Source organism: Passer montanus, unplaced genomic scaffold, assembly GCF_014805655.1.
Source record: "Passer montanus isolate IOZ18808 unplaced genomic scaffold, ASM1480565v1 scaffold41, whole genome shotgun sequence".
NCBI lineage: Eukaryota > Metazoa > Chordata > Aves > Passeriformes > Passeridae > Passer > Passer montanus.
This window is the reverse complement of record NW_024368930.1, coordinates 1,915,606-1,985,873: the sequence shown is the minus strand read 5'-3', so window position 1 is coordinate 1,985,873 and position 70,268 is coordinate 1,915,606. Positions and strand designations below refer to the sequence as shown.

The 70,268-nt window shown below is 46.8% G+C and overlaps 2 protein-coding genes across 2 annotated transcripts in view; both read left to right on the top strand.

The window, feature by feature from the left end:
* Nucleotides 1-8,270, top strand: part of LOC120507065 (1,25-dihydroxyvitamin D(3) 24-hydroxylase, mitochondrial) — a 12,443-nt gene extending 4,173 nt beyond the window's left edge. The window contains exons 7-12 of the mRNA XM_039719289.1: nt 1,240-1,385; nt 3,008-3,174; nt 3,352-3,430; nt 4,464-4,658; nt 5,868-5,979; nt 7,179-8,270. Coding sequence (XP_039575223.1) covers nt 1,240-1,385; nt 3,008-3,174; nt 3,352-3,430; nt 4,464-4,658; nt 5,868-5,979; nt 7,179-7,192 — 713 coding nt within the window. The 3' untranslated portion in view covers nt 7,193-8,270. The remainder of the gene's footprint in view (nt 1-1,239; nt 1,386-3,007; nt 3,175-3,351; nt 3,431-4,463; nt 4,659-5,867; nt 5,980-7,178) is intronic.
* An 18,174-nt stretch (nt 8,271-26,444) lies between these two features.
* Nucleotides 26,445-63,947, top strand: BCAS1 (brain enriched myelin associated protein 1). The gene is made up of 13 exons (XM_039719116.1): nt 26,445-26,583; nt 30,481-30,554; nt 30,646-30,727; nt 37,549-38,066; nt 43,199-43,351; nt 43,853-43,897; nt 46,984-47,288; nt 52,122-52,143; nt 52,481-52,648; nt 55,141-55,203; nt 58,715-58,963; nt 62,644-62,982; nt 63,041-63,947. Exons 2-12 carry the CDS (start codon nt 30,486-30,488, stop codon nt 62,716-62,718), a joined length of 1,749 nt encoding a protein of 582 aa, XP_039575050.1. The 5' UTR covers nt 26,445-26,583; nt 30,481-30,485; the 3' UTR covers nt 62,719-62,982; nt 63,041-63,947.
* The last annotated feature ends 6,321 nt before the right edge of the window (nt 63,948-70,268 follow it).

Here is a 70,268-nt window from a genome sequence, read left to right as displayed (position 1 = left end):
TGCTGTTAATCCCCACCCTCAGCATGGATTAAAACACATTTGCTGTACCTAAAGAGGGATTGATTCCCATGTGGGAGCAGTTTTTAGTGACTAACACCCAGGCTGTGGGGCAATATCCAATTCCCAGGGGAATCCCAGGATTCTGGGAGCCAGCAGTGTCGTGGCACCACTTTAATCTGTCCTAAAAGGAAATTAAAAATGGATAATCCCTTTCAAGGCAAGGGTATAAATGTAAAGGGACTTCCCTCAAGGACTCGTTTTCTTGAGAAACAATAATTGTGCGTGCAGCAAAAACTTGTTTGCTAAAAAAAAGAAATTATAGCTTTTCTGAACAACCTGTAACACAGCTGTAAATCTTATACCCAGAAGTAATTTAAATAATAAGGAGCAGTTTGGCTTTTTGACAACATGTTTGACTATTTAAAATGAGTTTGCCTTCCAAGTTTAAAAATTACTCAAACTCCAGATGTGAAGTTAAGTTTGTATTTTAATACTTTAAATTTTCATTGATTTAAACAGTGAGAGGCATAACTAAAGGCTGAGGAGCTTTTGGAAAGTTGTAACACTGAGATATTTCCCTTGGGTATTTGAGTCCCAAGGCTTTTTATCCTGCCAGCCACACACTCACTCATTTTATTGCTTCTTGGTTTATGGGCTTTAGGAAAGACACTTTAAACCAGTTTTGCTCAGAAAAACCTGTTTGACACCTTCACTTAAAATGAATAATTCCTTACAGAACTGTTTTTAACAGCTGGGATACTCATGAGCAAAACCTGATTCTTTTTATTTAAAAAAAACCCAGCATGTCAAAGTCTGGCATCTCTTTGTGCCTTCCCCTGGTAAATCCAAGGTTTACATTTCCCCTCGGGGGTGCTGGGTGCTAAATCCCTTTGATTTTTTAACACCTTGATCCCCTTTGAAAGCCCCAGGTAATAAATTTTACACACTCGTGTTTCTGTTTGCTGAATATTTCCCTCAACGTGTCACTGATTTCCTCTCTTAACTTAAGAGAATAGAATTCCTAAGAGCTCCTCCTCTTGAAAAGTGATTTTTGGGACTGAGTTTGTTTGAAAAGTGACAGCACCATCCTTTATTCACTATAAATACACTCATCATTTACTCACTGCTTAAAAGCAGAGCACAGCTCGGCACTTCTTTAAAACCCTGTGTGAGAAACGTGGGTTTGCTGGTGTTCCTGTGGGGCTCTGAGTGATTTTCCATCATTCCCGCCCTCCTCAGCCAAGCACTCCATCGACAGCCGGCTGCAGAAGCACTCTGCCAACCCCCAGGGGGATTTTCTGTGTGACATCTACTCGGGGGGACAGCTGTCCAGGAAGGAGCTCTACGCGGCCATCGCGGAGCTGCAGCTCGCGGGCGTGGAGACGGTAACCCATGTGCCCAGGGTTTAAACCACCCAGGGGCTTAAATTCCCCCAATTCTCTCCTTAGCTGCACATCATGGGTTGGAGATGGTAACAATGATTTTCCAAGGGTTCAGATCCCCCCCAGTTCCCTCCTTAGGTTTTAAATTCCCTCCAATTCCCTCCTTAGCTGCAGATCCCCAGTGTGGAGATGGTAACTGATGTGCCAAGGGTTTAAATTTCCTCCAGTTTCCTCCTTGGGGTTCAGATGACCCCCAGTTCCCTCCTTAGGTTTTAAATTCCCTCCAATTCCCTCCTTAGCTGCAGATCCCCAGCGTGGAGACAGTAACCCACATGCCAAGGGTTCAGATCACCTCAGTTCCCTCCTTGGAGTTTAAATTCCCCCAATTCCCTCCTTACCTGCAGATCACCAGCATGGGAATGGTAAAGCTGATTTTCCAAGGGTTTAAATTCCCCCAATTCCCTCCTTAGCTGCACATCATGGGTTGGAGATGGTAACAATGATTTTCCAAGGGTTCAGATTCCCCCAATTCCCTCCTTAAGGTTTAAATTCCCCCAATTCCCTCCTTAGCTGCAGATCCCCAGTGTGGAGATAGCAAAGCTGATTTTCCAAGGGTTCAAATTCCCCCAATTCCCTCCTTAGCTGCAGATCACCAGCGTGGAGTAAGTAACCCACGTGCCAAGGGTTCAGATCACCCCAGTTCCCTCCTTGGAGTTCAAATCCCCACCTAGTTCCCTCCTTGGGGTTTAAATTCCCCCAATTCCCTCCTTACCTGCAGATCGCCAGCATGGAGATGGTGAAGCTTATTTTCCAAGGCTTCAAATTCCCTCCTTAGCTGCAGATCATCAAGGTGGAGATGGTAACAATGATTTTCCAAGGGTTCAGATTCCCCCAATTCCCTCCTTAAGGTTTAAATTCCCCCAGTTCCCTCCTTACCTGCAGATCCCCAGCATGGAGATGGTAAAGCTTATTTTCCAAGGGTTCAAATTCCCTCCTTAGCTGCAGATCATCAAGGTGGAGATGGTAACAATGATTTTCCAAGGGTTCAGATCCCCCCCAGTTCCCTCCTTAGGGTTTAAATTCCCCCCAGTTCCCTCCTTAGCTGCAGATCACTGAGGTACAGATGATAAAGCTGATTTTCCAAGGGTTTAAATTTCCTCCATTCCCTCCTTAGCTGCAGATCAGATCACCAGCATGGAGTGAGTAAAGCTGATTTTCCAAGGGTTTGAATTCCCCCCAATTCCTTCCTTAGCTGCAGATCACCAGCATGGAGATGGTAAAGCTGATATTCCAAGGGTTTCAAATCATCCCAGTTCCCCACTTCCTTCCACAACCCAACCACCAGCACACCTGGAAGTGAGTTAAACCTCAAGTGGCTTCAGTGGCCCAAGTGCAAATGGATTTTTGTCTGAAATCCCTGGATTTTTGTCTGAAATCCCTGGATTTTTACCTGAAATCCCCAGATTTTTAATTCTGCAGGACAACTGGGACTGCTCATAACCCCTCAGGCTGTCAAAATTCCATAAAGCTGTGCCCAGCCAGAAATGTTGCTTTGAATTTTGGGCAAATTCTTCCTTCTGTGCCTACAGAAGGAGGGCTTCATCTTTCTTTTTGCTTTGTTCCAGACAGCCAACAGTTTGCTGTGGGCTCTGTACAACCTCTCCCGCAATCCACACGTGCAGCAGAAGCTTTTCCAGGAAATCCAGAGAGTTTTGGCTGCTCAGAAGAGCCCGAGTGCTGAGAGCCTGAGGAACATGCCCTACCTGAAAGCCTGTCTGAAAGAATCCATGAGGTAAAACCCCCAAATCCTTCAAAACAATCACCAAGTGTTTCACCAGCTCCTTTGCACAAGGGAGAGGGAATTTTCCAGCACACGGAATTTTGTTCATCTTGCTGTTTGAGGGAAAATATGAGAGATAAAAGAAGGGAAATTGCTGGGAATTTAACCCACTGTCCTCTTTCCCTGCAGATTAACCCCATCAGTGCCTTTCACCACCCGCACCATCGACACAGAAATGGTGCTGGGAAATTACATGCTGCCCAAAGGGGTAAGGAAATTAATTCCATTTATTGGGATGGTTTTGAATTTATTAATTGCCTTTTAAACCACAGAAGTTGCTCATATTTCAGTTTCAAACTGGCTTTGCCAAAGCACCAGCCCCAGGACAAGGAATGAGGGATTCACCCCAAGGATTCCCATAAACACAAACCCACACTGCCTGCACTGCACTTGGACTTAGACAGAAATATTTGCCTGAAATAATTTTTATGCGCTATTCCAACTTTTTTTTCAAGTTTTCCCATGATTCTCTGAGGAAACCACAACCTTTTCTACATTCCAATTGATTTTCTGGGGATTCCATGACCTCTCCCGAGGAAGCTGCTGTGCTGTGAAAAGCACATTCACTTTCTTGTGAAAATTTAAAAAGTTTGATAAAGGACCATAGGAGACAAGGACTACAGAGTAAAGGTTATTATGGTTGGGTGTATCTTGGTACTTAGCTAAGAGTACGCTTGTTTTTTGGAAACACTTTTTATATACTGTTTCTATTACATTAGTTTGTTGCATATTCATAAACTGTCATGCATAGTAAACTTTTTCTTTAAACTAGTTTACATATTTTAAGAACCGTTTGGTATGGCTCTTGTTTGGTTTTACTTTTTCAGAGCATGAGTATTCTTTGGCTGTGGTTTTTAGCCTATTTTTATTACTTTTATTTTATTACTTTTAGTTTTTGGGCTTTGGCCCACACTGTTTCAGCTGTGAGAGCTGATAGTTGATATATCTGTGGCAGGTGTCTTCATATGCTCATTGGATGTTATTTTATTTAAGTAGGTATTTAACAGAAGGATATTTATATCAGCTATTTCACTACTATGTCCAAGCTTAATTAACAACAGAAATAAAACCTGTATAACGAAGTCATTTTAAGCTCACACTTATAGAATCCATGTTCATATTTGCCAAGAGCCAGTGTTATTATTTGTATCTGACACGTGCCACGATTCCCCATCCCGGAGCTGCTCCCTGGGGAGCTGGGGCGGCTCTGTGACCCGGCTCTCTGTCCTGCCTCGCTGCAGACCGTGCTGATGATCAACAGCCACGCCCTGGGCTGCAGCGAGGACTATTTCAGGGGCTGGCCTGAGTTCCGGCCCGAGCGCTGGCTGCACAAGGGCTCCATCCACCCCTTCTCCCACGTCCCCTTCGGCGTCGGCAGGAGGATGTGCGTGGGGCGCCGCGTGGCCGAGCTGCAGCTGCACCTGGCCCTCTGCTGGGTGAGCACCCAAAAGGGAAATGGGGGGTGTCAGGGTCCCCAGGACGAGGTCAGAGATGAGAATCTGATTTTAACTTCTCTGTATTTATCAGATTATATTTATTGGATTATATTTATTATATTTATTAATTTTATTTTGATATTATATTTGATTTTTATATTATAATATATTATATATTTTTATATTTTATTTTTATATTTTATTTTATTTTTTTATTTTTATATTATATTTTATTTTTATATTTTTATTATATTCTATTATGTTATGTTTTACATGATATTATTTATATATTATATTATATTATATTATATTTCTTTATATTATATTACATTAAAAGAATGCTAGACTAGAACTATACTAAACTATACAGAAAGGATACGTCAGAAGGCTTAACAAGAATGATGAAGAAAACCCAGTGGTTCAGAGTCCGACACAGCTGGCTGTGATTGCTCATTAAGAAAAGCAATTCACATTGAACCAATCAAAAATGCACTTCTTGGTAAAAAACTTGTAGGCTACATTCCAAAGCAATCAGATAATTGTTGTTTTCACTCTTTTCTGAGGCCTCTCAGCTTCCCAGGAGAAGAAATCCTGGCGAAGGGACTTTTCAGAAAATACCACAGTGACGGGGGTTTGTCCTGCAGCTGAGCAGGGGCAGAGCCCAGCGCGCTGATGGTGGGCACAGCTCTCTCCACAGGGAGCAGCAGGCACAACCTCCCCGAGGATTCTTCCTGGGGAAGGCAGCGAGACAGCTCGGAGAGAGCAGAGAAAACAATTCCGATCTCTGTTCCCTGCGCCTGTTTGGCACGTGTGGAACGTGTTATGGAGATTGTTTAACAAGAGGGATTTGTTAATTGGACTCTGGTTGTTTTGATTGATTGGACAATTCAAATTAGTCAGGTTTGATTGACCAGGTCAAAGCTGTGCTGTGACTGTCTGAAAGGCTCACGGGTTTTTCTTTGGTATACTAAAACTAGACTTTGATATAGTCTAGTTTTAGTATAAAGCTGTGCTGTGACTGTCTGAAAGGCTCACGGGTTTTTCTTTGGCATGATATCGCATAGTTTTAGTATAGTATAGTGCAATATAGCATAGCTTAATGAAGCAATGTTCAGCCTCCTGAATCCTGGAGGGAGAGCAGGTTATTCCCAGGCTGGGGGACGCCCTGCATCCATAGGGGTGGTTCACTGACAGGATGTGTCCTTGCAGCTGATCCGCAGGTACCGCGTGGTGGCCACGGACCGCGCGCCGCTGGAGACGCTGCACTCGGGGATCCTGATCCCCAGCAGGGCCCTGCCCATCGCCTTCCAGCCACGAGCAGGTCGGGCACACAGCACATGCTGTGATCAACTTGTGCACAAAAACACTGTGCTCTGCTTGTGCACAAAATCACATTGTGCTCTGCTTGTGTACAACACAACACGCTGTGCTCTGCTTGTGCACCAAAACACAAACCTGTGTTCTGCTTGTGCACAAAAACACAAACCTCTGCTCTGGCCCTGCCCATCGCCTTCCAGCCACGAGCAGGTCTGGCACACAGCACACGCTGTGCTCTGCTTGGGCACCAAAACACACACGCTGTGCTCTGCTTGGGCACAAAAACACACACCTGTGTTCCTGCACACTGTGGGCTCTGCTGGGAGCTGGGCTGGGGTTTCTTTACCCATCAGTGTAAAGCTGATGTTTGTCTTCTCACAAACCTCTGCTCTGCTTGTGCACAAAAACACTGTGCTCTGCTTGTGTACAACACCACACGCTGTGCTCTGCTTGTGCACAAAACCACACGCCTGTGTTCCTGCATGCTGTGGGCTCTGCTGGGAGCTGGGCTGGGGTTCCTGTGCCAATGGGAGGGTAAAGCTGATGCTTCTCTGCCCTTCATTCTCACAGGGCCAGAGCCCTCCTGATCTCTATTTTAACAAATTAATGCTGTCCCAGTTTAGTATTTTATCAGGAAATGTCCCGTGTTTCGCACAGCTCGTGGCTCTGGAGGCAATTTTATATCCATGTTTTCTATGTGTGATGCAGCTCAAAAAGGGAGAAATCAACATATACCCACTGCTGCAGAAATAACATCCTCCACTGCATTCCCAGAAGATATTTCCTGGAAAAGAACATTTGATCTTGAGCATCAGTTTGCAGATTAAATAGAGGATGCCTTAGTGAAGGAACTTCTCACTGCAGAGCTTAGATCTATTTGTAAATAGTCATGCAGTAGTCCAACTTAAATATTTTGAATGTGGGATTTTTCTCTCACAAATTTACACAAACTAACAAAATAGTTAGTGCAACCACTTGTGCAACAACCTAAATTGAGAAAACAAATCTCTGATCTAGAATTAAATCCTCCAATTAGAAATCCAGGACATTTCAATGCTGGGAAGATATTTTTTTGCCAGCCAACACCACAGGAAAAAAATATCTCCCAGTACAATCTGAATATTCACTCCTTTAACTGAAGTCTGTTCAGTGCTGTTTGCTTTGACATAATCACTATAAATATTCTTTTTTTGCTCAATACAGGTTGCAAAAATTAAAGGACAGCCCTGCTGCTGCTGCCTCCTCTTGAAAGAGAGACATCAGCTGTGGGAGCCAAAGCTCCAGGGAAGAACTGCACCACATCCCTTGAACAACTGCTGAGCCAGGAACAGCACCAGGAAAAGCTCCCAGACTCTTTTATTGGGAAAAATGTGCTTTTTAAGGGAAAATACCAAGTGCTTTCCTAGAGCTGTGGAAATCCAGGGATTTAGTGCAGGACGAGGAACCCAGGGGGGTGTTGAACAGCCCAGTTTGGGGAGAGCTGCCTCCAGTTTGGGACCAGTCAGGGCTGGAGTGGCCCTGGGAGCTCAGAGTGGGAGAGGAAACTGCCTCAGTCCTTCTCGAATTACCAGAGAAGGGAGTTGGGGGTCTGGAAAAAGGCTAAAACAGGGCTGGGAAATTGGGATCAGGAAAGAAATGGATTTCCTTGGCGTTCTTCAGTGCCTGGGTAGGAGGGAAATAGGGACAAAGGCACCTGGCAGGATTTCTGGCTTGCTTTGAGCAGTTGCAAGCCTGTGCCTGACACAGCCTCTGCCCTTCCCCGTGGATTTCCATCCCTCAGCTCCTGCACCACCCATTTTATCCCACTTTTATTGTAAAGGCTTCGTGGTCTTTCATTGCATGAGAAGAAATGGAACCACTGGAATCCTATGGGTTCTGCCTCTGCAGGGTGATGATGATCCTAACAGGATACTTACATGAGATGAACACAAAATTATGCTTCCAAGAACAATTCCACAGGAAATGAGGACCCTCAACATTTCCAGGGGGTTTATTTCTCGTGGATACTGCAATATCTAAAGGTTCACAATATATAAATTGTCACTGCCCTCCATGCAATACTGGATTTTGGCTGTTATGGTTGCTGGTTTTACACTTTTGCAGTTTCAAGCACAGCTTTATTTCTATATATAACCCTGAATTTATTTTTTTACAGGCTGAAATGATGCAAGTTCTTGGTACTTGTTGGTCTGCCTCTTGTTTTTCACTTGTTTGTTCTCCTCTGTTATGCTAAGACATGTAAATGTACCCCCATAACAATGTATAAAAAAATTTGTGCATTATTTGAATATTTCTAGGCAGTTTTGTAAGAAAATAAAGAGTTATATTTTTTCTCTAGAATTAGTCCTTCATTATTTATTTTAAAATCTTTGCAGCTTTGCAAAAGAGGCTTCTGTACCCTTGGCACAACCTGAACACATTTCTGCCTGGCATGGAGGTCCCAGGGCAGGGACTGGGACAAGATAAATCCATAGAAATTTCTGAGAAAAGATGAAAATAGCTGGAATTTTTGCAGAATCAGTAGAAATTATGCATATTTTTTAAATGCCATCCCTCAGCACCATTCCTGGCAGGGTGAGGGTGACACCGGGAGCAGGGAAGAGGATGGGAAATCAATCCCCGGGGAGTTTGTGCTGGGGTGCAGGTCCATGTGGGGGATCTACCCAAAATCCCGGGACAAAAACCCCCACAAAGCCTCTTTTTACATCATCATAAATTAATATTACAGCATTAGAGCCAAGGGAGCTGTGCCAGTATGGAAGAAGTGCTAAGAGACTCAGTTTGTTGGATTCCAGGCATCTCTCACTGCTCACAAAGCTCTGATGATTTAACTCAGAGACAAGTGCTGTTATCTCGTTGAACTGACCTTGGCAGCCTCCTTAGGAGCTGTTTCGAAACCCTGATTGCTCCTGGGCAGGAAATCACAGGTGGATATTTACTGAACTGCTGGGGATTCTCGCTATTTAAATGCAGTGGACCCCAAGATCCAGGCGGGTGTTGCTGTGAGGGAGGTTTGGATGGATTCTGTGCAAGCTCAGGTACAAATCTGTGCAAGCTCAGGTACAAATCCACACAAGCTCAGGTACAAATCCCTGCTCTCTGCTGGGTGACCAGCACCCACTGACCTGGAAAACGCAGTTCCGGAATCTTCGGAGTTTTTCGGGTGCCTGAAGTTTGCAGAGAACTTCATTAATCTCCCACCTCCGAGTAAATGTCCAAAGCAATTTACTTAGGGAATGGGTAATTATCAAACTGCACGGATAATGAATGACCAAGCCAGGCTTCCAGAGAACAGAGCTTTCCTTCCCCTCTGTTTCCGGAGCAGGACCCCAGCAGATTAATCAATATCTGGAACCCTTTAGCCCAGCAGGATAATTCAGAGCAGTCCTTTGCTGCTTTGGAACGAGGCCCTAATTCAGAATTTCCATTTCAACACCACCTCCCTGGAACCATTTCCTGCAGTCTCTCCTGGGAGGAAGGCAGCAGGATCACAATTTAATGGAATTAATTCCCCTCCGCGTTCCCTGTCCCTACAGGGAAGGGAGTGAGGTTTACCTGTCCAAAAGGAAGTGAATTCTGTTCAGGCTTTGGGCGTGTTGGAGTTGAAAAGGCAGAGCTGGAGCCAATAATCCATGTTTTTTTAATGGATAAGAATGCCAGTGTTCAGGCCTGGCAGTCTGGCATGTTTGATCTGTGCTCTGCTCCTGAGAGGGTGATGTACCACAGCTCTGAGTCAGTCCCTGCAGAAGGATTTAGAGACCTTTCCCTGCTGCCATCAGTGACAGAAAACACCCAGGTTTGCCCCCTCCAGCCCAAGAAGGACCTCTGTGCTCAACAACCAGAGGCAGAATTTACATCTCTGTCAATACTTTCATGAATGGTGCAAACTAACCCAAAATCTAAAAATTAATTCTGTGAATTGTTCCCAGCTGAAGTTCATTTCGGGACAAATGTTCAGGAAATTCATCCCATGCCTCATTTTAAAGATAAAATAATTCATTTTTAATTCAGTGGTACTGCCTGTGGGTGGGGTGTGTTTTTAATGCATTATCACCTCTCAAAAAAGGAGAAAGTTGGACAATTTTCAGTCCTTTGTGGCACATCTCTTGAAAATCCATGCAAGAGTTGTAGCTTTAGCAGAAAAATGTGGTTTTGGCTTCAGGTAATTGAAACAAGAGGTTTGTTGAGGTTGAAGTTACCAGCAGCTCAATGATCCCTTGTGTGAATTCCCCTGAGAACCTGAGCATTGATAGCTCAGGGTGGGGTGGCTGCATTCAAATTGTTTTAATGTCTCCTTTTAGGCAAGGCTTGGAGAAAAGTGTGAATGTTATATTATGAAATTGAGCATTTTGCTTATTCACATCTATTTATTCTTGGGTATTTTTGAGTATCAGAGTTGAAGAGAGTGAAGACCAGAGCTTTTCTTTCCTCTGTGTTCACTTAGAACTTCATTGATGCCTCATACAATTCCTGTATGGATTTCATCTCCTATATTCCCTTACTCCTTGCTACCAGAGGACAGACTACATTGAATTTCAACTCCTGTCCACAGTTTCTATCTCAGTTGTGTGATCTTTGAGGCTTTGGAACAACCTAACAAGTCAAACCTCAGCTGTAGGACTCGGATCCAGAAGGAATTTTAAAGAACTTTACATTGTAGGGTTTGGAGGGAGCCATAATTCCTGACAAGAAAAGCAACAAGGAGCCCTGTCCATAAACCAAAATATTTTTCTCTGAGAGACAATGTCAAAACAAGCGTGGAATGGAATGCATTTAATAATCAGGGAAAATGATCCTGTGCTTTCTCGGGCATGTTCCTCTCAACAAGTTCAAACTCTTTGCCTCTAATTTTCCAGGCGTTGGGTGAACTCCAGGCAGTGGGAAGGGAAGGGAGAAGGGAAGGCACTGCAGTCAGCTGCTGGCAGGGACAGCAGCAGGGCAGTAAAGGGGAGCCAGGAGCACAAAAATTCCCCCAAATTGGAATCTGCACGTCCATGGCACTTTACCCTCCACTATCAACTCAGGTGTCCCAAAAGTGGAATGGAAATCAGAGTCTCATCTGCTCCATGCTGAGGTGAACTGTGCTCCACAGAAAAACAGGAGCTAGGAGAGGAGCAGGGAGTGTTCCGGGTCTGTCTGCCTCTCTGCAGTGAGGAATTCTGGAATTCCAGCAGCACGGGGCTGGCTCAAGGTGAAGAAGGGGAAAATGTCCTCCAGATTTAATGAAAATCATGGAGGGAAATGTTTGAGAAGCCTCAGGCAGAAAGGGTTGCACTCATCCAGGCTTCCAAGCTCCCTCAAAAACCCTTCTTGTTATCTGAGTCCCACCAACAGGAGCCACGGGCAGCTCTGCAGGTGAGGGCAGTGCCTGATCCAGGCTCTGTCCCGTTCTTCTCCAGGGCAAAGGTACCCAGATATCTGCCAGGGGTCAGCCAGGAGCCAGCTCAGCCACGGGCAAAGGCCACCCCTGCCAGGGCTGCTGGGGTGGCTTGGCAGGGACACCCAAGCCCAGCCTGCAGACACCAGAGCCACCCTGAGACTGAGGCTGGAGGTCTGTGGCACCACAGAGCACAGGGAAAACCCCAGATTTGGGGGTTGTGGGGCCCAAACTTTGGCCATTGTGAATGGGAGCAGAAGGAAGAGTTTGGGAGCAAGGTTCTGGGCAGAATAACAGGAGAGCTGGGATCATCCCCACCTGCTCTGTTCAGGTTTTGGGGCTCTGGAAGAATCCTGTCTTCCCTCTGGCTGTGGTTGAAAGAACGACGGGAAGGAAAATCTTTAATGCAAATTGTAACATTCAGCTTTTCAACACAAGTGAAAAGCTTCAAAGCACACTCCACCAAAATAAAATAAACAGAGAAAAACCAGGAGATGTCTTATATGCAGTCAGTGATATAAAGTTCTCAAGAAGTTGGACACCCTGGACATTCTCATGGGGAGCTGCCACGGCCACTGGGGGTGGCTCTCAGTGCTCTGCTTTAGGTCTGGACAGGCTGGAGACTGGGCAGAGTTGGGGATCTTTTCCAGTCTAAATTAACCTGTGATTCTGTGATTCAAGACATACAAAGGGGAGCTGGCTCCATAAGAGATCAGGCATTTGGTTTTCCTACAAAAAATTTAAGATCTCAAAGTTCACCTCTAAGTGTTCCTGGAAGGGCTGATAAGAAGTGCAGGCTGAGGGAAACATTTGCAGGGTAGTGAAATATCATTTTATCAGATTTATTAGTCCCAGAATGAGTGGTGCATCCCACCTGCCTGTTATATACCTATTTGTGTGCAGATTGAAAAGGATTTTTGGGGCCAGAAAGAGCCACAGATCTGCAAGAAGCATTCAAACCCATAATTGTAAGGATATTTTATTTATTGATCTATTTATAGATGATTCATTTAGACACCATGGGCAGCAGTCAATGGGGGTCAATGGGACTGAAATTCTCCTGAAATGGAGAGAACTGGTCCCTGCTGGAGCTGCTCACACCAACCCCAAAGGAGAAGGTGGCTGGGGGAATTTTTCAGGTGTGGTTTGCTCGCCTGCAATAAATCCCTGTGGAGATTGCCCCTCCACAGGGAAGGAGCACCTCCACAAAAGGAACTTTGTGGTTCACAGACTGATTAGGAGCCCTTGTCCTTCACCCCCTTTCGTGAGCAGGGATCTGGGACTTTGATCCTGACAAAAACCTTTTTGTGCAGGCTTGGTTTTAGCAGGGTCACAGGGCTGCTCTGACTCACCTCTTGGCTGCAGAATTGCTGGAGTCAACAGCAGGAATGTGGCACCAATTTGTGTCTGGGGATGAGACCTTGGGGCTGGGAAGGGCAAGACCAAGCCCATGTGTAGCCAAAGGAACCAGGAAGATCCCCAAGGTCTCTCTCAGGAGAACTTCAGGTGCTGAATCATTTCTTTTGGGATGCAATCCCTCAGGTTCTTAAATATTAAAGTGAAATTAAGCCACCTAAACCAGCAGGACTTTAGGGTTTTGCTCTAAACACTAAAATTTCACTTTGGACACATGAGAACCTCTCAGGGATTGCCCTTCTGGTGGGAAGGAGAAAAGAGCAAATTGCAAAAGGTATTTTTGTTGCTGAATATCGGGGTTTGCTGTTGTCTCTGCCCCAACACAGGACAAGGTGGTTCTGGGTGGCCACACAGTGAAGGACAAGTCTGGACTCTCAAGTTTTCAGTCTTCAATCTTGTTTATTAATTCTTATCTACAATATTTTCTCTCTGCCCAGCCGAGGTCCGCTCAGCAGGACAGCCCAGTGCACTCTCCCCCACCCACGGGACGGTTGTGTCTTTTACAGTGAAAATTATGTCTATCATTTTTACCTTTAATTCCCAATACTTTTCACCCTTATTGACAAGTGTACCTTCACCATGAACCAATCCAAAAGTGCCAACATCATCACAGAAAATGGAAGACGTGAAGAAGAAAGAAGAACCCAGGGCCACGCCCTGAATCCCCCATCTTGTCTTCATGACCCCCCGGACTTAAATTCTAAAATTTATACTTCACCTTGCGAACACACTATTCACACTCTAAAACTTCCCATTTCCTCATACACAGATGTTTCATCTCTAGATGGATCAAAGTCCAGCCACCAGACACTTTTGGCAACATTCCAGGACCTCCGAGCCCCCCAGGGGTTCTCTCGGGGACTCCGGACATCCAGAGCGATGTGTTGAGCTCCCACAGCTGAAGAGTGGCAAAACAACCTCCCAGCACAGGGCCAGGCTCTGAGGGAAGCCTGGCAAGGCAGGCCAGGGAAGGTGTGCCCCAAGACGTGTTCCAGACAGGACAGAAGCTCCAAGTGCAGTTGATTCACAACCCCTGCTCAGCTCCTCTTGCCCAAGGGCAGCCCTGAAAGGGAAACTCATTGCTCAAAGAACCAAAGTCAGCTGTGAGGCAACAGATAACCACTGCACTGGGGGAAGTTTTATTTGTCTGTGGAGCCGGATGAATGGAAGAGAGGTTTAAAAATAGCACATTGTGCTGCCTGCAGGAGGAGCTGCTCGGGGAGGGACGAGGCTGGTGCCAAATGTTTGAGCTGTGCTCTGATCCAGCAGCAGGGCTCTCTCTGGCAGGTGCCCTCACAAACACGGAGCACTGAGGGATTTTTGCATATTCAACATCCCCTGGGGAAGCTGCTGCTTCCCCTGAGCCTCTCTGGGGTTGTGTTTGGCACCCAGAGTGGGGCCAGGCTGGAAAACATTTATTTTTTGTCCAAAAAGATTTCTGACATGGAAAGAGAGGAGCGTGCTATTTATAGAAGTCAATGGCATCCAGGAAAAAAAGCCTGGAATTTCTGGGGAAATCAGAGCCCCTGGGCAAACAGAGAGGTGGGAATAACATTTTGGGGTCACACAGTGTCAGGGCTGTGCTGTGGAGCCACGTGCCCCACACTGGCCGTGCTGAAGGACAATGGAAACCAGGCTTGCTATTTTTCTAAATGATCCTGAAATTTAAAATTCTTCTGTGCTTGAAAACCTGATTGAAGCAAAGGTGTTTTCTCAGCAAAAGTTTGGGAGAGAGAAAACACATCAACTGGATGCAAATCTTATGGGAAGGAATCTTCTGGAATACTTGGAGCTGTTTTTAAGATTAGTAGGGCTGTTACCAGAGCTTCCACCAGGACAAAGATTTTTCTTCCAGTCAAGCTCCAAACCTGTAGTTTTCAACATTATTATGTCAACAACTCTTCATTTTCATTTGGAAAGGGCATTTCGTGAAAACACCTCAGTCTCGTGGCATGTTTGGATTTTTAGAAAGCAGCTCCTCCCAAACACCTCCAGGCTCAGCACCAGCAGGCCCAAGTCAGCACCACTGATTGGTGTGAAAACCTTGGACAGTCCTGGCCTGAGCTGGAAAACTTTGCTTCTGCCAAAAGCTGAACCTTTTTGGTTCCTTTTTGGTACCTTTTTGGCATGGATAGAACTTAAATTTTCAGAAATATGCAGCCATTTCTACCTTGCTGCTCTTGTTGTACAGACAGAGAAAACTGATTTATTTCCAGTTGTTAATCCAGGGATAGAGCTTTGTTTACCTGGCATGAGAGCCAGACTAATTAGGCAGTGTTGGTCCTGGGGGAAAGCTGCTCCTGAGCCACTTCCAGCAGCCTGTGCAGGACTTCAGCATCTCCCCAGCTTGCACAGAAATCATAAATACAACAGTAATAGTCAGAGTTTTTAAAGCTCAGGTAACAGCACGTAACTCAAAGTTAATTCTGCCATTATCAAAAGCAGGTGGACTCCTCCTCCTCTGCTTCCTCTCCGAGTTCTCTGCCCTCATTTTGTGCTGCACTTCCCAGATTTACCTGGTCAGGAGTTGAGGATCCATCAGTCTCACCCTCGGGGCTCATCTCAGCCTGTCAGAATCCTTCCCCTTCCCTCCTGGAATTCTCATCCAGACAATTCTCTCATTCCTGGCTGTTTGGACAGGAGCAGGCACTGCAGATAACACCTTCAGCTCACGTCCATCACCAGCCCATTACTGATCACAGTTCATAAAATATATGGAGACATCCTGGAGCTCCATTTCACCTCATCAGCTGAAAAGCAGGAAAAGAAAATAGATGTATTAATGTGGAAATACAGCCAAAAGAGGCATTGTAAATATAAAATATTTATATTTTATATATAAATGTTATATATATATACGTTTATATTTATATTTATATTTATATTTATATTTATATTTATATTTATATTTACATTTACATTTACATTTACATTTACATTGATATTGTAAATATAACATATTTTTATTTATTTTTACAATATAAAAATATATTGTAAATATAATGTAAATATTTAAAAACTAATAAATATAAACAGATGATGGGGTTTTAACACATTTATTCCACAGCTTCTGAGGAATTCGGACGTGAGTGTCAGGGGTCAGGTAGTTAGTATAGTATGTGGGGTTTTTTTACTAAGAACAGTTAAAGTTTCATCAGGGTTGGACTTTTGTGTCTATTTTTGGCCTGCTTTGTAGGAGAATGCACTGGCTGAACCTGCACTCCCACCCTGTGCTCTGCTATTAATAGCAGGGGGTTAATGAGCAACCAGTGCCAGGGCATGGGGTGAGGGGGAAACCTTCAGCCTGAGACCTTCCCAAAATCCACAAAATCCCAAAATCCAGCCCAGGGCATGGGGTGAGGGGGAAACCTTCAGCCTGAGACCTTCCCAAAATCCACAAAATCCCAAAATCCAGCTCAGGGCCCACCAGGATGGGGCAAGGGACAGGGCTGGGCTGGCTGCTCCTGTATGGGAAATGTCCCCAGCTGGGGACACTGCAGCCCCAGCCTGAGTGCCAGAATGTGACACTGGGAGCCCCCAGCTGTGAGGGGAGGTTGGGGAAATCGGGATTGTTCAGCCTGGAGAAGCTTTGGGGTGAGCTCACTGTGGCCTGGAGGAGCTGCAGGGAAGATGGAGAGAGAATTTATAGGGATGGAGGGACAGGACACAGGCAATGGCTTCAAGTGACAGAGAAGAGGGTTAGAGGGATGTTGGGAATTAGGAATTGTTCCCTGGGAGGGAGGTGAGGCCCTGGCACGGTGCCCAGAGCGGCTGTGGCTGCCCCTGGATCCCTGGCAGTGCCCAAGGCCAGGCTGGATGGGGCTTGGAGCAGCCTGGGATGGTGGGAGGTGGGTTGGGATGGGATGGGCTTTAAGGTTCCTTCAACCCAAACCATTCTGGGCTGAACTGTGGCCAAACTTCCCCAGATTCCTCCCTCCAGGCTCAGGGGATGGAGGGAAGGGCAGCACAGGGCTGGGCTCAGGGCAGCCCCAGGACTGGGATGCAGGCTCAGCCAGGCTCCCAGCTGCACATCTCTCCAGAATTCCCAAATATTTCCATGTTAGGAACTGCTCTGAGGCTGAAAAGCAGAGCAGAATGATGGTGCCGGAAGAAATAAAGGACCCAGGTAATTTTAAGATACTTTATAAAGATAATGAGGGTCAGGATGTGACCCAAAAGTGCAGCAAGTGGGAATCAGTGCCAGAGTGTGGGCAAGCAGCACACTGCAGCCGTGTGACCTCGGGATGGAGCAGGAAAACAGCAGGAACAGCAGAGCAGAGAGCTGCAGAGCAGGCTGAGACACTCCAGAGTGCAGGAAAAGCAGAGCAGAGAGCTGCAGAGCAGGCTGAGACACTCCAGAGAGCAGGAAAAGCAGAGCAGAGAGCTGCAGAGCAGGCTGAGACACTCCAGAGTGCAGGAACAGCAGAGCAGGGTGAGGAACTCCATGAGGAATAGAAAAGCAGAGCAGGGTGAGACACTCCATGAGCAATGGGACCTTTCCTTGAGAGGTTAAGTAAGAAGCAGTGGTGCTGGCTCTGTTCCAAGGATAATATTTGACTAATGCAGCAGCTTTGATCATCCCACTGCACATCATGTTTATTGGTGAGAAATGCCAGCGTTTCTCTAAGCTCATGTGGATTTCCCCTCTTTTTGATCCCCCAGCACCCTCAGCTTTCCTGTAAGGTCTGAAGGATTAATCCATATTTATGATAATTTGAGAAATAAAGTGTTCTTTGTTTTTACATTTTCCAGGCTGGACAGGCTTGAGACAAATAATAAAACAGAGACAAATAATAAAACAGAATGACTGGTTGCTCTTCCCTGCTCTCACAAGTTAAATATTCTTTGTCACAGGCACACTCAGAGCCAGATTTCCACCAGCTCTGAGCAGTTCAGAGCACAATATTTCCTGGTTTGGCAGTGTTGGTTAAAATGGTAGAATCATGGCTGGCTGTGCTGGAAATGACCATTTCCATTTTCCAGAGAGATCATTAAAGCTCCATTAGCCTTTACCTCGAGGAGTTTGCTCTAGCAGAGAAGTTGTCATTAATTTTGTGCATTAATTGCTGTTTTTTTCAGCCAGAACTGTCAATAAGGAAAATTGTGGACATTTTGTCCAGCAGGGCTTGAGTCAGGACCACTTTGTTTGCACAGAAAATATTCAGAGATGTACAAATCTTTGTAGGCACTCTTTTTCCTTTGCCATGAACATGTTTAGAGAAATTATCTCCCAAACCCATTTCTTCTCTACAATTTCACTGAGAATTTTCAGCTGGAACTGCTCCTATGCTGAATTCCTTTCTCTTTTACTCTCCCTCTCTGTCTCAGCCAAAGCAGAAGCACCTAAATCCCACACCCTAAACCCTGAGTTTGCTTCTGCATTTTCAGATATTCCCCCACCCACCATCCCATCTCCACATTGCACAAACTCTCAAGCCCAGGTTTGTTGCTGCCAGCAAAAACATTGGGTAGTCAGTGGTGGGAAAAAATCTCCCTGAATTTTCTTTAATATTCTTGGGCAACCTGGTAGGAAAAAGCCAGTAGCAAAGGAGGATTGGTGGGAGGAACATATTGCAAAATGTTGTTCCTCCTTCTTACCAGCAATGAACTGCATGATCCGGGCTGGAATAAATTCCTCTTGGAGGATGGATGAGTGAGTTTGCTGGGATTATCAGGCTTGCCCATGAGTAAGGGCACTGCCCTGGCTGTCAGCAGTTGCTGATCTGGAGGAAAACAGTTCCCATCTTTCATCTTTTATTGGACATTATTAAGGGTGGAAAAAAAAAAAAACACAACCAAAAAAACCACTGGAATCTGAGGTCTCTGAATCTCCCAGCTACTTCCTTGGTAGAGTTACAACCCATTTTAGCAGCTGGGTGATTCCTCAGAACTGCAGAAATTTCACAAGTATAAATATATATATATATTTTATCATGGTGTGGCTTCTCTAAACACAGTTTTCAGCAGAATTCCCTTTGGTGATGCCTTGAGAATCTGACCTAGAACAGAGACTGGATGGAGCTAAAGAATAAATTAGGGATTCATTAAAAGGATCTCCTCCATGGATGCACCTTGGGCAGCACAAGAGCCCAGCCAGGGCTGCACCCAAGATGAACCCAAATGGTCCCAAAATGCACGAGCGCTGCCGGGGTCTCTCCCTGGGCTCAGCTCTGCTCCATGTGCACATTGCAGTTCAGTGTCCAATCCGACTGCAGCCCCTGCAGTCCCATCCTTGTTTTTCTCTCTGCAGCCCACGGGGTTTGTGCTCCTGGGCTGAGATTGGGATCATTTGTCCTTGGTGCCCAGCTGGAGCAGGAATTGTTTTGTCTCCCTGCTCTGTGCAGAGCTCACCATCCCCTGATGTGAACCCAGACCCACACACCAAAGCAGCACAGATCCTGAAACACAGAAAAGCTGAAACCTGAGGCATCTCTGGGAGCAGGCCCAGCCCCCAGGGATGCAGTCAGGCAGGACCTGGAGCAGCAGGGCAGCCTTGGGAACGGGAGCATTTTGGGGATGCACAGGGAGCCTGCAGCAGCAGCCCAGCCCTGGCTGAGCCTTTTCCCACTCCTGAAGGATTTGCTGAGTGGATGAACTGCCCATCCAAAAACCCTCCAGCTTTGGGGAGAACATGGATTACAGCCATGTTTACAGCCAAGCTGTTTGTGGCCAGCAAACCCAGCTCACCCCGAGCAGGCAGAGCAAACCTGCAGCAGGAATCCCTCTGTGATAAGGGAGAGGCCAACGAGGGCAGCCCAGCCCAGTACGTGACCCACTCTGCCCTGCTACAAAACCCCTGGGCTTCAAACACCCCTGCTCTCCTCCTGGGAGCTCCAACACCAGCCAGCATCCCAGGAAAACTCCATTCTCCATGGTTTTCCTTTAGAAATTTGGAGAAGAATATATGTAATAGTGTTGTTTTGGTTTTTTTTCTCCTCTGAGAGTGGCCTCAAACTGTGTAAACTTTCAGGTTAAGTGCTCAATTAAAAGGTCAAATTACCCAAATAGAAAACTGAAGTGTCAGGCAATAATTGTCCACTGGACTCCGTTACCTGAGGAGTTCATTGCACACTGACCCCCATTAAATATTACCCAAACAAGTGGCACGGGGAGTGCTTCCTGCAGTTATTTATAACTCCTCAAATCCGGAGTCAGGGAAGTGCCAGGCTCGCCCTTCGGAAGTGTTTGCATGTGCAATTTGCAGGATGCACAAGTGCAATCAAGATGCTTTTAGAATTCCCAACCAATTTTTTCCTGGGGGAAAAAAAAATAGTCCCTATCTGTCAGCAGCACTACAAAAAGTGACATTTATGAAACAGAATGCTTCAGCAATTACTAATCCTTGCTGAAGAAGTCTCATTTTATGGAATGCACCCACAATTTTCCTGTGGGATTTCTGCTCTGACTCAACACTTCGAGCTCATTCTTTATTTCTGACCAAAAACTCAGCTTCTGTCGGTGCTGCGTCTGCCTCTAGCAGGGGCCAGTGACACAGGGAAATCGCTCCCTCTGGGGTCCCTGCTCAGCACTTTGGGAAGGAATTCCTCTCCGTGAGAGTGGTGAGGGGCTGGGGTGGCATTCCCAGAGCAGCTGTGGCTGCCCCTGGTCCCTGGCAGTGTCCCAGGCCAGGCTGGGCAGTGAAGGTGTGGGTGGGTGGGCAGGGGTGGCTGGATGAGCTCTGGTGTCCCTGGCTCTGTCGTTCTTCACAGCCTGTGCAGAATTCTCATTAACCCTGGGCACATTCTCATGAACCCCTGTGCACATTCTCAATAACCCCTGGGCACAGTAAAGGTGACTAAAACGGGTGGGTTCCCTTCCCGGGTGGGTTCCCTTCCCCAGTATCGGGGTTCGCTGCTGTCTCTGCCCCAACACAGGACAAGGTGGTTCTGGGTGGCCACACAGTGAAGGACGAGTCTGGACTCTCAAGTTTTCAGTCTTCAGTCTTGTTTATTAATTCTTATCTACAATATTTTCTCTCTGCCCAGCCGAGGTCCGCTCAGCAGGACAGCCCAGTGCACTGTCTCCCACCCACGGGACAGTTGTGTCTTTTACAGTGAAAATTACGTCTATCATTTTACCTTTAATTCCCAATACTTTTCACGCTTATTGACAAGTGTACCTTCACTGTGAACCAATCCAAAAGTGCCAACATCACCTCAGAAAATGGAAGACATGAAGAAGAAAGAAGAACCCAGGGCCACGCCCTGAATCCCCCATCTTGTCTTCATGACCCCCCTGTACTTAAATTCTAAAATTTATACTTCACCTTGCAAACACACTATTCACACCCTAAAACTTCCCATTTCCTCATACACAGATGTTTCATCTCTAGATGGATCAAAGTCAAGCCACCAGACACTTTTGGCAACATTCCAGGACCTCCGAGCCCCCCAAGGGTTCTCTCGGGGACTCTGGACATCCAGAGCGATGTGTTGAGTTCCCTTCCCCAGGGTTTGGACGTGTTCAGATGAGACCTGCAGTGGCTCTGCCTCCTGCACTCAGCAACCCCAGCGGTGCCACACGCTGCAGAGCTGCCCTGTCCCCCGGCTGTCCCCTCTGCAAGTCACATGCCAGCTGCAAAAACATTAACCACGGTGTCCTCTGTAAACCCAGCAGTGCTGCAGGACCTGCTGCTTGCTGGGCCATGCGGGCTGTCCCTGATAAGGGTTATCTAAAATCCCCTCACAGGGCCACAAACAGTGGGAACACCAAAAAAAATAGTGGGAACACCAAAAAAAATAGTGGGAACACCTGCTGAAATATCTGTTATTCCTCTTTCTTTTAGGGTTCCGTGAGCACACATCATCTCAACGCAGTGATAAAAAACCTGCCTGAGTCACTGCTGGGTTTGTTGTGAGCCCTGACATATGAGTCACCCTAAATCATTAACCACACCTGAAAACAGCAGCACGGACTCCCTGACCCCAGGGAACAAATTTAACAACACAAAAACTTGATCTGTGAGGAAAAAAAAAATAAAGATAACTTTAGAATGAGCCTGGTTCAGAGCAAACAGTGGCAGTTGAGTGGCTTGAGACAGCCTGAGTCGTGTGTTGGCATTTACCCCCTCCACCTCTGCCTGCACAGGAGGCATCTTCAGAGGGTTTCTCATGCCTAAATTGGGGTTTTTGTTCAAAACGGGAACCGAGGGATGAAGCTGGAGTAGGAGTCAGTCATGGCAGCTGGTTCATTAATGCCAGAGAGAGAAATTTGACAGTTAAATGTTTAAGTTACTCTTAATTACCCAAATATCAGTGTTCAAGTCAGCTTCTCCTGGTTGTATTTCTTTATTTAAAAGACACTCACCATGATAACCCAATTTTAAAGGATGTAAGAGTATCTCCCTGACCTGTTGACACCCACTTGTTATTTTCACAGCTGGGACTTGGGGTTTTGCTCAAGATGCTAAAAACAAACCTGCCCATGAGTCTGCCATGGCAAGAACAGCTCTGGGGCAGCCAAACTCTCCCCTCAATCACCTCAGTCTCTATTTTAGCTGCACAAGGACAACAGGTGGTGGTGGAGCAGCATGGGGAAAGCAGGGGGCTTGGAAAGATTGTTTTTATAGAAGGAAGGAAGGAAGGAAGGAAGGAAGGAAGGAAGGAAGGAAGGAAGGAAGGAAGGAAGGAAGGAAGGAAGGAAGGAAGGAGAGTTTTGGGGTAAAACGCTCAGCTGAGCGCACTGAGCATCTCCAGGCTGAGCGTGGCTTAACGCCGCCACCTGCTGACAGGCTGTCGAGCATCCCGCAACTTCCAGGGATATTCCTGAGCTTCCCGGAGCATCCCTGAGCATCCCTGAGCTTTCCAGAACTTCCCGGAGCATCCCTGAATTTCACGGAGCATCCCGGAGCATCTCTGAATTTTCCTGAGCATCCCTGGCCATGTCTGCCAGCTGATGCTGAGAATGTGGATTCAAGATTTCAAGCTCTAATTGCATTTTACACGTGGATAAAATTAAAGGTTATGTGGAAAATGTAATTGCCAAGCCGTGGCCGTGGAGGACAGGCCAGGTCCTGCTCAGGAGTGTCACTGCTGCAGTGTCACTGCTCACCGGGGGCTGTGCTGGAGGACAGGGCTGCTCAGGGAGCGCTGGAATTGTGGAATAAAGCTTTGGCTCTCAGCAGAGCTGAGCAATCCCGCGGCTCACGGAGCTCACATGAGCTCAGGAAGGGAAGGACAGCCCAGGGGCTGGCACAGCTCCTGCCTGGTATCCCAGTGGCAGCAATAAAATGGCATCAAATCCTTGTCCCTCACTGAGGGTAATGTTTCCTCTCGTAGCTTTAAAGCTTTTCTCCCTCCAGTGACTGCATCAGGGATAAATGTATATCCATCCTTGCGTTTCCACTCGGCAGAAGTTTAGCAAATCACATTTTTCCAGGGAGAAAATTTGGCTGCAGCTGCCCTAATCCCGCAGTGACCTGAGGGGGCTCTCCTGTGCTGAGGAGGAGCTTTAGCTGCAGGAATTCACAGCTGGAATTGCAGGGAGAGCTCTCCCAGGTGATCCCCACCAGGACAAGGTGCCCGAGGCCATCGATGCCTTTTCTTGGGAAAAAAAACAAAGAAAACAGAAGAAAATTTGGACTTTTCTCTCAGCCCAAAGCCACCAGGGTGGGGAAACAAAGGTTCCACAGCAGCAGTGGCAGAAGGGCAGCAGTGTGGCCATCGCCCCACCCGTGCCCAGCTGGCAGCAGGAGCTGGCCAGGACTGACCTGGCTGTGGCCACTCTGCTATCCCAGCCCTGCACATCCCAGCAGAGCAGGCTCAGCCTCGTGCTGGCCCCTCCTCGGCACAGGAGAACGTCCCAGGCCTGACCCAGGTGGGCCAAAGAGCCCCCAAAAGCCATCACTTCTCTGCCCCTGCTGCAGTCCATGCTTGTGTGCCTGCCACTTCCTCACTCAAGGCAAGAATTAAATACAGGGTTTACATGAAGTTTCCTTTCCTTCCCTTCCCTTCCCTTCCCTTTCCTTTCCTTTCCTTTCCTTTCCTTTCCTTTCCTTTCCTTTCCTTTCCTTTCCTTTCCTTTCCTTTCCTTTCCTTTCCTTTCCTTTCCTTTCCTTTCCTTTCCTTTCCTTGCCTTCCCCTTCCCCTTCCCCTTCCCCTTCCCCTTCCCCTTCCCGTTTTTTCCTTTCTTTGAGGAGCTGCAGCTCCTCAAATTTTCCACATTTCAGGCTTGGGAAGGGGAAGCACTGACGGGAAAGCAGAGCAGGGGGTTCAAAGCAGAGCTGCTGGGGAGAGTGGTGACCCAGGCTGTGCAGAAGGAAGTGAATGTTTGACATGGTATTGCTATCATCACTGCATATTTGATAGACTTAAAGTGCTCCTACAGGAGAGTAATTGTGCTTCAAATGCCTGTTCCACCCACTGAGGCACCACGTCTACAATAAGTCTCTGTCTCAATCCTGACACAGGAACCTTTTATCTGTTCTAGGAGCTCCCACGTGGAGAAATAGCTGGTGTAGAGTCTGTAATCCTCCCTCTTTAAAAACAGAATAGTGGCAGCAGGAACCTGGGGGATTTTTGTGGTGGGGGAAGAAGAGACAATCAGATCAGCAGCTCCCTTCCTACATCAACACTGTGACTCACAGGCTGCAGAAACTCCAGGCTGAAATACCATTTAAAAACGCTGCTGGGGCATCTCTGGGAAGCAGAATGAGGGAGTGTTTCCCTCTGAGCTGCAGCTGCAGTGTGTGAGCCAGAGGCTGCTCCCAGCCCCCTGGGGATCTGCAGGGATTCCTCTCTTGGGGGGGCTGCTGCAGAGCCAGACCACAGAAGGGGCTGCAGCCCAGAGCTCAGGCTGAGAGGCAGGTAATGGTGATAATTAGGGTTGTGCTGCTGCCCAGAGCCCCTGCACTGCAGCAATCATTCTCCTTTCAGCACCAGTCAGAGCACAGGGGTGAAACACAAGGCAGACCCGACCATTGATGGGAACCCTGTGAGAGACAGAGGGAAAACCCAACTCATGAAAACATCACTGGGACAACCACCAGGAGCCACCAGGAGCCAGATCCAAGCTTAGAACTTCAGCAGAACTTAAGCAGAAAGAATTTTCCCTGGAGGTGCAAGCCAGGCTTTTCAGGTTTGCAGGAACACCAGTTCAGGTGTGATTTCCTTGTGCAGTTCAAAGCAGCACCTGCTCCCCCAGAGAGGAGGATGTTTGTGCTGATGGGGATGGCTTCACCTCTGCACCCGCTTCCAGCTCGTGTCTGTCCCAGGGATTGTGGATTTTGTAATGGATAGCGGGAATTTTGGAGTGCCAGCACCTTGTTTTGGGGTCTGCCAGGTGTGGAAGCCCCAGCATCAGTCACTACACTGCCTCAGGTTTTTTTGGGAACCTCCTCTAAGAGTCACTACACTGCCTCAGGTTTTTGGGAACCTCCTGTAAGTAGGTTGAAGTGAGGGGCCCTCAGAGGGTCACTCAGAGTGTCTGAGGAATGCAGGCTCCAGCCGAACAAACCCTGTGGGTCTCAGAGGCCCAGGGGATGGGCTGGATCTGGGATTCAGGAGGCTCCCACAGCTCTCCCTGCCCGGGATCCAGGATCCATCAATCCCTGCAAATGTTGGGCTCTGCCATCCGAAACAATCCGTGATTCACTCCATCCACCCTCTTCTGAGAGAAACACCAAAGCTGAGTCCACACCTCGTTTATATTTTGTCCCAAACTGCCAGAATTCCCCTGGAGCCATGCCTCACTCTGCTTTCTGCTCAGCTGCTCTCCTGCAGGTTCCTCGTGCCCTCCCTGCCGGGGGGGTTTTGCTGCTGATCCCTCGTGCTGAATAAACCTTGGCAGCAGCAGCCGGGTGGAAACCTCAGCTCAAGCCACCAGCCCCTCAGAGCACGTGGGCAGGAGCAGAGGCAAACACAGACCAGGAGTCGTCTGCTCCTCAGCTGTCAATATCTGAATGCTCTTGGCTCTGGCTCTGGACAGCAATAAAAGAAGCTGGTTAATCATTGATAATTGTTGTGCCATTGATGAACAGGAAGTTTTATGCAGCTGTCAGATGCACCAGCTGAGCATTTCCTGCAAGGGAGGAAGATTTATTTGGTGACAGCTTCATTAGAAAGAAAAAATAGCATTTTGAGCACTGCAAAAGCATGAAAGCAGCACAGTTTCCTGTGCTTTGCAGCAGATTTTCTGTGGGTGCCACCCAGCTAAATAATTCCCAGTTTGGCAAAACAAAAACTCAACGTGTGCCACTCAGGTCTGTCCTTGATGAAAGCATGGGATGGCTTTGAAATTGCTGGGAAAGAATATTAACGAGTTGAAATGGCTTTAAAACAGCAGCACTTTGTCAGGCTGCACATCCTACAGGGGGATTGGGATCAGAACCACCCAGACTGCACATCCTACAGGGGGATTGGGATCAGAACCACCCAGGCTGCACATTCTGCAGGGACATTGGGAACCATCGTTGACACAACAAACAGTCAAAAAAACCAGCAAATTAACTTTGCCAGTAACAGAACTTTGTATTTTTTCTGCATTTTGGGGAAAGCCCGCATTGGGAAGGGGGTTGTGGGTGTCCAGCACAACGTCACCATTCCCACAGCAGGGTGGTGAGGGGCTGCCCCAGGGCCAGGGATCCACGAGTGCCTTGGAGCAGGTTTGGTGGCCAGAGAGCAGAAAACACCTGGGGAGGGGCACGGGCTGCTCCACCCTGGCTGTGTTTGCACCCAGTGTTTGTGAGCACTCCCTGGCTGACTGTGGGCACAGCAGGGACAGGGATAAGGACAGTGGCACAGCAGTCAGGGCTGGGTGAGCAGCACCTCACCTGGACCAGCTCCAGCTCCCAGAGGCTGTCCCGGCCCCTCTCCCCAGGTAACTCCTTCAGATCCTTCAGATCCTTCCTATCCTTCATCTCCTTCCTTCCCTAATGTGCAGCTCTGCTCCGCTGGTTTGGCTTTTCCTGGGTTTTGCTCTCACAAAAGCATTTTTTAATTTGCTTTTTGCTGCTCTGCTCCAGCAGTCCTGTCTGTGCTCTCCTGCCCAAGGATCTTGGGAGCTTCTGCAAGTCTCATTTTCTTTATTTGGGGTTTAAAGCACCTGCTCTGCCTTTCCCCCTGCAGTGCCCTGGCTTTTCCTGCAGAATGGGAGCAGAGCCTTTCCCCTGCCACACTGGGACTGGCTGCTCCCCTGGTGGCATTGTGGAGCTGTCCCCTCCCTGGGAGCCCAGGGCGTGAATGTTTGAACTATTTTTGCTTCTCCCACTTGGCTCCAGCGTGGAGTGGCTGAAAGAATTGTATGAAAACTGTCCCAAGAGCCTTGGGGACTGTAAGCCAGCATGTCCTGCATGCCCAGCCCCTGCCAGGCTGGATCCTGGCTGCTCCTGGGTGTTCCTTGTTTGCTGTAGGTGACTCAGGCAGCCCTCCCCTGGGCTGTCCCTGCTGCTGTCCCTGCTGCTGTCCCCTGTGTGCCCACAGCTCCTGCCCACCTGGCCCTGCTCCCCATCCCCACCCCGTGTCCTCTCCCTGCAGGACGAGGCAGAGCTGCTCTCAAGGTAAGCAGAATTTCTGATCTCTGTGCTTTTATCAGCCCTTTCCTCGCTCCACGTCAATCAGAGCTGAAAATTCTGCTTTTCCACCTGGATGTGGCCAAGTCCTCAAGCTCAGCTGGGTTCCAAGGGCAGGGAAATTGATTCTTTTCTGTGGTGTTTAAATGCAGCATATGGTAAGTTTTAGTGAGGAGTTAATTGTGGACTTCTGGCACTGATGGACACGGGTGATTGCAATATTCCAGGCTGGTCAATACATCAGGGAAGGGAGGCTTGGCTGCCTTTGGCAGCACACAGCAGATCATAGATTTTGCTATAATTTTCTCTCATACTTTCAAAGTTTCTATCATTCTGCCAGGACCAAACCAATGATTTTTGAGAGAGAGAGTGAAAAAGGAGGATTTTCCCAAGCCTTGAACTTGGCACACTATGGTGCACATAACATTAAAACCAATTAAAAATACAATCATTTTCCTTTTGCATTATTTTCTGCATTACAATGGAAGCAGTGAGGCATAATTTGGGAAAGGGATTGTTTCAGAGCTGTAGAGGCTGGCAGTTCATGTTCCTTTTGGAACCAGTCAGGCTGGATTCCAGCTGGCCTGAGGGAGCCCCCACAAGGACAATATCCTTGGAACTTGGTGAAAAGCCTGTACCTAGAAAGGAAGCCTCAGGACAGGAATTACTGCAGCTCCTCCTGCCTTTTAAGGGCTTCCCTCTCATTTTGAAGAATGTTGTTGTATCAGAATCATCTCTTTTCCCCTCTCAGTCCTCCAAATTCACCTTCTCCCATGAAAGTTGTGACATTTTCTCTCACAGAGTGAGGAAGTTCTTCCTGCAGAGCCCTGGCACAGCTCCAGGAGGGTGTGGAGCTCCCTCTGGAGCCACCCCAAACCCACCTGGCTGAGTTCCTGTGTCACCTGCCCCAGTGGCCCTGCCTGGGCAGGGGCTGGGTGATCTCCAAGGCTCTGCTGCAATTCCATCATTATCTACTCCACAAACACATCGTGAGAGCTCCTTTATTTCCCTTTATTTGCCTTCACACTGAATAACTCCAGCTTTAAACCTCGCTGTATCAAATGAGAGAAAAACAGATCTGAGCACATCAACAGAGGCCTGAGCACTCTGGGAAAAGCAAAACCATTCCATGGGAATGCCAGGTGGAGCTGCTGTTTGCTCAGCTCTGGAGCTCAGGGGACAGTCAAGAGCTGGCTGGAGCTGTGCTGGCACCAGGACAGAGCTGTGACAGCAGCTCTGATTCATCTGCGAGTTTGGATCGTCACTGCTGCTGCTCACATTTGTCTGTAGGTGGCAGTGACCTGTCATTTTTCTGTAAAACAGGGCAGAAGTTTTCTTTTCAGAATAAATAACGAGCGTGGTATTTATTGGATGTTTTCTAAATCGTGGAGGGGTTTGGGGTGGAAGGGACCTTAAAGCCCATCCTGTCCCACCCCTGCCAGGACAGGGACACCCTCCACTGTCCCAGGCTGCTCCAGCCTGGCCTTGGGCACTGCCAGGGATCCAGAAGAGCCACAGCTCCATCCTCTCCATGTGCACAGCACAGAACAGAGTTTGGTATTTTGGGATCACATTTGGGACTCTATAGCAAATTTTCCTGTTTTTAGCAAAAAACTCCTCCTGTTCATCTCCATCTTTCCTTGAGAGAGTTCCTGTGAGTGGAAGTGTTTTGAAATTCCACATGGCCGCTGTGTGTGTTTTATTTCAGAATTATAAACTGGATTTTAGGAGCTCCCCTGGAGCAAAATCTGCCAGAGATCAGAGCCTGTGGTCCCTGCTCTGCATCAGCTCCAGAACCTCACCTGGAGTGAGGAAATCTGCATCAACAGGAAGCTTCAGGGGCTGAGAATCAGCTACAAATCATTGAAATTATTTTTTAAAAGAGAGGAATTTGCCTCTCTCTCACACACAGATTTTACAGCACGTGTGGGAAAGGAAGCAAACCTGCAGATATTCCATCCTGTGCCTGGGCTGTGCCCTGGCACAGACCAGGCCTTGGGAGTGCAGGGCAAAACAAACCCTCCAGACTGGAGCAGACACTGAATTTACCGTCGAGCCTGGGTTCTGATCTTGATTTCTTCTCCTGCCGTGGGATAACCCTGGAAGCTGCAGGGAAACAGTCACAGGGCAAGGGCAGGAGGACTTTGTGCTTCCACAGGGAGGCACTGGGTGTTTCCCACCCCAGATCAGGATTTCTGATTCATCCTGAGGAGTGAAACCCCAGTGAAACCCTCAGCAGTCAGAGCACACCCAGGCTGGGGCTGAGAGCTGACCCTGCTCTCCCATTCCAATCCTGGGCCATGTCATTTACTAAAACCACTGCTGTCCTTCTTTTCCCTGATAGCTAGGGCGGTTCAATTAAAATTTTGTCTAATTTATTTAAAGGGGGTGTTCTCCTCCATTCTGTGCAGCTTCCCTGGTTCCCACCGTGAAGCAGAGCAATAATAACTGTGGCAGCCGTGGTGGCTGTGCAGGGTGAGCACAGCTCCAGCCTCCTCTCCTTGGGCACCTCCCTCTCTCCAGGTGTGGCTGGAGACTTTCTCCTCGTTGTTTATTTGGGTACTTTAACAGCAAACACACTTTTATATCCTAAGTCAACAGGAACTCCTCTCTTGACTCGGGTCTGCTTTGCTCTTCCACTGTTTTTCGGGGAGTGTTTGGCCCCAAAGAATTTACAGAGCAAGATCAGAGGCTACATAATTGTATTCTAAATTAAGGACAAAAGAAAAGAAGGGACCAAAAAAAAAGCCCCCAAATGTATTTGAAATTAAGAGGAAAAGAAAACCAAAACAAACCCCCAGAAGATTGATGTGACTTCGTACACAGGCTGCAGTTCAGAGTCTCCATGTGTGATGCCTTTCCGTGCTGCCTCTTCCTTCTCCCCGCTTTTTAGTAAATAAAAACCAAACAAAAACACACAAGCTGTTGCAATTTCTTCACAGGTTTCAGCCTTGTGCTGCTGCTCTCTCCTGAGCCCCAGGGATGCTGCAGGTGGGGCTGCAGCCCGTTTTCCTCCACAAACAAGAAAAGTTTGTTGGTTTGTGCTGTTTTTGGGGAGCAGCAGTGAGCCCTGAGCACCATGGGGTTGGGGCAGGTGGGATTTTAGGGGTTTTAACAGCCTGCCCCCATTGGCTGTCTCTTAACTAGAGAGTTCATATAAATGACAGAAAGGGTCATTTGGGGTTTTTCTCTCCTCCACCTCACAGGAGCTATGGGGAATAACCTGAGTGTGCCAGAGGAAGCTGAGGATGACAACACCTGCACAGTGAAGAGTTACCAGGTGAGCAGCCCCTCTCCCACCTCCCCTGGCTGCTGCCAGTGCAACTCCCACCCCTTTGATGCCCTAAAAACTCCGATCTTTGTTATTTCAGCCTCTCTCCGAGTCTCCTGACGGTGTCACCAATGGATCTGTGGTGTTTGTTCAGAGCCCTCCCCCGGCAGTGAATGGTGAAGGTAGGGGCTGGGAAGGGGGCTGGAAGTGCCCCGGGGACTGAAGGAACAATAAATATTCATTAATGCCTTTGAATTAGGGGATGGACCCGTGTTCCAGCTCTGACCCGAAATGTGGCTCTGCAGAAGCTGCGAAGTTGAAACACAACAAAAAGAAAAATAAGGAATTCTTTCCAGAGTTCTTTGGGTGCTGGTTAAGAGCTCTGGGGTTTGGTTCTGCCCTGGCCCCAAAAAGTGGCTTTACAGGGGGAGGGCTTTGTGGGGAGCATCACCAGGCAGGGCTGCTCTGTTTGGGGCAGTTTGTGACAAACTCTGCCCGGGCTCTGGGGGAGTTCCTGGGGCAATTCCTGTCTCCAACAAGCCCTGGGGGAATTATTTCTGCAAGGAGGCCGAATTTAGGCTCTGAAAGGACAAAATGCAGCAGTGTAGGGGGATTATGGACTCTTGGAGAGGTTTGGGGTTTCTGGGGGACACCAGGAAATGTCTTACAAGAAGAGAACAGTTCGTGTGTTGGAAAGGATAAAAATCCATGTCCTGGCTATGTGCTCCTATCCACAGGGTGATAAAGTCTTAGAAAAGTCAGGTTCGTCATTCCTCCCTGCACATACAACAGTTTCCAAGTGGTTTTGAGAAGTTATCTGCACATTTTTAAGGGCAGTTGGTCTCATCCACAGGCACGTGGCTCTTCTTGCTTTTCACCCCTCCTTAATTCCTCCTTCCACCCCTTGCTGGCTTCGGAGCCTTTCTGAGCAGCAGCAGCACCCCATCCACAGCTCTGAGGTTCAGCCGCTCGTTGGTATTTATTCTGAAAAGAAAAGAAACTTTTTCTTTTCAGAAGAAATAAAACCCAACAATTCCTCTTCAATCTTATCAGCAAAGAGAATACTTTATAATTCCGTGCTGAGAAAAACACTTCATGATTTGTTGTTAAGAGAACCCTCTCAGTCTGTCACAGGCACTTGAAAAATCTAAATTTCGGTAAAAATAATCAAAGGCTGGTGTGGGGAAATGCAGATGGATGTGATAACAGCTCAAAATCTGCTCCATGGCCCAAATTTCCCAGTGCCAGCCCACCATAAGTCACTTTCAGCAGTTGCCTACCAGCAAAACCTCTCTCTGTGTGCTTTTTTCTGGTGTAAACCAGCAGAGTTCTGAGGAGGAAATAAAAGCCAGATGATTTTCACTGCCTGAAGTCCTAGAAAATGCATGTACATTTTATTCCTCATACGTAAAATGAAGCATATGGGACTGCTTTACTTAAATGGATTACCTAATTAATGTAACTGCTAAATCAGTTTAAGTAGCAAGTTGAAAAATTAGACGTTCCTGTGTTGCTATTTCTTGTATTTTAACTTTTTTCCTCTTTGAAAAGCAGTTAAAGTCACTGAGATACCATTGAAATCTCCATTTTTGTGCAATGTCATTTTGGAGAAATACAAGTGATAGAATGTATTAATAGGGAAACATAGTTGGTAGTATTTCTAAAATGAAATACTCCAATAAATAGCATTTTTGGGGCATAGAGTGAGGATTTTGGGGGGAGCCAGAGCCGAAAAAAGGGAACCTTTTTGTACTTTCTGTAATAAAACCACTTGGTGAGCAACAGGTGAAGGGGGGGAGGTTGGAACTGGGATTTTCTGTCTCTGGTTTGTGCTGCACAGAGCAGAAATGCAGCAGGAGGACAAAACGAACAGTTCCTGTGGGCTTGGGTGGTAACTGCATGCAGATTGAAACAACGACCTGCTCCTAAAAAGAATTACAAAAGAGTTTAAAACATTGTAAAGGAGAAAGGTTGAGTGAAGATGCAGCTCCTTTGTCCCAGAGGGCAAATCCCATTCAGCAAATCCTGCTAGCAGGCAGAACCCAGCAGAAATCCTGACTGCAGCAGCTCCTGTGCCTGTAAGGCCTGAAATGTGAAATATTTCAGGGATGCTTTTAGAGAATGAGCGTTGCTATTCTTGCTGCTGAGTCCTCCACCCCTATTTCCATTAATTTCTGGAAATCTGCGGGTAAATAACAATGTGAGTTAAATTAGTGAAACAAGATGATTCCTGGAGCAAAAAAAAAAAAAAAATTTGCATGGAATGGTGGAGCAAGATGGCAAAAAGATACTAGTGAGTTCTTTATCTTTTAAAAGGCAGGGGCAATGTTTTATTTTGGATTAGTGTTTGCTGCAGAAATTCATTCAGGGCTGTTGTAGCCTGTGCTGCCCTGCTGGAATTCCCAGTGCCAAGTGTTGCCTTGTAGCCCTTAATGGTTTCTTCATGGCCATTAAAATATTTTGTCCACGATTTTCTGAACACCAGGGGAGAAAAAAAGTGCCATGTGGCTCTAATTCCATGGCTAAGCAAAATATTTGTTTGTGGCTGGCTTTAGCTCAAAAGAGAGGAATGGGATGAGATTTAAGGACCCTTCCAACCCAAACCATTCCATGGTTCTGTGATATTGCATTAACCATTGATCTTCTCTATTTTTTTACTAAGTCAAGGAAAAAAATGTTGGTTTAATTTGCCAAATTCCAGGCAAAAAATGTGTTCTTAGAGAAGAGGGACTTTGTGTATCCACAAAATTTCCTTTTTAACACGCCCTGATGAAGGGAAGGGGAAAGAGAGACAAATCTTCTGGAGCGTGACTGTCTTTTGTTAAAGAGTTGAAAGGCAAATGCCCGAGCAGGAGTAGTCTGAAATGCAGTCTGTAAATTGAGTATTGATTTTCATCTCAGAGCAGCTTTTAATCTCAGTCACAACGAGCAGCTTTGATCTGCTCAAAGACCTGGCCTAGAATTTGGGGGGTTTTGCTTATCTTTGCAATTCTGCCTCCAGATTGAGGAATAAGTCTGGGGAAAAAATGTCATTTGTGTGTATTTAAAAACAAAAATAACTCACACTTTTCACCCAAATACTGGAATTTCAAGGCTTTTCTCCTCAGTTTGCTGTGCCTGTTGAGTGCAGGCCAGCACTGGTGGGATCTGCTCTGCCTCTGGCTGAGCAGAATTTCCTTGGAGCAGCTGCAGCTCTCCTGACACAACACACACACAGCAGAGCCCAGGCAGTGACATTTGCCAGGGCTCCCATTCCTTCCATGATCATCTGAGATAAAAGGAGCCCCATAGGTTCCTGAGCTGCTACTTGCTGAGCTGGTTTTCTTAGAGCTGAGCTTATATCCCCAGTTTTGAGCCAAAGCCAGTTTTCCTGTGGTTCATTTGTTATCTGTTACATAAAGCAGGAGTTCAGCATCTCTTACAATTATTTTCCTATGGATATTGTTTCTCCTTTCTTTAGCTGGGGAAGGGTTTTTGATTTTTGCTTCCTTCCCAAGTTTCCAACTATAATTAGAAGTTCTTTTTCTAACTTTACTACAGGAGGCTCAGGAAACTACAGCTGCTCCTTAGTGGCCCCAGCTGAGTATCTCAGTAGGTGCTGCAGTAGCTGTAATTTGCACTTTTGCTGTGCCTGTCAGGACATTGAAACTAAAACTGGTGCTCATGAAGTATCACAGGAGGATATTGCTGCCCAAAGATTCCTGCCAGTGGAGCTGCTTCCTTACAGGAACAGCAGAAAGAGAATGCAGGGTGGAAAAAAATTCACGTATGCCCAGAAAGTGGAAATCTTTGCCTGCCAGAACAGGCTGTGCTGAGGAGCTCTGGCCACTCTGCCCAAAAAAGAGGGACCAAAAGGCTCCTTAAAAATGATCCAAGAGAAGGGGTTGGGAGCCAGGTCCTGGCAGCTGTGGGGTGCTGGGGGCAGCTGTGGCTGCTGTCACCACAGCCCTGACAGTGGCAGCTGTGCCTCTGCTGCTGGCAGATGTTTGGGTGAAGTCCTTTGAGGTGCTGCTGGCATGTTCCAGCACTGCCCCACTGCACCCCCAGCACGGGCAGAGGCTGCTGGAGAGGGGCCAGAGGAGGCTCCAGGGTGGGCAGGGGATGGGGCAGCTCTGCTGGCACTGCTGGCATTGCTCACTGGGCAGGAGAAGCTCTGGGGTGAGCTCAGTGTGGCCTGGAGGAGCCAGGAGCAAAGATGGAGAGAGGATTTCCAAGGGATGGAGGGACAGCGCACAGGGAATGGCTTCACACTGACAGAGAGTAGGGTTAGGTTGGATATTGGGAAAAAATCCTTCCCTGGGAGGGTGGGCAGGCCCTGGCACAGAATTCCCAGAGCAGCTGTGGCTGTTCTGATCCCTGGCAGTGCCCAAGGCCAGGCTGGGCAGGGCTGGGAGCACCTGGGGCAGTGGGAGGTGTCCCTGCCGTGGCAGGGTGGGGTGAGGTGGTCCCCAAGCTCCCTCCCAACCCAAAGATCCTGGGGTTCATGGAAAATCCCCTTCCTGCTCACCAGGAGCAGCCTGGGCTGTGGTGCAGGGGCCCGTGGGGACACTCAGCCATGGCATTAAAGCTGTGGAAAAGGAACCTCCAGGCTGGGCCCTGGGCTCTGCTCTGCTGCTGGAGCTCCCAGGGATGTGCCCCGGGTCCCTGGAGCTGCCAGGGACAGAGTGATGGATGCAGACACATCAGCCTGCTGATGTTTTCTGGGATTATCCAGAATCCCTGGGGAGGTGGGAAGCTTGGGGGAATTTTGCTGTGAAAAGCCAAGGGGAAGTTTTGAAAGCTGGGATCTAAAATTGTTCTGTTTTCCTCATCTCAGAGAATTTCACACTGAAGATCTGTGCTGTGTGGAAGGTGTGTTTCAGTCAGGTTTTTTTGGTGTCTGGGGTTTTCTTTCTCTTAAAAGAAAATGTGAAAGGCATAATATTGACTAGACTATTACAATTATAATTTGAAACTATTTCAATTTTACATTGAAACTGACAATTTTCCCGTCCTAATTCAGCAAGTCGGTTTGAGCCTGTCAGTTTCCCACAGTTATAATTAAATACATCTAAATTCATCCTTGAAATGTGCTGATGACTGACAGGGAAATCGGATCCATATTCCAGTCCAAGTAGGGAAGAGGAGCTGAAGCTCAGGGGGAGCTGGAAGATTTACCTCTGACACGACCCTTTTTTATTGGGGTTTCACACCTCATCTGTGCTCCTGCCTCCCAGCCACAAAACAGATCCAAGCAAGATTATTTTTCTTTTGTCTTGTGTAAAGCAGGAGCTGCTTTTTCCTTCCTGTGAATCCATACCAGGGATTTTCACCTCAACAGTGCTATCAAAGCACCATTGTTTTATAAAACCATAAAATACATTTTTAAATCAAAAGGGGTTTTTGCATCTAAGGTGTGATGGCAACATGTGTACACATGGAATGATTTGTGTGAGTTTTGGGGGAGGAAACGTGATTCTGAGCCGTAGTTTGTGAGAGAAGAAATGTAAAATGTAAAGAGAAATGTAAGGATAAGAAACGTGGCTGGGATGTGATTTATCAGTATTCAAATCAGGCTCAGAATAACCCACAGGCAGAGGAGAGGTGCAGGTAGGAGCTGCACTGAGGAGAGCAGGCAGCAGGGCGAGGGAAAATGAATGAGATCAGTTCTGGCTGCACAGAACTCCCTGCTGGGAGTTTGGCCAGCCAGAAATGGGATCAGTCCTGGTGCTTCCCATTCCTTTTGGTACTCGAGCTTTGACAGAGGAGCACGTGATATATTGATATCAATTTTTGCATCTCACTGATTTGAATTTGCTGTCCACTGGGCTGAGTAGTGTCAAACAGGGCTGGTGTCTGACTTTGACACTGCAAGGGGGTTGTGCAGGGGGTAAATTCACACTGATTTCAGTGAGGATCTGCAGGGGGGCAGAAATCAGCTCGGGGGATGAGCAGAGGGTAAAATTCACACTAACTTCAGTGAAGGGTGGCAGAACTCAGCTCTGGGGATGAACAGAGGGTAAAATTTGTACTGATGTCAGTGAGGGGTGGTGGAAATCCACTCTGGGGATGAACAGAGAGTAAAATGTGCACTGATTTCAGTGAGGGGTGGCAGAAATCCTCTGTGGGAGCTGAGCAGCAGCACGGGGTCCCCAGTGTGCCCTCAGACCAGCTCATCCCAGCGCGAGTGCTCGTGCCTACAGTGCCCGAGGCTGGCGGTGCCCATGCCCGTGGGTAATTCCCTCTCTCCCTGTCTATGCCCGTAGGTAATTCCCTCTCTCCCTGTGTTGGTGTCCGTGGGTAATTCCCTCTCTCCCTGTCTATGCCCGTAGGTAATTCCCTCTCTCCCTGTGTTGCAGCGGATGAGAGGGTGCCTGCAGGCCAGGATAACGTGGCTGTGCCCGTGGGTAATTCCCTTTCTCCCGTGTTGCAGCAGATGCCAGGGCACCTGCAGGCTGGGATAATGTGCCTATGGGTAATTCCCTCTCTCCCTGTGTTGGTGCCCATGGGTGATTCCTCTCACTCTGTGTTGGTGCCCGTGGGTGATTCCTTCTTTCCCTGTGTTGCAGCGGATGCCAGGGCTCCTGCAGGCCAGGATAATGTGCCCGTGGGTAATTCCTCTCACTCTGTGTTGGTGCCCGTGGGTGATTCCTTCTTTCCCTGTGTTGCAGCGGATGCCAGGGCACTTGCAGGCTGGGATAATGTGCCCATGGGTAATTCCCTCTCTCCCTGTGTTGGTGCCCGTGGGTAATTCCCTCTCTCCCTGTGTTGCAGCGGATGCCAGGGCTCCTGCAGGCCAGGATAATGTGCCCGTGGGTAATTCCTCTCACTCTGTGTTGGTGCCCGTGGGTGATTCCTTCTTTCCCTGTGTTGCAGTGGATGCCAGGGCACTTGCAGGCCGGGATAATGGCTGTGCCCTGTGCCTGTGGGTAATTCTCTCTCTCCCTGTGTTGGTGCCCGTGGGTAATTCCCTCTCTCCCTGTGTTGGTGCCCGTGGGTAATTCCCTCTCTCCCTGTGTTGCAGCGGATGCCAGGGCGCCTGCAGGCCGGGATAACGTTCCCGTTCCTTCGGCGGAGCCGGGCCCCGGTGCCCGGGCGGGCGGGCAGAGCGGCGGGAGCGCTGCCAGGAGGGCCCTGCCAGCTGCCAGGCCCCGCTCCCTGCTGGCCTTCCCCTGGGCTGTGCCAGCGCGTTCCGAGGAGCCGGCAGCGGCTGCAGCCCCCGGAGAGGCCACCCTTGGTGCCACCGGGCTGAACAAAGGCCCGAGTGAGGGCACGGAGGGGCCCGGGGCAGCTGTGCCACACGAGGACAGCCATAAAAACCCCGGCCAGGCCCCGCCGCAGGACGCGGAGCTCACGGGAACACCTGAGGGACACGATGTGGCCGCCCCAAAGGGCAGACAAGTGACGCTCCTGGACAGGATCTTCAGGCTGGAGAAGGGCACGGGAAGGACGCGAGGGGACCCTGAGGAGGGAAGGAAGGGGCTGGACGTTCCCAACGGGAGCATCGCGGCCGGCGCGCCCCACGGGGAACCGCTGCGCCAGGCAAGTGCTTCATTATATTCATGGAATAGCCTTTAATTTCGTTATTGGCTGGTGAAACCTCTTGGGAATATTGGCAGAGGGGGGTAACTCCGTGTGGGGTGGGAATGAATCAGTGATGCCCTGGAAATGACCACAGGTAACACTCCAGGACGGAGGTGTGGGAGATGAACCTGTGGCCAAGGACTGAAGCTCTGGCTCATGACTAAATCCTGAGCTCCAGTTTAATTCAATTTATAATTCCCTTTTTTACAATAAAGGTTTGGGCAACACAGCTCCAACTGCCAGGAGGAGCAGCTGCCAGCTGCAAATGAAAGCAGAAATACCTGAAACTAAACCAGTTTCTTGTGCTTTAGGACCTTGGAGTTTGACACTGGATGAGTTTCTAAAAGTTCTTTGGTGTGTCGTTTTTAAAATAGCCCTACTTATCTAGCAATAGTTGCTGGATACCCTATGCAGCAAAATAAGGAATAATATGCAGCAATGATTTTTGTACTCCAGCTTATTGTGATGTTTTAGTCAAGGAAAAGTGGTTCATTAGAAATGGTTTTACAGGATGAGGATGTGATATAAGAAACTACAGATCTTAAAGAGCACCCTGGTCAAAGGAGCTGAAATATGAGTTTAGATTTTACACTTCCTGCCAGATCTGCTGTCAGCAAAGGTATAATTTTCAGGTAATTAACTCCAGAAAAAGCCCATCCTCTGAAAGGGAATAATGGCGTAACTCTGAGTTCTGATGGAGAGGTGGAATGCAGAAATTGGTGATCAAATTGAAACTTGGTCTAATGTCAGGAACAGGAGGGGAAAACCAATGTGTAAATACCACTTTAATAATTGCTTTTATTGGCCAGTTCAGGCTTACAAATAAGATGGTGATCACTGATGCTTTGGGTAGTGTTGAACTTACCTCATGGGATACTCACTGCTTACAATGCCAGCATTGCAAGTTGCCCCAAAATTCTTTTCTTTTCAATCTTTGTCTTCTCTATCTTGCCTTCTTAGATTTGAAGATCACATTTCTTGTATAAATTTACACATTTCAGTATTTTCCTGAGGGTTCATTTTTAAGAAAGAACTGTTACATTTTTCACCCCTGCCCCTCAGGAGTGCTCCCATCCCTGGTGTTTCAGGCAGCTCGGGATGCACATTTAAGGAACCCATAAAAGCATTCAGCACCTAAGCAGAGCAGGGTGGATAATTTGCAATGAATCCTCTGTTCAGGGCACACTGGCACTTCTGTGTTCAGCCTCTCAGAATGGAGCTTTTCAACACCCCAAATTCCTGCAGATATTTTTGACTATCACACACAACAAGTCCTCCCCGTGGCTTGCAGGAATTGTCTCTTTTCCCACCAAATGCCAGATTCTCATTTCATATTTCACTGCAGTGACACTGCTTGCATTTACAGAGTGGGGAAGGTCACAGCTGGTGCTGCTGAAGGAATGCTGTGGAAATCCAAGGAAAAAACACTTAGGAGCAGTTTTAACCAAAATTCAGAGTTAAACATTGCTGGGAACAAACAGTCCTGTTGAAAGCTCAGGTGAGGCAGAGCATGATCAGGGAAAGAGCACTGCTTGCATTTACAGAGTGGGGAAGGTCACAGCTGGTGCTGCTGAAGGAATGCTGTGGAAATCCAAGGAAAAAACACTTAGGAGCAGTTTTAACCAAAATTCAGAGTTAAACATTGCTGGGAACAAACAGTCCTGTTGAGAGCATGATCAGGGAAAGAAGGGAATCTAAATCGTTCTCCCAGTTCAAGCAGGGAAGCACTGCTCATCCAGATCAAGCTTTATTATATCAATAACACCTGGATTTCTCATTAATTCCTGATTGCAGTTCTGCTCCAGTCCCCTTGTAGCCATCCCCATCCTGGAGGTGCCTGGTGGGAATAACCTGGAAATCCCAGGCACAGCTGGGCCCTGGGTGGTGCTGGGGCTGGCTGGGAGTGTCTGCAGCTTTTTGGAACGTTCCTGAGGACAGGTCTGGTTATCAAAAACGCCTCCACATCTCCTAGGTGTGTGCTTAAAGCCGCACCATGGACATCTTTGAGGAATCACAAAATTGGGGTAAATAAATGACAGATCTGGACCACAGGGACAGGAATTTTAAACATACAGTTGAATTTTTGGGCTATAATTTTGTCTTTGGTTCTTTCAGACATGAAAAGGAATATATGGTGGGGGCAGAGAGGAGTTAAGCACCTTTTTTGGGGAAAATACATCAGCTAAACACTGCAATGTGTTGCCAAATTTAACTCAATCCCTAAAACAAAGGCTGTGGCTCTGCCTTGCAGCACAGTTGCCTTCTGTTCCCTCTGAAGTTCCAATTCTCCTGCTGGATGGGAGAATGACCAAGCCTAATTTAATTACTGTTACTGTAGTAACTACAAACTGTTACCAAATAATCATACTAAAAATCAAGATATCGCTGCCAACAGCTCCTCTTTTTTCTCTCTCTCTCTATTTTTTTCTTTGTGGATTATGACTTGTAGTATCTGTAAATGCTAAAAGCAAAGTTTCCCTGCACTGAGTGCCAAGACAAAACAAACAGCGTTGCTGGTGAGTAAGAGAGAGGCTCCACAGTTGTAGCTTAAGAGCTGCACAAACATTCTGTGTTTGCTGAGCCACTCTTTATTTTTGTGGTCTACAAAACTACATTCAGAGCGCAGCATAATTAAAACAAGGGCAGAATTCATGAATTCATGAAGCATTTACTATGTAAGCCAAAGAAAAGATAAATTATATGCCTGAAATGTTTCACTGAGCCATGATTCATGCAAACAAAAGTGCTGGCAGGAATACATTCTTTTGATATGTTTGGGTTTTTTTTTCCCCGATGACTGAACTGAAACTACAGTACATTTAAGGTGTTTATTACCCCCAAATTTAGCTTCTCAAAGACATGAATTGAACATTTACATAGCATCTATTAACTCCTAATACTGATCTTCTGTTTCTCCTGGGGTTTCTTTCATTATTTACCCCCAGGCCTTTGAGCAGGGAGCTGCCACAGAGGCTTTTGTGGCGATTTTGTGGCTCTGCAGACGTGATCCTGCAGGGCTGAGTGTTCTCTGTGCCTGATTCCTGTGCTGATGGCCCCAGCCCGGGCTCTTCCTGCAGGAATATTCCCATGGGAGCACAGGATGGATCACAGCCCCTCTCCAAGCCAGACTGGAGTGATTCTCTGTAGCCAAGGGCAACTTCAGCTTGGGCAGGGTCATTTTTAGTGGGAAAAATTAGAATTAAAGCGTTCTAAAGAACCTTTCCCCGTGCTGGGTGATTAAAATAGCACAATAATTGTATAATATGGATTTCTTTATGCCACCAGTGGAAGGAATAGACTTGAAATGCTTTAAGACTTCAGAGGGATCAGGACAGCTGGGCGTGGGGTGGGCAGTGCCAGCAGAACACAGGAGTTGAATGGGCACATCCGATGGGGCACACCTGAGCTGTACAATATGGATTTCTTTATGTCACCAGTGGCAGGAATATACTTGTAATGCTGTAACACGTCAGAGGGATCAGGACAGCTGGGCGTGGGGTGGGCAGTGCCAGCAGAACACAGGAGTTGAAATGGGCACATCTGATGGGGCACAACTGAGATGTGAGGTTGGAGTTCAGGGATTTTGGGATGGCCCCACTCCTCAGGATCTGCAGTGGCTTTCTCTTCAGTCCTGGATCAGCCAGAGGTGCTGGAAACAGCTGTGTGGAAATGCACCCCAAGGCCAGGGCTTGGGCTTGTCTGTAATTCCAAACATTGTTAACTCTGTTTCTTTTCTTGAGAGCATCCAGCTCTAAAGAGTGTGATGGCACCAAGCACTTGGGCTGTGAATCCGGTTTTGTTTAGCAGCACATCCTCCTCCTGCTGCCTCAGTTGTCCCTTGAACACCTGGAGCAGAGCCAGCATTTTCCATGGCACCAGAGCTCTGTGTGTGCCACCCCGGGCTGGCGTGGCCACGCGTGTCCTGCATGGGACAGATTGTTCCTGGGGCCACTCTGGGGCTGGCAGCTGCACAAAGTGCTGTGTGAGACCCTTCAGGGGCCTGCTGAGCATTCCAGCAGTGCCCTGCTGCTTCCTGGGCCAGCTTGCACAACTGGGTGGGTGGGGAATGACACTGAGGTCCCTTCTGGCATTTCAGTGCCTGCTTTAACTCCCTGTGTTCTGCTGGCACTGCCCACCCCACGCCCAGCTGTCCTGATCCCTCTGAAGTCTTACAGCATTTCAAGTCTATTCCTGCCACTGGTGACATAAAGAAATCCAGATTGTACAATTATTGTGCTATTTTAATCACCCAGCATAGGGAAAGGTTCTTTAGAACGCTTTTATTCTAATTTTTCCCACTAAAAAAAGTGCTGACCTATAATGGGTTTGTTAGGGAAAAATACCTTTGATGTCACTTAGGCATTCTTTGATGTCACTCTCTCCTGCACAACACTTTTCGTGAGCTTTCCTGTGCAGGTTCAAGACAAAGGTGGCCAAAATGGAAGGTAAATTCAGTGTGAGAGGTGATAAACTCTCCACAACTGGTTCAAGAAGTGTTTTTTTAGAAGCAGACCCTTGTCAAGGTGTCTAAACAGAAAACAAGTAGCTAAATGTTACCTACTTCTGTGAGTGCTTGAGCACTGGAAAACCTTTTGGGGCTCTGGAAAGTGTAATTCCATGAAGAGAAGAGGCAGCTCCATCTGGCTAAGAGGAATTACTTTGATTTGTTGCCTTTTCCCTTCTTTTAATGTGTGTCACTTTGGTGTTCGATAGATAAAAATGATTCCTGGCATGGCGAAATAGAGAATGCAAAGCCATCTTTGGATGGTGCACTCCGACACGGAGCTGGCAGGGCCAGAATCTCAGCGTTTGCTCCCATTTTCCACAAAAAGACAAAAGTGGAGTTTGGGGCTCGCCCTGTGCTTGTTGTGGCTGAGAACAACGTTCCCCCCAGCAGCAGCAGCAGCGCTGCATGTCTGAGCAGAGAGGGGAAGGAGAGGGATAAATGCTGGATTGTTCTGCCGTGGGCTGGGCAGGAATGGTTGGAATTGCTGTTGTGACTCCCAGCGAGTCACAAAAGCCACTTCTGCATTCCACTGGGAATCAGGCAAGCTGGCACTGAGCAATCTGTGCCCCCTTTTCTTTTTTAGGAGATAGATGAGTGCAGCCAAGAGGAGCCTGGGCAGGACTCTGCAGGTGAACAGGGCCCGGCTGCTGCAGCACCTGGGAGGGCACAGGCACAGCAGGACAGTCCCCAGGCAGCTGCAGGACAGGGCTCAGTCATGAGCTTCCTCAAAACACTGGTGAGTTCTGCCTTGCCTTTCCATCTCTTTGGGTTTCACTTGCTTCCAAAAATCCCCTGTGGGAGTGGAGAAGTTGTATAAATTCTGTAAAATTTGTCAATAAATGTAAAACATTCTCTGTCCTGGGGGGATGAGGAGGGTGTGGGGGACACTGAAATGATCAAGTGAGTGTCACCTGCTCTGCAAACTTCCACTTCTACACAGATACAGATCTTGAACTGTCTCAAAGACTTTCTGCTTGATATTCCTTTTGTACCACCTCTAAAAGTTCATTTTTATTAATTGATTAGAAGCTTGAATTGTAAATATTCACTCCAGGCATTTTTCATCGTAGCCATTACGTTGTTCTCAAGGAATATTTGCATTATCAATTTTCCCACTTGAGGGAAGCAGTATTTGTATTTTCCCTTTGTGCAAATAAAACCTGCCGATTTCAAGCTTATCTTTTCAATCCTTTGAAAGGCTGGGTTGAGTGACTGTTTTTTCTCAAATTCCTTTAAGGTCTCCCCAAGCAAAGCTGAAGCCAAAAGTGATTCTGAAGACAAGGTAGGCAGTTCCTTGTTCATTGGTCATTAGGTGTTTTTCACACAGGGATTTCCTCTTCATTTTGTTGGGTTTTTTCCGTAACTAATGTAATCATTTTAAGAAATTTCAAATGTTTTTCTGCTGGATAAATTGAAAAGGAAGAAGCTAAACAGTGCAATTCTTAATATCATCTGTTACAGTCAAAATCTGTTGTGTTTTCTGCAGGCTTGGTGATGATTGGTGACACTTTCATTTCAAGCTTATCTTTTCAATCCTTTGAAAGGCTGGGTTGAGTGACTGTTTTTTCTCAAATTCCTTTAAGGTCTCCCCAAGCAAAGCTGAAGCCAAAAGTGATTCTGAAGACAAGGTAGGCAGTTCCTTGTTCATTGGTCATTAGGTGTTTTTCACACAGGGATTTCCTCTTCATTTTGTTGGGTTTTTTCCGTAACTAATGTAATCATTTTAAGAAATTTCAAATATTTTTCCACTGGAAAAATTGAAAAGCAAGAGACTAAACAGTGCAATTCTTAGTATCATCTGTTACAATCAAAATCTGCTGTGTTTTCTGCAGGCTTGGTGATGATTTGTGACACTTTTGGTTGTTTCTCTGACTTGTTTTTCATCTAAAATTTCCATGAAAACTTTGAGTCCACAAAAAAGTTTTTTGCTCGTACAACAGTTTTCCTTGCGCCTTGAAAAAACTTTATTAAGAAAAAAGGAATAAAACCCTAAAAATAGAAGTGTTTTTCCTATACAGATATTATCCAAAATCCCATTTTTGGGGTTTCTCCTATTTTTTTTATTCTGTCCACAAAAAAGTTTTTTGCTCGTACAACAGTTTTCCTTGCGCCTTGAAAAAACTTTATTAAGAAAAAAGGAATAAAACCCTAAAAATGGAAGTGTTTTTCCTGTGCAGATATTAGCCAAAAATCACAACATTTTTGGGTTTTTTCCTATTTTTTTATTCTTTTGTCCTAATCAATATTCAGTCTTTGCTGGTTTTTCATCTAAAATTTCCATGAAAACTTTGAGTCCAGAAAAAAGTTCTGTTTGCTTGTACAACAGTTTTCCTTGTGCCTTGAAAAAACTTTATTAAGAAAAAAGGAATAAAACCCTAAAAATAGAAGTGTTTTTCCTATACAGATATTATCCAAAATCCCATTTTTGGGGTTTCTCCTATTTTTTTTATTCTTTTGTCCTATTCAATATTCAGTCTTTGCTGCAAGCTTGGTGAGTACATGGGGGATTTAATTCTGAATAACTCTGAAAATTATTCTCAATAACTCTGAATAACTCTAAAAATCATCAGATAGTGTGAAGCTTTTCCAAGCAATGCAGAAAATGCAGTTATTAAAGTGCCCAGGCTCAGGGAGCCTTGCAGCTCTTCCCAGAGGTGGTGAACAATCCAGTTTGGAGGGAACCAACCCCATTTCCTTCCCTGACCCTGTCACCTGTGCCAGGTGACTGCTGGTGCTGCTGTCATTTGGACAGGACTGTTCTGGGTGGGTTTGGTTTGCTGGCACACCTGGCAGGGCAAACAAACCCAGGTGGACTTGCAGGATGTGCAAACTCCTTACAGGAGATTAAACGGGAGTTCTTTTTTATTGGGAATTCCTTTATCTGATATGGCAGTTGTACTTCAATAAAGGGGAAATATGTTGAGGAGGTTAATTTATCAGCTCCCAGGTAGAAAAGCTGCAGATTTTTTGGCTGATAAGAAATAATGGTACTTTTTTTTCCCAAAAAAACCAACTGAAGTGTGTTAAAGGTAAAGCTTTGCTAAGTGAAGTGTTCCTGAGTGCTGTGGGGCTGTTGGGTGGCTGCTGTGCCTTCAAATGATAGAATTATGGAATATCCTGGAGCTGGAAGGGATCCAAAGGTTCATCCTGAACAGACCCCCAACAATCCCACCCAGAGCCTTGTCCAAGCACTCTTGGAGCTCTGGAGGGTTTGGAGCAGGGAATGTTCTCTGGGGAGCCTGGGCAGTGCCCCAGCACCCCCTGGGGGGGAAAACCCTTCTGTTTCTGTAGGGTCAGGCTCTTAACAGTGCTGGCTCCAGCTCTAATCAGCTGCTGGGCCACGTGTGCTGCCAGCAGCCGGGCACACCCTCGGTGGTGGCAGTCCCTCAGATGCCTTGGGCAGGCTGACCTAGAACAGGTCCCTGCTCTGTGCACAGAGCTCACCATCCCCTGATGTGAACCCAGACCCACACACCAAAGCAGCACAGAACCTGAAAAATAGAAAAAAAATAGAAAATAGAAAAGCTAAACCTAAAGGCATCACCTCAGTGGCCATCCCTCAGTGGCTGTCCCTTCTTGGCTGTCCCTTCCTCTGTGCCCACACCGGTTCAGAGCCCGGTCACACCTGCTCGGGCAGTTCCTACAAACCAAGAGATTGTTTGCACAAGGTCTGCCCCAAGTCCTGACCTCACCCTCCTGTGGCAGACCGTGAGGTGATCCTGTGTCACTCTGTGTTGAGGAATTGCAGGAATTTTGCAGGGAAATGGGTCATTTTTGCTGTGAGAATTAGTAAGGAATAATCCTTCATCCTCCTCCATGCTGGGTAGTCAAAGGCATCTTCCTGCTTTAAATCCTGGGACTGTGAACAATTAATTAATTAATTTCAAGGGCATTAATGCAAGCTTGAAATATTTAGGCAGTGTATATCATGAATATTCACACTGCCCTTTTCCTAAATAATGCATTATATAAAACATTTTAAAGTCCCTATTATGCTGCAATAAAAAGACTGAAGGTTCCTCCAAAGATTTATATATTTGCCTGTTTTAAAATTACAAATCCTAAATTGCTTCTTCATGACTTGGAAAGGCAGATGTTTGTGGGATTTAGGTTTCAGTTTAGTGGAGGTTTTAGAGGGAAAGTTGTGGTTTAATTTGGAATCAGGTGGATTGCCTTGGCTTTTATTTTGCTGTTGGTGTGAAAAAAACTCTGATGAGAGCTGAGAAATCACTCAGGAAAAAACCCACAATTTATCCAGAGCTAAGAGGGAATCTTTTCCTTTAATCCCACGTGTGTGATGATGGAATAATGTCTTTGATGAAGCAAATATCTGCAGCAAACCCTCACCTGCACTGCTGTTGTGCCAAGGGCTCCAAGGCGGAGAAGGGCCCTGGGGGACAGCCTGGCCCGAAGGCAGGAGCAGAATCCCCCTCCAAAGGAGCCAAGAAAAAGAAGGCAGAGAGCCCCAGGCTGGGCCACAGCACCTTTAGCAAACTCTTTAGGCACAAGGTTGGTATGGAGCTCCAGGAGCAGCAGAACCCTGAGCAGTCACAGCTGGCACAGAGAGAGGAGTTCTTTGCCAACATCTGGCCAGATGTGCAGAGCTCTGGAGGTCCCTGGGGGAGCATTTCTGGAACCATCCTGAGCTGCACCTTCCTCTCCTTGGGCCCTCTGTGAGCTCGGGGTTCTGGAGCAATCCCTGGAGAAATTCCTGGAGCAATAATTCCTGCCAGTTACTAACACAGACTAAACCCCCCTGGCCACTAAAAACCAAAATCAGAGGCGCTGACAAACAATGAATTGTGTAGAAGTGACCAAAGCCTGAAACCAGAGAGGTCTGGGAGCTCAGCCCAGCCACAGGTCAGGTTTTGTGTCATTAATGTACACCAGAACTTGGCTGAAATTGGCATTTTGGGGCACCTAATACAGCACAGAGGAGGCTGGAACATGGAATTCCCTGCAGAAATAGGGATTTCTCACTGCAAACAAGAAAATTAATTTATTTTAATTCTGATTTAGTTTGGAGTAGAAAAAAAATCTGGGTTTGATGAGTACTTTAAAGGGCTTAAAATGCACAGTCAAGCAAAGGCTGTTTCAGAAGACATAAGCTTTTATGTTAAAAACCAAAAATTAACCAAAATTTTTAGTCTCAAGCTCTGTATTTAAAGATTTCTGCATTCTCTGAGGATAATCACGGCAGGCAAGCAGAGAATTGCAGCTTTTTAGCCCAGAGAATGCAGGAGCAGGGACCCTTCCAGTGGGGGAGGAACATAATTAATATTTAGTTCTCCCTCCAGACACCCACGTGGAATTTCTGGTGAGTAGGGGGCTTTATAATCAAGGGCATAGGGCATTCTTTAATACATTTTAAAACCAAAAATGTTCTTTCCACTATCTCATTTTTGAGGGGAAAAAAGTAATCTGCATATTACTGAAGGAATAATAATATTCCAAATGAATTCAAGTGTGCAGTTCTTCCCAAAACCTTAAATTTGATATCTCAGCTTCATTTTTTAATAAAATTAAAACATTAATGACTTGTTCATAATTAATTACAGTTTCCTGGTACAAACCAAACCTGACTGGCATTTTTTATGATGCCATTCCAATACTTAATCTTGCAATAAATTGTAGTGAGAAAATTCCCTGGAATATTTAATGGAAGTTTAAAGAGTTTGTGAGGTAACAGAAACATTGATTTTCAGGCTCCTGTGTTACAAAATCCTAACTCTAAAGCAGCTTGTGATGCTCTTCCCATCCATGCATATTTGTCCTTCATTCCATGCTAATTTTGCATATAACTCTGCTGATTTATGGAATTTTCCCTTGGAAGAGAAGGGTGAATCCCATGTTGAAGCCAGCCCGTGGCATCCTCACCTTTGTTCTCACCTCCCATTGTTCTGGATGTTGTTTGTCACAGCTGACCACAAAAAAAAGTTCTTGGCTCCTGCAGAATAACTGCCCTGCAAAATGTCTCACCTGCCCTGCAAAATATCTCACCTGTTCTGTGGAGAACTTCCCAAAGTCTGCCCAGGCTGCTGGAGCCTGGCCAGATGGGTTGGGAATTTTGTACAGCTCAGGGCATTCTTCAGTGTGAGGGGTAAGAGATGCAGCTCACATCCCTGGCCAGGGAGGAACTTAACTGGCTCCTCCTTCGTGTAGGAGCCAGATTTCCTGCTGAAATCAGGAGCCCCATCACTGAATGTCTGTGCTAAAGGAAATCCCACCTCATGCCCAAAAATGAGAGAGGCTGGGTGGAACCAGCCTCCAGCACCTGCAGAGCTGCAGCTCTGCCCGAGTTCCAGGGGCAGGGCTGTTCCGTGCCCTGGGTATCCAGCATTTTGTGTGCTGCCTGTGTTTGGGCTCCCAGGCATCCGAGCCTGTGTTTGGGATCCCAGACATCCAAACCCGTGTTTTGGATCCCAGGCATCCGAGCCTGTGTTTGGGATCCCAGGCATCCGAGCCTGTGTTTTGGATCCCAAACATCCAAACCCGTGGTTTGGATCCCAGGCATCCGAGCCTCCTGCTGGAAGGTGACATGAGCACATCCCTGATGATGATGTGGGATTCCCATGGAAAACACCCAGTTCTGTGTCCCCGAGCACTGGAAGCTGCAGACACAGAAAAATCTGTTAATACCTTTAAATTCTCTCCAGTGATTTACCTGAGCTGAATGGGAATGTGAATATTGCAATACACTTATAAAGACACATATTTTTAAAGAACAAGTTGAGGACTACAAGCACAAAGAATGCAGGTAGAAGGATGGGACCTGTCACTGGATGTTAAATAACTGCTTTTCTGGGCTTCTGCTCAAGCTCAAATCCCAGAAATTTGCTGCTTCCAAACACCCAGATGCCCCTGAGTGGCTGCTGCTCCTGCAGCTTCTTTAGCTGAGTTTTCCCACTGGAGATGCAGTTTGGATATTTTATTTATGTTAAAAAAAACAAAGGTGTTTAGATATTTACAGAGTAAACATGCTTGAAAATAATCAAATCCAACATTTGCCACTTGGGACTGAATTTCCAGGGGAACTGAGGGAATCGGGTGCTTGGAATGAGAGGAAAGTTGGGAATAAGAGGGAGAGGGAGGTTTTTCTGTGGTTGTTATTGCTACAGAAACCTCCTCCTCTGAGTAGTCTGGCTTATTTGAAAACAGAGCTGGGAAGCAGGATGTGTGCTGAACATCAGGATGAAATGAGGAGAGAAGAGGCCTTCTGGCAGGCTGCTGTGTGTAGTTTCAGTGTAAAGCAGCAATAAATCCATCTGAATTCAGTCATTTCTTAATGAAGCATCAAGGATTTTAAAAAAATAAATAAATAAAGAGGAGAGATGTACAAAAAAGCCAAAAGGAAACAGGTTGGCCTCAAACTCAGCTTGGTTTGAAGACTCTGTGGGGTGTTCTGCAGTGAATTTATCTTTTTCTGGCACATTTAATGCTCTGTCCTTTTGCTAGGACAGAGAATCCAAGCTCAAATAGGTGCAGAATTCAGAGTCAGGAGTAGCTTTGCTTTTGAAGTCACAAACAGCAACCACAACACTCAATAGATGCAGGATTCAGCTCCAGCTTCTCTTTCCAGGCAGTCTCTTAAATATCCATCTTCTGATGAGCTTTCACTTCAAAGTGCAGCTAATGAAGTGCCTGTCAACACGTGGCACTTAATGCTGCTGCTCTGCCTGCACATGAATAAATATGGAAAGGGAAAATGAAAAATTCCTTATTCAGCTTCTCAGCTGGGAGCCACTTTGTATTTGCCCCATTTCCTGATCAGTCTTCACGAGAATTTTCAGAACTGTTACTCAAATATTTGCTGTGCCAGCATTTCTCTTTTTCTTTTCTTTTTTTTTCTTTTTTTTTTTTTTTTTTCAGAAGGAATACTAATAGGGAATTACAGTGGGCAATTTCCAATATTTGTGTTGGAAAGCTGCTTCCAAGGCCTGGTAGATATCTGATCAGGGCAGAGAAACATGATGCTTCACATTTATCTGATCAAAGCAGGCCAGGCCAGGGTGGAAGGTGATCAAGGCAGCATTATTTACACTGCTCTGGGATCTGTCTTTAAAAGCAGATGTGTTTGCTTAAAAAACTTGAATTTTAAGCAACTCTTGCCATGCAACTGCAGGAAAATCTTGCTCTTTTTACTGATGTGCAAACAGCAAACTGGTTAATTACTGGGTGAAAGCAGAACATGGAATCCCAGAATGGTTTGGGTTGGAGGGACCTTAAAGTGTCCCACCCAGTGCCACCCCTGCCATGGCAGGGACCCCTCTCACTGTCCCAGGCTGCTCCCAGCCCTGCCCAGCCTGGCCTTGGGCACTGCCAGGGATCCAGGGGCAGCCACAGCTGCTCTGGGCACCTGTGCCAGGGCCCAGCACCCTCACAGGGAAGAATTTCCTCTCTATATCCAACCTAAATTTCCCTTATTTCAGTGTGAAGCCATCCCCCCCTTGTTCTGCAGAAGAATTTCCTGAAGAAATGTGCAAAAATCCCTGATGCTTGAAACAACCCAATCCCTGAATAGCTGCCTAACCCTGATTTAACTGGGCAGTGCCTTTTGGAGGTTGGCATTTGGTCCCAGGGTGCTTTTGTTGGTTGTGCCACCAATTCCAGTGCAGAGCCAGAGCTGCAGAGACAAAACTCCTTTGGGGCACAGCAGAGTGATCCCAACCTGCCCCTCTGGAGAGATCCCAGGAGCTGAGCCCTGCTTTACTGAGCCACTGCTTCCACTCTGCCCTGGATCTTTTCCTTCCAGCAAATAGATGGGGAGTTGATGATAAGGCTGTGTGAACAGGCAGAGATCCAGAGTAAAATTATTAGAGATTGATTATCTCAAAGCTGTTCATAAATATAAATTAAATCTACAATTCCATGGGGAGGTGGGATGTGCTTCAGCCATCTCAGGCAGCAGGGGATAAGGAATATTCATTCCCTCATCATTCTTCTCCCTGTTGTCCCACCCCCAAAATGTTGTTTCTTCCACTAAAGAGAAGTCAGGTACAAAGCAAAATCTCTCCTGCTGCTGTAGGAGTCCATGGTGAGTCCCCTTCCTGAATGTGGAGTTCCCTGCAACTTCAAAATATGACAGAACTAAAGGTGTGATGGAATATTGAGTAAATGTATTGGATGGCTTCTGCATGAAGGACTAAATAAACTGGGATTTCATTTGCTCAGAAAGGGAGATGAAAACAGCACACAGAAAATCTGCTGTAAATGGGAACAGGAAATATCCTTGTTCACAATAAAAGTGCAGAGTCCAAATAAAAGAATGTGGTGACAAATAAGAATAAACAAGTGACAGGATGGGGGAATGGCTTCAAACTGGCACAGGGGAGGTTTAGGTGGGATATTGGGAAGGAATTGTTCCCTGGGTGGGAGGTGAGGTCCTGACACAGATTCCCAAAGGAGCTGTGGCTGCTCCAACCCTGGAAATGTCCAAGGCCAGGTTTCAGCAATTAATAGTGTCCATAGTGTGTTTCAAATAAACTTAATTCTGCTTTTGAGTGCAGATTCCTGAGTATGGTTTTTCTGGTATTTTCTGGATTTACTTGAGCCTCATCTCCTCAGGACAGCATTGCTGTGTGGAATTTCGTTTTCATTCTTTTTACATTGTAATCAAAGCTAGGTTCTTGTGATTGGGAACCAGCAGCACAAGAAAGGTTATTTCTCTTGTTTATATAAACTGGTGGGACTTTAACACTTATTCACTTCCTTTCAATTGGGATCAATCAAATTCCTGAAGCAACACGAAGAGAACAGCAAAGCTGAGGACGTTTTTATGCCCTGTTTAATTGTAAAATTTTAAGAATTCAACCAGCTCCTCACAGATTGAGCCAGAATGTTTGTTCCACTTTATTCCCAACCCCAGAACTCCTCGGAAGAAGCAGAGGCCGTGAGCAATGAGAAGGCAGAGGTGGCTCTGGAGGCCGTGGCTCCCGACAGGGACGAGAGCAAGAGCACGGAAAGCGCCGAGGTGAAACCACGAGGGGCCGAGAGCAAAACGCCCAAGGCAAACCTGAGGAAGTTCTTTAAGCTGGTAAGAGCAGCTTTTCCCTTCGGGAGCTCAGAGGGCTGGGGAGAGGCTAGGAAAACACTTTGTCTTTGTCTGGGAGGGCTGAGGGGTGCTGGGGGATGCTCAGGGATGCTCAGAGATGCTCACGGCTGAGGGGTGCTCAGGGATGAGGGGTGCTCGGGGATAAGGGATGATGAGGGATGCTCGGGGATGAGGCATGCTCAGGGATGCTCAGGAAGGCTCAGGGATGCTCAGGGATGTTCAGGGATGAGGGGTGCTCAGAGATGCTCAGGGATGAGGGATGTTTAGGGATGCTCAGAGATGCTCAGGGATGAGGGATGCTCAGGGATGAGGATGCTCCGGGATTCGCAGTTGGGACTCCTCCCCACATCCCCCCGCGCATTCCCCGTCCTGCATCTCCCTCTCGCGGCTCCTCCCGGAATGTCCCGAGGGCTCCGGTGGCCCTTTCCCGGCCGAGGTGGCCCAGGGAGCTCCAGGGGTCGCGACACCGAGGATGCTCCACCTCACAAACCGCATCATCCCCCGTGGGAAGCCCCTGGAGGAGCCCATCTCCAACCCCGCCTCCAAATCCATCTCCTGCTGGCCAGGGCACTGTCACTCCTCCTGTGCCGTGTCCTGTCCTGCACTGCCTTTGGGGAGCTGTATTTTTAGTGGCAGGACGGTTTTTGGCAGTTTCTGTAGGTTAGGTAAACTGGCACGTGAAAGGAAAGGAGGCAGCCACTCCTGCAAAGGTCCATCAGGAAGGAAAGAGGAAAGGTAGAAATCTCATCCTGCTTCCCAGAGGAAAATTGTTCCCAAATCATCTGCAGTCCCTGTGCTGCCCTGCTTCCCCACATAATCAAACTTTTAGGCAATAAATAGCATTTAGAATTGAGAATAACTATGTTGTCACAACTATTGATGAAAATGTAGCGGGGTGTTGGCTGTCCTCACCCCCTTCCATTGAAAAACATCCCAACCCACCCTGCTCACTGCTGAGAACTTGTGGGCAGCAGCAAACCAAAGTGACCAGAGGCAAGGATAAGAGGTCAGCAGTGCTCTGGAGAGAAATCCTTGGGGTTGTTTCATCCTCGTCTCACTGGCAGCAAGAGGGAGCTTTGTCTAGACCTCAAGGTCTTTACTCTGCTTTTGGTTCAAAATAATCATAACAATAAAAATACGAGGTGGATTAGAGAGGTTGGCTAAAGCAGGGCTATTTTTATCTGGTTTGGGGTGTTTATAGGGGAAAAGGTAACACTGATGCTGTTAGAGCAGGTTTGGTTTTTTTCTAAAGGCATTTGAGGACTTGCTAAAACCCAAATGCAGAGCAGATCTTATCACAGCCCGTCTCCATGCACTCTGGACCGGGTTTGTCCCACACTGTGCTTCCTCCCCTGCACCTCTGCACAGATAAAGCTCCCGAGCACAAACCCTGCCAGGCTCAGCACTGGCACCTTCCAGGGACAGGCTTTTCCCCACAAAAGCCATGAGCTGTCATGGAGTGGTTGAATTTTCTCTCGTGCTGCTGCCATGCATTGATTTTTGTGGTTTTGTAGGAAAGTCAGGGCTGCAGTAACCCCATCTGTGGGAGCAGGCTGGGGCTGTTGCAGCTCTACCAACGCAGAGCTGCAGCAAACCACAATTCCGCCCGAGATAAATTTAGAACAAAAGTCACATCCTTTCATTGTTTTCATTGAACTTCTGCAATGAAAAATGACATTTAAATTTGGGCACTCTGAAATCCTGCAGTTTATTTCACGCTTTGCTGCTGAGTTCTGTGGCTTTTGAGGCACCCAGGAGAGCACACTGAACCCTCCAACGCATTTTTAAACACAAATGCTCATTCCTGTTGTCCCTTTTGTAGCTCTGATTGTAACTTAAGCTTAACCTAATTCTCACAAAGCTTGTACTGTTTACTCAGTTTGGTCAAACAGGGGTTTCTCACTTTTAAATCTAGATGGAAATGGGTTTTTACCTTTAAAAAGGTATTTGAGTCAAGGTTTGCTCTGAGTGACCTCCCAGTGCTGCAGCCTCAGGCTCTGCCTGGATTGTCCTGGCTGGGAAGTGTGGGAACCAAGGAGGATTATTTTTTAGAGGTTTAAGGACTGCAGGAATAAACTGGAAAGCAAAAATCAGGATTAAATGGATGCTGATGACAAAATATGGAAACATCCCTCTAAAGCTGAGTGGGCTTTAATTATTCACGTGCACTTAGTATGGTGGGTAAACAGAGAGCAAGTCCCACTAGGTCTTGTAGGACAGATTTGGCTCTGGAAAGCAAAGAAAAGCTCTTTCCTAGAAAATTCCAGCAGCAGGTTCTTGTTTAGTGGCTGAGATGATCCCTGCTCAGGCCTTGGTGGGAAACCTGGCTGGCAAGAGACAACCCCACAGAACAGAGCCAGCAAAACCCACCTGGAGATGGGGACATTCCCAAATGGAGTTGCTGAATCAAGCCTTGATTCCTGGGAGCTTTCCTCCTGAATGAAGGCCTCCAACAGGACCCTCTGTTGTTTTAGTCAGTCAGGGGTGATGGAGGGAGCCCCCGCTCAGAAGGAGAGGGTCCCAGCCCCAGACACCACGTAAGTGGGCTTTGGATCTTTGGCCTGGCCTTCTTCATCCTCTGGTGATGGGTTCTTGTCACTCCCTTCACACAGCTCTGCCTCTTGAGCTGGAAAAGTCACTGAAAGGAGAGTGCTGCACTCTGAGCTTTGTGTATTTGCACACAGCTTCTCTGTTTCTTTTATCTGCTCATAATATTGAACAAGATTTTAAAGAGTCAACATCAATTTTTTTAAAAGCTTTTTCCGGGTGTGTTCCTTTTCTTAAAATAATCAGTGGGTTTATGTACAATCTTCTTCCTCTCTCTTGCTGCTTTTTGACTTTCTGCAGGAACCTTGGCTCAGGCAGTGGAGCTAAATACACACAGAATTATTTTTACCTTGTTGATTTACTTGACTTCTGAGGAAAGAATAATTTAGGTGGAAACTCTACAAAAGAGAACTGAAAATGAGAATGAAAACTGTTCACTGCAATGTAACAAAAGCCATGAAAATATTTGTTTCTTGTTCTGTTTTTGTTTCTTTCGTTCTGTGTTCATAAAATCTAAACCCAAACTTTGGGTGTGGTGTTTTCATTCTATTCTTCATGGCTTTCAAAATGCTCCAAAAAAAATAATATTTTCATTAGAAATACAAATTCTGTTAATTTGAGAGTCAAACCCTCATCTGCTGCAAGTGAAAATATCCAGAAGAATTCATCTCTCAGTAATGAGAACTAAAACAAAGTTTTGTCTATAGACAGCTTCCTTTAAGAGGAAAACTGAAGTTGCCTTCAAAACTGTCATTTCAGAATTTCCTCTTTTAAATAGCTGTGAAATTATATCTCTCTCTTCCTATTTTCACAATGTCTGATGACACCAAGGTTAATTTTTACGAATTATGTCTCTAAAAGCATCCTAAATATAGAAGGGCCTTGTCTTGTGACACTTAATCCTTATTTCATACAAGAGCTTTGTGAAGTGATCTGGCTAAGACACCAAAAGTTTCAGCCCTGGATCTATTTAATTATTTTAATGAGCAGCCAGCTTCCCTCCATTTCTGTAAATCAGTTTATTGTTCTTCCTCCTTCTCTCCTTTGCCCTGGTGTAAAGTAGAACAGTTTTATTCCTCAGAGGAGCCCAAGGAAAACTAAATCTGCTGCTGACTTCTTCCTTTTTTGAGGATTTCTTTGGAAGAATTTCCTTAAATTATGCTGCAGTGTCTCTGGAATGCTGTGATTCTTCTCCCCTTCCCATCCCTGCCACTCTGCACCCTCCTGAAATTTCAGCACTGCTCCAAAACCACAGAAATCCTGGGCTTAAAAATCAGCCTTGGCCCAAGGTCTCCTGTGAGATAACAGGGAAAATGCTGTCCATTTTTCTTTTTTTATTTCAGTGGCACTGCTGGTGTTGAGGGAGGCAAAGCAAAGTGCCAGGAGCAGCTCCCCTTTGGAATAAGGAGCATTAACATCTTTCATTATTCATTGGCCTCACTCCGCATTTCCTGAGCTGCTCCCATCAATATCAAATCTGCCAATTTCCTGCCTTTCAAGGTTAATATGAAACACCTCAAAGAGATTATCTGATAGGGTTTGAATTGAGTATTTTTTGCCTGGGAAATGTATTATGGATATTTTTTTAAAAGTGTTTAGTCTGCCTGACATCAAAGGCCCCACCTGCTCTCAGCCATGGGGACGGTTCTGCTGGGGCTGCAGCGCTGTCTCAGGCACATGTGGGGAGGAAAGCTCTAATTTTACACCCACAGAGCAAAGCCACAGATTGCACAGAGTGTTTCTGAGGATTCCAGGCCCCTCTGAACTCGGCTGTGGCTGGGCTCAGTCCCAGAGCTGTGTTTGTTGATGGAATTTTTGAAGGTGGATTTTTGCAATTTCACCAGAGAATCTTTTCAAAGGTGAGCTGAGGCCAGTTCAGTGAGAAGGGTCTTGGGAAGCAGCTCAGAGCTCCCAGAGTTCATTGAAAGCCAACTTTCCATTGGCTTTGTGCCCATCCTTGTGCTGGGAGAGCTCCTGCATCCCCTGGGCATGGCAGTGTCACTGCCCAGGTGAGGGGCACAGGTGGGATATGTGTGGTGTCTGAGCCCAGACCACAGCCCTGCTCTCCTCTGAGCCCACTGAACCTGCTTGAAAAATTCCTAAATCTGCTGATCCCCTCCTTCATGTTCTCCTGCACAAAGACAAGCTGCTGGCTGGATTTTTTGAGTCTGAGAGCAGAGCAATCCAAGGGGTGAGGAAATATTTACCACATATATTAATCTCTGGAAAAAGAAATTCGTGTTTAGTGCAGGAGTTGAGTCTCCTGGTCAAGCCTGAATGTATTAAATGGGTTCTGTGATTTAAACACTGAACATTTTTAAGACTGGGCAATGAGAAAAGCTGAACTGAGTGAAAAAGGCAAAGCAGCAGGATGGTTGTCCCCTCTCATTCTTGTTTCCCCAAAACTAGACGGGCTTGAATGTTTTTTATTTTTAAACACAAGAGGTGTATTTGCATTCTGTTTCTCTCGAGTTTCTGCTTTCAGGGTTTTCTCTGAAATCATGATATCTAAAAATGTTTTTGTTTTGAATGAAAGCTAAGCCTGGCGTGTGAGCGCATAACCCCAGGCCTTCAGAAGAACACCAAATATTTCAAGACTAATGGTAAAATTCCCAAAGCTGGAAAAATACACAGCATTAAGCTTGGACCATGGCCTGAGGGCAGATGTGAGATTTCCAGCTTTTCAACATGGCAAATTTGTGCTGTTTTAATGATGGCAATAAATAAAGCCATATGGGTTTGGGGTTTAGGGTTTTTTTGCATTAAAAAAAAAAAAATCCTATTTGCAAGCAGATTTCCTGGCTAAAACACCCTCATTTACTGCTTTCCAAACAGTGACGATTCCATTGTCTGATCCTTTGTTTGCCAGATATTATTTTCCTTGTGTGAACTTCAAATATATCCTGAACTTCTCTGAGGTCCAGAATCTTCCCCTTTACTCTAGACAGGTGCTTGGTGATTGTGATTTTTTGGAACATTTCCTGTCTCTTCTTTTGCACTTGTACATGAAATTTTCTATGATATTCTGGCTCTCCACAGCCAACCCTGTGTTGATAATTTTTGGGTGGAGTGCTGCTCATTCACTGGGAATTTTTCACCCTTTGCTTTATGGGGTCTTTTGATTTGTGTCCTCTCTCAGATCTTTTCCTTGCACTTTTTGGGTGCTTTCCCTGCTTGGGGTGCAGACTCTGGGGCTATTTCAGTGGGCAGTGTCTCTCAGTGATGTTCTCTGCCTCCTCAAGCAGCCCCAGCAGACACATCCATGAAGTTGTTCCAGGCAGGGATGGTTTGGTCCCGCAGTCTTGGCTCAGGGAATTCCACCAGCTCCCTGAGCCAACACTGCAGGAGTTCATCCCAGCCTCTGGAAATGCAAACCTGCTGGGCAGCAGGACTCCTCCTGCCAGGTGGCTTTTCATTTTTTTAATTATATTTTTTTCCCCTAACATATTTATGGATCTCCTTCTGAACTCTTTCTATTTGCCCTGTTTGAAACCTCTGCAGACTTTAAACGCCACGGAGAAGCCTCTTGCCCCATCTGAGAGCGACCCTGGGGGCCCAAGGAGCAAAGAGGGCTCCAAAGACAAGAAGTCCACGGTGGAGCTGGGCAAGCAGAAGGGCAGGGAGCAGCCAGAGCCCCGGGAGCAGCCAGCAGCTGACCCTGACTCCATCCACAACGGCGGGGACGCCAAGGAGCCCTCCTACAAGAAGACAGAGAAGAGGCAGTCCCTGGGAGGGTTTTTTAAAGGCCTTGTACGTTCATTTATCTTCCTTTTTTTTTTGCTGTTTTCCAGCTGGTTTAGGCACACAAGCTCTGATCCATGTGGGATTTGTGCTTCAATTTCACCAGCAGGACTTGGACAAAGAACAGCAAGGTTTTGGGAAAGGAAGGAAAATTCGGGCCTCGGGGTCTTGATTGAGGCAGGGATGGTTTGGTGGTTTGCTTTTGGGGTGCTCACTGAGGCAGGGATGGGTTGGGGGTTTGCTTTTGGGGTGCTCACTGAGGCAGGGATGGTTTGGTGGTTTGCTTTTGGGGTGCTCGTTGAGGCAGGGATGGTTTGGGGGTTTGCTTTTGGGGTGCTGGTTGAGGCAGGGATGGTTTGCCCAGGAGGAGCTGGAATTGTTGGCACAGCACTGCGTTTGGGGTTCATGGCTTGGCCATGGGGATGACTCAGTGTTCCTACAAATTACAGGGTGGTCATTAAGGGAGAGTGGAGGTGGGGCTGGTTCACCTGAGGAACCTGCCTGACCCCTGGGGGTGCAGCTGGGACATCCCTGCCAAACAAAATCCCTGCAAAACAAAATCCCTGCAAGGTCAAAATCAAGGCAGGTGATCAAAATCAAAACTCCTTTATGGAGTTTAACAAGAGACACACATTTAGAATTCTTCCAGAAAGGGAGATCTGGAGGAAACACCTTCAAAATTCATGAAACACACCGAGAGAGGCAGGAGAGGTGGCTCAGATTGAAAGGGCAAGAAAAGCTTTTAGATCAAGGGAGGAGATTGTAAGAGCTAAAAAGACCATTTGAGGAATAAAACAGAATCAACCTAGAGGAAGTGGAGATGTTCTGTAGGATTTATTTTTTCAGTTTGCCTCAGTTTGGCTGTGCAGTCCCTTATCTTCTGCTGCAACTTTAGAGAGCGCTCCTGCAGCTTCCCTCTCCCATTAACTCAAAAAAAAAAAGAAATTTTTGACAACAGTAAAGTTGATTTGGTCAGTTTATTGTGCTTCAAAGTGGCAGCAAACCACATAACAATGAGGTCTGTGTATGGGAAAAGTCTCATGGAAAATTATTATGGATTAGTATTATTACCTCTCTTTGAATATCCTCAGGATTACCAAGAGCTAAGAAACTTATTCTGCAATGATAAAAAATTAATCTCCTCATCTCCAACGTGATCAGGAGGTGTAATCATTGATCTAAAGGTATTAGATCACACACACCAGCCAATGCCAGCATTGCCATTTCAAGATAACACCTCGATTGTCTGGGAACAACTCAGCAGAGAAATGCAGCTTTTTGTTGGTAAAAGGGGAGCAGGAGATGTTGAAGAGGGGATCCAGCAGCTCTCCCAGCCTGTGCTCACCCAGCAGCTCCTGTTCTGCATTTTAACACCACCCTCCCCTGGATCTGAGTCCCCTGGGAATGTCACAGTGCAGGAATGCAGATTCAACACTGCAGCTCCAGCCTCTGCTCCCAGCTGGGCTAAAAATGCTGGAATTTTGGCCAAAATGCTGAAATTTTGACTACAAATGCTGGAATATTGGCTAAAAATGCTGAAATTTTGGCTACAACTGGAGCCACTTCTACAAGCAAACAGCATCAGTGCCCAGCTGCAGGGTTTGAGCACAGATAAGGTTGTTTCTATGGTAAAAGAGATTAATTTATAAGCTGTAGCAAATGTATTTAGGGAGTCTTTGAAAGATTAGATTAGAAAGAAAAAGAAAGGGGAAAAAAAGATTAATAACATTGTTTCCTGAGCTGGAATAACTCATAGTCCAGTTTGTCAGGAGCTGGGAGTGCTCAGCACGTGGAAAGTATTCGGATTTTTTCTGATCAGAGTATGTGCTGCACTAACCCAGGCTTCTCCTGAGCAAAACCTGGGGGGAAAAATACTCCAGCACCAATGTTTTGCTGTGTGTGCCCTTTAAAATGCTCTGCCCAAGTGTTCCAAGCTCTCTGTCACAAAGCCATGAGCTGGTGGTACCTGAGCTCCTGAATCCCAGGGCAGAGCTGGAATCTGTCCCTTAAAGAAGGCAGAAAAAAGCTCTTTCTTTCACGAGAAAGAAGGGCTTGGAAATTCCAGTTCAACAGGAATCATCAGCCAGTCTGATCTTCCTGCTTTAATCAGCAACCACCTTGAAAATTGGTGCAGCAGGCGACTGCAGTGAGCAAATAAGTGACCTCTGCAAAACGGGTGCTAAAAGAGGCAAAATGGGGATTATCTCCAAGGAGAATCCTCCTCTCCTGTCTCCTCCCTCCACCCTTTCATAGGAAAAAAGGCAAATTGCATCATCTTATTCCCTGATCAGTTTAGAAGTGACTTCATCGTGCTCAGACAGGAGCTGAAGCTGGCAGACCCCACTACTGTCGTGTGGGAAATCTTTACCTGATGTGGAGGTTTTTATGGTTTCTGGGTAAATTTGGAATGAGTGGCTCACGTGGTATTGGTTGGTGGATAAATGATGGATTTGCTGCTACCTGTAAATGGCCAAACCTTTCATTCTGCTCTAGAGCATCCTCCAAACTCAACACCAGGGGAAGCAGAAGCGAAGCCGCCTCTCCAACGTGATCAGGAGGTGTAATCATTGATCTAAAGGTATTAGATCACACACACACCAGGGGAAGCAGAAGTGAAGCCACTGCAGCCAGCTCAGCTCACAAGGCTACAATCAGCTTAGATTGGATTTTTCAGTCCATTGTGATTTTTGGCTGCCCTTTTTCATGCTTAGATCCTCCAAGGTGAAACCTTAAAGGAAGATCAGTGAGGTGGAGCCTTATCAGTATAAAAACCTTGCTGGTTTTACTTCCCTGAAGGGGATGAAGAAGTCGAGACCTTTCACTCTCCATGAGTAACACAGAATCCTCCTCAAGTGGTGACTCAGGTTTCCAGGAAGGCACAATTCACACATTATTCTGCCAGGTTCCTATCCTAGGGAAAGCACAGAGGCACCTTGAGCTTTGTCATGTTGGATTTTCTGCTTAGCAAGGCGTGATTTGGGTACCGACACCTCACAGTGGTAACCCTGACCTCAAACACTGATTGTGGGTCCGTTTTGCTGAAGTTTTGGCAGCTTCAAGGGCAGCAAAATTAGGTCAGGCACCTTAAACCAGAGCCAAGCTTTTATCAGTTAGTGAAAAATGTAGTTGGTATAGTTAGAGCTATACATTTCCTTCATCTAAGCTGGATTAGTGTCTTGGAGTGGTTCCAAACCCAGAATTATGTTTGCAGTGTAAAAAAAGCTTTATCACTCGAACATTGTCGAATACCTGTCATGCATAAAAGTATTTAATGTTCCTTTAACCTAGAGCAGAGCGGGGCTGGCTATAATACACCATTCATCATGCCTGAAGGACTCCTAGCAGGGCTGCACTGAAGCGTTTAGGGCAGGGAAACGGTAGAGAAAGTTATGCCAAAACTCCAATACTACAGACACACAGCAGCCTGGCTCTGCTAGGTGAGCCCAGTTCAATTGTTTCCATGCCAATTGAGACAATTCTATTAAAATAACCCCCACATTTAGGCAGGAACTTTGTGTGGTTCTCACGATGCAGATGGTGCTCGTGTATTTGTGCATATTAAATGAAGAAAAGCAGGGAGGTTAAATCAGTGGGAAATATCTGGCAGCAAAAGTCTAGGACACAATTCCAGACTTGACCATTCAGAAATGCTTGGAAATGTTTCTAAAAGTGTCTCTTTTTTTCCACAGGGCTCCAAAAGGATGTCGGATGCAGAAGTGCAGACAGATCCCGTGTCCATCCTCCCTGCTGGGAAATCCAAGTAGTGCCAGCTGCTGGAGGGAGGCTCAGCAGCTCTCTGGGAGCTCCAGAAATGACTCCTTCCTGGCAGCAGAAATGACTCCTTTTCCTTCCCACGGCTGTCACAAACACCTGAGGCTGAAGCAAACACAGGGTACCTCTGCAGGATTTGTCATTTTTCAGGTTGTCATTGCAGGGTTTGTCATTCTGGAGGTTGTCTTTGCAGGGTTTGTCATTTTACAGGGTTTGTCATTTTGGAGGTTGTCATTGCAGGATTTGTCATTTTGGAGGTTCTTTGCAGGGTTTGTCATTTTGGAGGTTGTCTTTGCAGGGTTTGTCATTTTGGAGGTTGTTTTTGCAGGGTTTGTCATTTTGGAGGTTGTTTTTGCCGGGTTTGTCATTTTGGAGGTTGTCTTTGCAGGGTTTGTTCCTCACCTGTAGAAAGCAGCTCTGAGATCCCATGAGATGTGTTGAAGGTAAGGTGCTGTGGGTGGTTTGAAGTGTGCAGAGGGTGAGTCAGGTCCGAGGCTGGCAGAGAATTCAATAAATGGCAGGAAAAGCACGCAGGTGACAGAGGAGGGCAGCGAGGCACGGGCAGAGAATCCTCTGCTTCAGAGAGCTTGAAAGCAGCCAGGAAAACACAAATCCCCTGGAGAAATGTTCTGCTGCAGGGTAACAACAGCCGAGTCACTTCTGGTGGGGTTTCGACAGAGCTGGAATGAGAGCTGAGCCCTTCAGCCCGGCAGACCCGTGGTGACCGAGTCCTGCTTCCTGATGGTTATTAATGTAAATTAAAACGCTAAAATGCAAAGCTTGCCGTGATTGGGGCAGATCCTCTCTCGGCCGGGCGGGTGGGATAACAAATTAAAATCTATTTAAAGTTCTAATAGGACACAAGAGGGCAGCCACGTCCCCTAACGCCGGGCTGTGCCTGCCAGCCCGGAATTAATGTTCCTTAGATCATAGGAAACTTAGTTGTTCACCCTGATGTTTGTTTATATCCATACTTGTAATTAATCCTAATAAAAAACCAAAATCAAAGCTGCCCAGGCAGCTCTCTGCTTCACAAGACCCCTGTAATAACTGTAGTTAATAAATTTTACAGAAAATTAAGATTTCTGTTCGTTCAATCCTAGCCTGTACAGGGAACCAGGGGCCTGACGCTGTAATCCACACTGATCTAAATGATGCAATACTGTATATTTTGACATCCTTATCTTTAAATAAACTAATACTTATCCTTTGAAACAAAAAATCAGCTGCTGTTTCAATTTTCAAACGAAGTTTGTTATTTACATCCCCATGGCCTGATGATTGATTAGCATAAAATCACAGAGGGGTTTGGGTGGGAAGGGACATTAAAGCCCATCCAGTGCCACCCTGCCATGGCAGGGACACCTCCCACTGTCCCAGTGCCCAGCCTGGCCTTGGGCACTGCCAGGGATCCAGGGGCAGCCACAGCTGCTCTGGGAATTCCATCCCAGCCAGGAATTCCTCCCCAATATCCCACCTAAACCTGCTCTTGGTCAGTGTGAGGCCATTCCCTGTGTGCTGTCCCTCCATCCCCTGGAAATCCTCTCTCCATCTTTGCTGCAGCTCCTTCAGGCAGTGGAAGGAAGAAAAACTTCTCTTTTCCAGGCTGAAAATACAGAATATATATCTATTTCTATATTATGGACTGTGTAGACATTAATTAATATTCTATTTTGGCTAGAGCAGCTCCCAGGAATCGGGGCTGCTGTGCCCTGACCCCATCCCTTGGCAAAGGGGCCGATTTGAGGAGTCAGGAAACGCTTTTGGCAGAGAAACAAGCACCAGGGGTGGCGGTGGGTGCCCTCCATGGCACGGGGCTCTCCCTGCAGGCAAAATAAAACCACTCTGAGAGCTGGCACGGGCTCCTGGCAGAAACTGCCTGGTTTTGCTTGATTCCTCCCCTGTTTTTCTTGATTCTTCCCCTGGTTTTGTTCGATTCCTCCCCTGATTTTGATTCTTCCTCTGCTTTTGTTTGATTCCTCCCCTGATTTTGTTCGATTCCTCCCCTGGTTTTGCTTGATTCCTCCCTTGATTTTGTTCGATTCCTCCCCTGGTTTTGCTCGATTCCTCCCCTGATTTTGTTCAGTTCCTCCCCTGATTTTGTTCAATTCCTCCCCTGGTTTTGTTTGATTTCTCCCCTGATTTTGTTCAATTCCTCCCCTGGTTTTGCTCAATTCCTCCCCTGGTTTTGCTCTATTCCTCTCCTGATTTTGTTCGATTCCTCCCCCGATTTTGTTCGATTCCTCCCCTGATTTTTTTCATTCCTCCCCTGGTTTTGCTCGATCCCTCCTGCCAGCAGCAGCTTTGCAGAAGCCCCTCAGCCTGCCCATAACGCTGCCACACGTGGAGCCCAGAGGAAGAACGGTCTTAGGAGCAGCATCCCCAGCTCAGGGAGTTTCCGCATTCCTCGCGGATATAAGGAACATTAAATGCAGCTTTCATGTCCAGGAAAGCTTAACAAGTCATTTGGAAATCAAAGCCTTGGAAGGGCTGCAGCCCAGGCCAAAGGAGAAGAGCAGCCAAGGCCAGACATTGCATTTAGAGCCCTGGCTCTGGTTTTGTGCTTTGGAGCACAACTGGAGCAGGTCACGCTGCTCCAGGGTCTCAGGGTGCGTTTCAGGGGGGCACTTTGGAAGGGTTTGAAGCATCTGATAAATATAAAAGGGAATGGCTCAAAACTGTAGGGTTTTGTGCAAGAAACAGCACACAGGGGTTGATTTGCCCCTCAGGAGGAGCAGGTTCCCAGCAGGGTTCTCCTGGGGTTCATCCCAGGAACTGAGCTCAGCTCCCACTCTGCCTTCCCAGGAGGGCTCAGAGCCATGGACTCCTCCCTGCTGAGCATGCCAGACCCATCCACCCTCAGAGCAGGGAATCTGAGCAGGATCTTGCCCCTTGCAGGTTTGAGGTCCTTCATTCAGGAGCTGAGGCTGCTCACACTGAGCCAGGCCCTGGTTCGGGGGTTGTGTTTCACAGCTCTGCACCCAGAACATGTTTTAAGAGCCCCTGGATACCTTTTGGGATGGAAATCTTCTTTAAAGCCACTGATGGAACAAAATCCATGGGTTTCTGCATGGGAGGATGGAGGTAAACACAGAGGGGTGGTGGCTGTGGGACTGAGCCACGGGAGGCTGGAGGGGATGGCTCTGGATTCGTGCAGTCACACAATCCGAGAACAGCAGTGAGAAATCTGGATTTGTTAGAGACTCCACCTCTTCTGGATAACACACCCCGGGCTTTACTGGCAATTTCAGCAGCTCAGCAGTTCTGAGAACACAAAAACAGGAAATTCTGCAGCAGCCCTGACGAGGCTGAAGATGCTTACGAATTCCTTAAAGAAGTGTCATTTTCTGGAAACAAATTATCAAGAGCCTCAAAGAAGAAGAATAAACCTCTTATCAGCACTCTTTGCTTTGACTTCATCATTTCCTATTAATTCTGTCACCTGCTGAAGGGCAGAGGAAAGAACCTCCTGCACAGGAAGCACCAGAGATTTGACTTTAAACCGGAAAGGGACAAAGTCCAAATTCCTCCTTTATCACATCCCAGGGTGAGCAGGTGATGCAGGGCCCAGCAGTGCCCCTTCACCTGCCTGTGCACACAGCCAGGGCCTTTATTCTGCTCACAGTGCTTTATTCTGCTCACAACCTTTCATTCTGCTCACAGGGCACAGGGGTGATAAGGACAGACCCTCACCCATGGCATCCAAAACACAATCAGAGTTTTGCAGCCTCATCTTTGTGCATCACTTTCAGGATGTTTGTGATTACTTCATTGGAGTTGGTTGGAAAACAGAAGGGAAGTGGGGATTAAGCTGCAGAGGTTTCACTTTTTTTTTGCTGTCAGCAGTTTTGAGTCCGTTGGAGAAATAGATTCTGAGCTGGTACAGGCTGAAATTTTATTACTTTGGTAAGTGAATCTGAAGTAGCCCAGAATGTTGGGATTCCATCATCACAGGAAGCTTTTGAGCCCTGGCAGTGGCTGCCATGAGTGAAGGAAAAGAATTGCTTGTGAAAAATTTGCTTGTAAAATTGAGCAGAAGCAATATTTTTTCCCTATTTTTAAAAATTTTAAAATTTTTTTTAACCAGTGCTTCACATACTGAAAAGACACATAATTATCAAATGCCCTGTTCAGGAATCCTTCATCAAATTCAAGATCAGGGCTAGATAACTTTATTACTCCCTGTTTATTGCCAAAAAATGCTCTATCAACATTCCCAACCCAGCCACAGAGCAGAACCAGTCTTAGACATTCTAGAAAAAATTCTCTTTACCCCAAGAACCCAGGACTGGGCCGCACCAGAGGGATTTTGGTGCTTCCAGCAGTGAGTGGAGCAGCCCTGCAGAGACACAACCACACAAATTTCATTCCAGCGAGACTAAATCCATGCAAAGCCTTTTACTGCCATTGTGACTACACTCGAAAATAATTTTTTGGCTCTCTTCTCCCAATTTGCTGCCTCCACACAGTCCTACCCCAGTAAAACTGGCGAGTAAAAATCAGATGTTGCCTGTGTCAATCTGCTGAGGGGCTCTGCAGGTGCCACGGGCACAGAAGGGGTTAAGCTGCCCTGGGGTCAGCCCAGTTGGGTTCATCTGGGAGGTGATGGAAGGTTTAATGCCCTGAAAGGGATGGGGAGGCAGGCAGAGCTCCAGGAGCTGCAGGAGGAAGGGCTGGCTTTTCCCAGGAGCAGGTGAGAGCTGTGCCCAGCCAGCTTTGTGGGGTTTGCTGCCTTTCAGCCTTTTTGTGCCTTCCCAAGGAGACAGCAGTGCCCGAGAAGGTTTTGTGGTTCCAACTTTATCTGGAGTTTGTGGGGTGGCTCTCCTGTGGTTTGAGAGGATTCCCCTGGATTTTGTGGGATGGTTCCCCCTGTTTTGTCTGTGGGCTGATCCCTCTGCAGTTTGTGGGGTGGTTCCCCTGGGCTGATTCCCCCATGGTTTGGGATGGTTTCCCTGGATTTTGTGGGGTGGTTCCCCCTGGAGTTTGTGGGGTGGCTCCCCTGGACTGATTCTCCTGGATTCTGTGGGGTGATTCCCCCAGGGTGTGGGGTGGTTCCCCTATGGTGTGGGGTGATTACCCTAGATTTTGTGGGGTGGTTCCCCATGGTTTGTCTGTGGGGTGGTTCCCCCTTGGTTTGGGGTGGTTCCCCCATGGTTTGGGATGGTTTCCCTGGATTTTGTGGGGTGGTTCCCCCATGGTTTGGGGTAATTTCCCCGTGATTTGGGGTAATTCCCTCATGGTTTGGGGTGATTCCCCATGGTTTGTTTGCGGGGTGGTTCCCCCATGGTTTGGGGTGATTCCCCTAGATTTTGTGGGGTGGTTCCCCATGGTTTGTCTGTGGGGTGGTTCCCCCTTGGTTTGGGGTGGTTCCCCCATGGTTTGGGATGGTTTCCCTGGATTTTGTGGGGTGGTTCCCCCATGGTTTGGGGTGATTCCCCTAGATTTTGTGGGGTGGTTCCCCATGGTTTGTCTGTGGGGTGGTTCCCCCTTGGTTTGGGGTGGTTCCCCCATGGTTTGGGATGGTTTCCCTGGATTTTGTGGGGTGGTTCCCCCATGGTTTGGGGTAATTTCCCCGTGATTTGGGGTAATTCCCTCATGGTTTGGGGTGATTCCCCATGGTTTGTCTGCGGGGTGGTTCCCCCATGGTTTGGGCTGATTTTCCTGGATTTTGTGGGGTGGTTCCCCCAGTTTTGTCTGTGGGGTGGCTCCCCTGGCAGCGCCGTGCACCTCCTTGGCTCCATCCCCACCAAACCCCGTTGTTTGGGAAGCTCTGCCCACCTGTGCCCCAGCACATCCCTCTGCTCTCCCACCTTTCTGCTGGAACCCAAAATGTGCCCTTGGCCGCCTCATTCAACCCTGAGAGCATAAATAACTCTGACCTCCTTAAACAGCTATTTAAAGGTGAATGGCAATGCTAAAATGCGAATTTAGTGGAGCCTGGGAGCACAGGGGAACATTTATCACAGAAATAACAAGTTTTTAAAGTTGCCTTTCCCTGTAAAAAATGCTGGGAAGAAGGGGATGTGATACTAAAGCCTCTGAGAGACCCAAACAGAGCTGGGATTGAGAGTTTTGATGTGAAAAAATGATGGATTTTGGTGTATTAGCATCAGAAAAGCTTTCTTGGTGAAGGAAATTGTGAAATGCTCTTCCCTGGGTTGATCTTGGAGGGAAATTGTTTCTGTTTTATTCATTCTCAACAAACAAAATTTTCATCATCATTTAAGTTTGTAAGTGCCTTGATTAGTGCAGAGATTGAGAAATGGTGTTAAAGGAACCTGAACTCCAGCATCAGAAAAGTTTTCTTGGTGAAGGAAATTGTGAAATGCTCTTCCATGGGTTCATCTTGGTGGGGGATTTTTTCTGTTTTATTCATTCTCAACAAACAAAATACTCAGCATCACTTGAGTTTGTAACTTGATTAGTGTAGAGATAAAGAAATGGTGTAAAAGGAACCTGAATTCTGCCTTCAGAGCGCTCGGGGCTGTGGCAAGGTGAGGGTTAAGGGAAATCTCCTTTTCTCCCTGGCGCTGTGTGTCAGTCACAGCGCTGACCTGCAGTGATGTAACATAATATGGACACGAGGCTTTTACCAAGCGTCACTTTGAAACAAAGCATGTGCTTTTAGGGAAAGTTGTTTGTTTTAACTGAGCCCAAAATGAAGCATTCATCATCTTGTCTCCTGTACAGCACATTGTTCTAGCCTGGAAAAAACTGAAACTGAACCATATGCTGAAAGGGGAAGAATTCTGAAAAATTTCCTCACTTTCCACCCAGTCTGTGCCTCGCTTTTTGAGCTTCAAGGCCAGGAAAAATGGGAAAAAAATGTAATTGCTGTAGACAGGGTAAAGATGGTAGCTGCTATTCCCAGTCCTTTAGAGAGTAGGTGCTTTCAGGAACTTGGAAACAAACATTGCACTAAAATTATTGCTGGTCACTGGCAGAATTGCTTGTAAATGTCTGTATTGGAGGCTGGAAATAGAATTCAGGGGTTTGCAGAACGTGTTCCTCAGGCTTGTTGTTCACAGATGTAGCTTTGTTCTTAGGGCACACGGCTGCCAAGAATTTCCTAAGCAACTACTGATTATGCAGACTTCAAATTTGGGGGGTTCTGCCCGTCATTTCTCCAAGAACTGAAGGTTTTATAAATGCTGATTCGGTGGCTGTGAGATGTGGTGGAGGTCGCTCCAAACTGGCATTGTCAGCTCGTTTTCAACTTCTCCTTTACCCTGAATTTACTCCTAATTGACTCTTCATGAGATTGAACTGTTGGTTCCTGCAAAAGGTGAAAAATAGGATGTTAGTTTGGAAGTGGATTGGGAAGTTTGGGGACAAATCACTGTTTTTATGGAATATTGTCTATTTTTAATTTAGTGCTGGACTCCACATATCAACCACATTTATCGAAGTCATTTTTTATATCTGACTTCCTAACACATTTAGGATCTCTGCCCTGCCGAGGGGAGAACACAAAGTGCTCCTGAAAGATCTCAGTTTGCAATCTAATTAGTTTTAACTAATGTAGCAGCCTAGATCTTATCAC

What these genes read in the sequence shown, in the direction of transcription:
- BCAS1 (XM_039719116.1), top strand. Translation starts at nt 30,486, where the DNA reads ATGGGGAATAACCTGAGTGTGCCAGAGGAAGCTGAGGATGACAACACC. An exon ending in GCACAGTGAAGAGTTACCAG is followed by an intron (nt 30,555 to 30,645) that starts GTGAGCAGCCCC and finishes TTGTTATTTCAG; the next exon opens with CCTCTCTCCGAGTCTCCTGA. An exon ending in CCCGGCAGTGAATGGTGAAG is followed by an intron (nt 30,728 to 37,548) that starts GTAGGGGCTGGG and finishes CCTGTGTTGCAG; the next exon opens with CGGATGCCAGGGCGCCTGCA.